Source organism: Microcebus murinus, chromosome 8, assembly GCF_040939455.1.
Source record: "Microcebus murinus isolate Inina chromosome 8, M.murinus_Inina_mat1.0, whole genome shotgun sequence".
Lineage (NCBI taxonomy): Eukaryota > Metazoa > Chordata > Mammalia > Primates > Cheirogaleidae > Microcebus > Microcebus murinus.
In genome coordinates, this window is record NC_134111.1 from 108,537,196 (window position 1) to 108,607,125 (window position 69,930).

A 69,930-nucleotide genomic window follows, 5' to 3' on the forward strand; every position below is an offset into this window, starting at 1 on the left:
CGGGGGTTCCCAGGAGGATGAGGCTGAAGCTGGGACTTGGCCTGAAAGTGTCCCCTCGCATGGGCACCCCCTTCCGCTTCCGGCTCCTCTACCCCTGGTGCCCCTCCATCCAGGGGCCAGACCTTAAAAAATCACCCGCAAGAGAATCCTGGTCCCAAAGAAGCCCTCTGGGGGACCCGTGCTGAGAGAGCTTGTGGGCATGGCCCGCTGGGGCTCTGCCCGACCCAGGGCTGGGAGATGCAACCTCCCAGCTCTGGGTCCCTGCAGGAAGTGTTGGCAAGCACTGGGCCAGTCCTCCAAAGGCCCAGGTGCAGGGAGCCCAGGCCAAGCAGCCTGTGCAAGAAGCCACATGCCGTGCCACCCCGGGAACACGACTGCAGGTCACGGCCCCTCCCTCCCCCCACTCCTCTTCCTCCTCCTCCTCCTCCTCCTCCTTCTCCTCCTCCACCTCCTCCTCCCCACCCCCGACATGGCGCAGGGCTCAGAGACACCTCAGACGCTGCTACCAAAGTCCACAGGGCATCGGTTGCTACTCCAAAGCACCCGAGCAGACCGCGTTGTCCAGCCAGCCCCTGGGCCTCCCTGGGGTGCCCACACAAAAGTGCAGACAACCACCGGACTCGCAATGTCAGTTTGAGGATGTTTCTGCCACTCTAAGGACCCGCAGGCCAGCTGGGCCTTCGGGCAGGACAGAGAGCCCCGGAATCCGACGTGGAGAGCTGCGTGTACGTCCCCATCAGGAGGCGGTCCCCACCTCCCCGGCTCTCCCCTTGCGGGGAGCGGCAGCTGCAGGGCCTCAGGGAAGACACCAGGCTGGGCCCCCGCGGCACAGCGGGGCACCTGAGCCAGACTGCTGAGGCCGCCCTGCTGCCGGGTTCCCGGAGGGCTTCCTGGAAGCAGCGTCCACACCAAGCCCTTGGAAGGCCCAGGCGATGGAGGAGCCGGTCAGGCAGGGTCCTAGGAGGGTGACGGGCGGGGAGGAGCGTGTAAGGCAGGGGCAGAGGACGGTGACAGGCCGGGCGGGAAGGAGCCGGTCAGGCAGGGGCCCAGGACGGTGACCGGCCGGGTGGGGAGGAGCGAGTCAGGCAGGGGCCGAGGTGAGGGGCCGAGCGGGGAGGAGGGTGTCAGGCAGGGGCAGAGGACGGTGACAGGCCGGGCGGGAAGGAGCCGGTCAGGCAGGGGCCCAGGACGGTGACCGGCCGGGTGGGGAGGAGCGAGTCAGGCAGGGGCCGAGGTGAGGGGCCGGGCGGGGAGGAGGGTGTCAGGCAGGGGCAGAGGAAGGTGACAGGCCGGGCGGGAAGGAGCCGGTCAGTCAGGGGCCCAGGACAGTGACGGGCCTGGCCGGGGAGGAGCGCGTCAGGCAGGGGCAGAGGAGACGGGCTGGGTAAGGGTTAGGGTTACAGTTAGGGCACAATTCACAATCGCAAAGATGTGGAAGCGACCCGAGTGCCCATCCATCCAGGAGTGCATTAATAACATGTGGCGCGTGGACACCACGGAGTGCTATTCGGCTGTGAGGAGCAGCGGTGAGAGGGCGCCTCTCGTGCTCTCCTGGCCAGAGCTGGAACCCGTTCCAGTAAGCCAAGTATCCCAAGAATGGACACACGAGCACCACGTGAGCGCGCTCACCAGCAAATTGGTAGGAACGGATGGACACCTAAGTGGACTGAGGGGAATCACCTTCATCGGGTGGGTGTCGGGCGGGCGTGGGGAGGGGGTGGACATACACATCCATTAGGGAGGGGGTGGGTGCGCACCAACTGGGGGATGGGCGCGCTTGGAGCTCTGACCCGAGGGGGGAGGCGGGGAAAGAGCAATGCACCTGACCTTAACCTTGGTACCCTCACAATAGGCTGGGAGAAAATGAGAAATAAATGAATAAGAAAACAGGGGCTGGGGGGCAGGGGCAATACATGTCACCTCAATGCTTGGACTCCCATCATCTGCTTGGAAAGAGAGAGAAAAGAAAATGCAATAATAGAGATAAGAGACACTTTTTAAGAAAATGAATCCGAAAAGAAAAGTAAAAGGAGGCCTGTGGAGCAGGTCTGGGTGTGACTCCGGATCCCCCAACATCTGGTGCCACCACCAAAGATTCCTAGGTGTAGCCCATAGAACCCCGAAAGCAACGGGACGAGTTCTGGTCACATACTCCCTCAAATTACATCCTGGAATGCTTCCGGAACTCCCTCCCCTCTCAGACTCTCAAGGTTTCCTCCAGCGTGTCGGTTCCCACAGACCAGACCTTTGGTCTGAGACCTGACAGTCCAGATGGCACGCATGCTGCCGCGTGGCGGCGGTGCCGCGGCTCGGGACAAGAGGAGGCCCCACGGTGTGGGCTGTGGTGGCAGGCACCCCGGGGGGCGCTGAGGGTGGGGGTGATCCGCGGGACCCGCCGCCGCCACCGCAGTAGCACTCCCAGAAAGGGGACAGAATGAGAGGCAAAAAAAAAAGAAAAGTAAAGAAAAAAGAAAGCCTCCGGCACCCGGTATTCCCAGGCGGTCTCCCATGCAAGTACTAACCAGGACGGAAGCTGCTTAGCTTCGGAGATCAGAAGAGATGGGAAGCGTTCAGGGTGGTGTGGCCTTAGACGGCGGAGGGCGCCCCTGCCCCGCTCAAGAAGCCGAGTCTCACTGCACTTCCCCGCGATAGCTCTGCCCCGCGCCGGGCCGGGCCTGTTGAGTTCGCGGGACTGAGGTGAGGGACGGGGCGGGGTGGGGGGCTGTCTCTCCACACACAGACACACAGACACACAGACACACAGACACAGACACACACACACACACACACGATGTGCCTCCACGGCTGGACCCGCCAAGGTGGGGACCTTCCAGCCCCCCTCCTCTCCTCACCTCGCCTTCTTCACCTACCCGCTCCCCACTCCCAGGGCGCCGGCGGCCGCCGCTGACTGCGCACGCGTGGGGCGCTCGCCCTTTGCCCCCAGCCAGGGGCCGGCCTCGCGCACAACCCCTTTCACCTGCGCCCCCAGCCCTGTGGGTGGGCTGCCGCCTATTCCCCCGGGCCAGGGCTGCGGCACAGCGCATGGGGGAGGCGAGCGAGTGTAGGGGCGTCTCTCGGGATGTGTCCCATGGGTGGGGTGGGGTGGCGTGGCCTGTGGGGCGCTGAAGAAACCAGTCCCCTCCATCTCCTACCTCTGGAAAACCCCCAAGCCCTTGGAGAATGCCGGCACCGCGACCGTGGGGGCCGGGACCCTGCTCTGTGTCCTCCTGTGGCCCAGTCCAAGGGGCCTGGGCCTGGCCGGGGCTGCATTGGACCCCAACCACCCTGGGGTGTGGACTTGCTAAAAGTCGGCGATTAGATATTGGATTCGAGCTTCATTGAGGTCTTTTCACTAATGAATGCACCGAAAAGAGTTTCCTAATCCATCTGTGAGGGTGGCAACTGAAAGAGAATTTTAAAGCTGACAGAATAGGCGAGGAAAGGCATAGGAGATTTCCAAACCCAGTAAGGAAGCCTTTCCCGAAACGGAAGAAAGAAACGAGCAAACAGAAACACCGGTAGCCCGCCCGGATCAGAGTCTGCCCCTGAGAGAAAGTACCCTGACCAGGTTCACCCGTGGGTGGGTGGCGAGCTAGCGGCATTCAGAAGAGCGAGGCCCGCAGTCTGTGCAGAAGACACCTGCACTCGGGTGTGTGTGGCGGCACAATTCCCAAGCAGCTCCAAATGGTAATCGAAAGAGAAGCCAGGGAGTTCCCAACGCCCCAGGTGTCCGCAGCCCACGACTGGCTGCTGTGGGAATGCGAAGCCCGGCTCCTTGTCTCAGAGCGGGACAACCAGGAGGTGTGATGTCCACTCCGGGGGTTCCCAGGAGGATGAGGCTGAAGCTGGGACTTGGCCTGAAAGTGTCCCCTCGCATGGGCACCCCCTTCCGCTTCCGGCTCCTCTACCCCTGGTGCCCCTCCATCCAGGGGCCAGACCTTAAAAAATCACCCGCAAGAGAATCCTGGTCCCAAAGAAGCCCTCTGGGGGACCCGTGCTGAGAGAGCTTGTGGGCATGGCCCGCTGGGGCTCTGCCCGACCCAGGGCTGGGAGATGCAACCTCCCAGCTCTGGGTCCCTGCAGGAAGTGTTGGCAAGCACTGGGCCAGTCCTCCAAAGGCCCAGGTGCAGGGAGCCCAGGCCAAGCAGCCTGTGCAAGAAGCCACATGCCGTGCCACCCCGGGAACACGACTGCAGGTCACGGCCCCTCCCTCCCCCCACTCCTCTTCCTCCTCCTCCTCCTCCTCCTCCTTCTCCTCCTCCACCTCCTCCTCCCCACCCCCGACATGGCGCAGGGCTCAGAGACACCTCAGACGCTGCTACCAAAGTCCACAGGGCATCGGTTGCTACTCCAAAGCACCCGAGCAGACCGCGTTGTCCAGCCAGCCCCTGGGCCTCCCTGGGGTGCCCACACAAAAGTGCAGACAACCACCGGACTCGCAATGTCAGTTTGAGGATGTTTCTGCCACTCTAAGGACCCGCAGGCCAGCTGGGCCTTCGGGCAGGACAGAGAGCCCCGGAATCCGACGTGGAGAGCTGCGTGTACGTCCCCATCAGGAGGCGGTCCCCACCTCCCCGGCTCTCCCCTTGCGGGGAGCGGCAGCTGCAGGGCCTCAGGGAAGACACCAGGCTGGGCCCCCGCGGCACAGCGGGGCACCTGAGCCAGACTGCTGAGGCCGCCCTGCTGCCGGGTTCCCGGAGGGCTTCCTGGAAGCAGCGTCCACACCAAGCCCTTGGAAGGCCCAGGCGATGGAGGAGCCGGTCAGGCAGGGTCCTAGGAGGGTGACGGGCGGGGAGGAGCGTGTAAGGCAGGGGCAGAGGACGGTGACAGGCCGGGCGGGAAGGAGCCGGTCAGGCAGGGGCCCAGGACGGTGACCGGCCGGGTGGGGAGGAGCGAGTCAGGCAGGGGTCGAGGTGAGGGGCCGAGCGGGGAGGAGGGTGTCAGGCAGGGGCAGAGGACGGTGACAGGCCGGGCGGGAAGGAGCCGGTCAGGCAGGGGCCCAGGACGGTGACCGGCCGGGTGGGGAGGAGCGAGTCAGGCAGGGGCCGAGGTGAGGGGCCGGGCGGGGAGGAGGGTGTCAGGCAGGGGCAGAGGAAGGTGACAGGCCGGGCGGGAAGGAGCCGGTCAGTCAGGGGCCCAGGACAGTGACGGGCCTGGCCGGGGAGGAGCGCGTCAGGCAGGGGCAGAGGAGACGGGCTGGGTAAGGGTTAGGGTTACAGTTAGGGCACAATTCACAATCGCAAAGATGTGGAAGCGACCCGAGTGCCCATCCATCCAGGAGTGCATTAATAACATGTGGCGCGTGGACACCACGGAGTGCTATTCGGCTGTGAGGAGCAGCGGTGAGAGGGCGCCTCTCGTGCTCTCCTGGCCAGAGCTGGAACCCGTTCCAGTAAGCCAAGTATCCCAAGAATGGACACACGAGCACCACGTGAGCGCGCTCACCAGCAAATTGGTAGGAACGGATGGACGCCTAAGTGGACTGAGGGGAATCACCTTCATCGGGTGGGTGTCGGGCGGGCGTGGGGAGGGGGTGGACATACACATCCATTAGGGAGGGGGTGGGTGCGCACCAACTGGGGGATGGGCGCGCTTGGAGCTCTGACCCGAGGGGGGAGGCGGGGAAAGAGCAATGCACCTGACCTTAACCTTGGTACCCTCACAATAGGCTGGGAGAAAATGAGAAATAAATGAATAAGAAAATAGGGGCTGGGGGGCAGGGGCAATACATGTCACCTCAATGCTTGGACTCCCATCATCTGCTTGGAAAGAGAGAGAAAAGAAAATGCAATAATAGAGATAAGAGACACTTTTTAAGAAAATGAATCCGAAAAGAAAAGTAAAAGGAGGCCTGTGGAGCAGGTCTGGGTGTGACTCCGGATCCCCCAACATCTGGTGCCACCACCAAAGATTCCTAGGTGTAGCCCATAGAACCCCGAAAGCAACGGGACGAGTTCTGGTCACATACTCCCTCAAATTACATCCTGGAATGCTTCCGGAACTCCCTCCCCTCTCAGACTCTCAAGGTTTCCTCCAGCGTGTCGGTTCCCACAGACCAGACCTTTGGTCTGAGACCTGACAGTCCAGATGGCACGCATGCTGCCGCGTGGCGGCGGTGCCGCGGCTCGGGACAAGAGGAGGGCCCACGGTGTGGGCTGTGGTGGCAGGCACCCCGGGGGGCGCTGAGGGAGGGGGCGATCCGCGGGACCCGCCGCCGCCACCGCAGTAGCACTCCCAGAAAGGGGACAGAATGAGAGGCAAAAAAAAAAGAAAAGTAAAGAAAAAAAAAAGCCTCCGGCACCCGGTATTCCCAGGCGGTCTCCCATGCAAGTACTAACCAGGACGGAAGCTGCTTAGCTTCGGAGATCAGAAGAGATGGGAAGCGTTCAGGGTGGTGTGGCCTTAGACGGCGGAGGGCGCCCCTGCCCCGCTCAAGAAGCCGAGTCTCACTGCACTTCCCCGCGATAGCTCTGCCCCGCGCCGGGCCGGGCCTGTTGAGTTCGCGGGACTGAGGTGAGGGACGGGGCGGGGTGGGGGGCTGTCTCTCCACACACAGACACACAGACACACAGACACACAGACACAGACACACACACACACACACACACGATGTGCCTCCACGGCTGGACCCGCCAAGGTGGGGACCTTCCAGCCCCCCTCCTCTCCTCACCTTGCCTTCTTCACCTACCCGCTCCCCACTCCCAGGGCGCCGGCCGCCGCTGACTGCGCACGCGTGGGGCGCTCGCCCTTTGCCCCCAGCCAGGGGCCGGCCTCGCGCACAACCCCTTTCACCTGCGCCCCCAGCCCTGTGGGTGGGCTGCCGCCTATTCCCCCGGGCCAGGGCTGCGGCACAGCGCATGGGGGAGGCGAGCGAGTGTAGGGGCGTCTCTCGGGATGTGTCCCATGGGTGGGGTGGGGTGGCGTGGCCTGTGGGGCGCTGAAGAAACCAGTCCCCTCCATCTCCTACCTCTGGAAAACCCCCAAGCCCTTGGAGAATGCCGGCACCGCGACCGTGGGGGCCGGGACCCTGCTCTGTGTCCTCCTGTGGCCCAGTCCAAGGGGCCTGGGCCTGGCCGGGGCTGCATTGGACCCCAACCACCCTGGGGTGTGGACTTGCTAAAAGTCGGCGATTAGATATTGGATTCGAGCTTCATTGAGGTCTTTTCACTAATGAATGCACCGAAAAGAGTTTCCTAATCCATCTGTGAGGGTGGCAACTGAAAGAGAATTTTAAAGCTGACAGAATAGGCGAGGAAAGGCATAGGAGATTTCCAAACCCAGTAAGGAAGCCTTTCCCGAAACGGAAGAAAGAAACGAGCAAACAGAAACACCGGTAGCCCGCCCGGATCAGAGTCTGCCCCTGAGAGAAAGTACCCTGACCAGGTTCACCCGTGGGTGGGTGGCGAGCTAGCGGCATTCAGAAGAGCGAGGCCCGCAGTCTGTGCAGAAGACACCTGCACTCGGGTGTGTGTGGCGGCACAATTCCCAAGCAGCTCCAAATGGTAATCGAAAGAGAAGCCAGGGAGTTCCCAACGCCCCAGGTGTCCGCAGCCCACGACTGGCTGCTGTGGGAATGCGAAGCCCGGCTCCTTGTCTCAGAGCGGGACAACCAGGAGGTGTGATGTCCACTCCGGGGGTTCCCAGGAGGATGAGGCTGAAGCTGGGACTTGGCCTGAAAGTGTCCCCTCGCATGGGCACCCCCTTCCGCTTCCGGCTCCTCTACCCCTGGTGCCCCTCCATCCAGGGGCCAGACCTTAAAAAATCACCCGCAAGAGAATCCTGGTCCCAAAGAAGCCCTCTGGGGGACCCGTGCTGAGAGAGCTTGTGGGCATGGCCCGCTGGGGCTCTGCCCGACCCAGGGCTGGGAGATGCAACCTCCCAGCTCTGGGTCCCTGCAGGAAGTGTTGGCAAGCACTGGGCCAGTCCTCCAAAGGCCCAGGTGCAGGGAGCCCAGGCCAAGCAGCCTGTGCAAGAAGCCACATGCCGTGCCACCCCGGGAACACGACTGCAGGTCACGGCCCCTCCCTCCCCCCACTCCTCTTCCTCCTCCTCCTCCTCCCCACCCCCGACATGGCGCAGGGCTCAGAGACACCTCAGACGCTGCTACCAAAGTCCACAGGGCATCGGTTGCTACTCCAAAGCACCCGAGCAGACCGCGTTGTCCAGCCAGCCCCTGGGCCTCCCTGGGGTGCCCACACAAAAGTGCAGACAACCACCGGACTCGCAATGTCAGTTTGAGGATGTTTCTGCCACTCTAAGGACCCGCAGGCCAGCTGGGCCTTCGGGCAGGACAGAGAGCCCCGGAATCCGACGTGGAGAGCTGCGTGTACGTCCCCATCAGGAGGCGGTCCCCACCTCCCCGGCTCTCCCCTTGCGGGGAGCGGCAGCTGCAGGGCCTCAGGGAAGACACCAGGCTGGGCCCCCGCGGCACAGCGGGGCACCTGAGCCAGACTGCTGAGGCCGCCCTGCTGCCGGGTTCCCGGAGGGCTTCCTGGAAGCAGCGTCCACACCAAGCCCTTGGAAGGCCCAGGCGATGGAGGAGCCGGTCAGGCAGGGTCCTAGGAGGGTGACGGGCGGGGAGGAGCGTGTAAGGCAGGGGCAGAGGACGGTGACAGGCCGGGCGGGAAGGAGCCGGTCAGGCAGGGGCCCAGGACGGTGACCGGCCGGGTGGGGAGGAGCGAGTCAGGCAGGGGCCGAGGTGAGGGGCCGAGCGGGGAGGAGGGTGTCAGGCAGGGGCAGAGGACGGTGACAGGCCGGGCGGGAAGGAGCCGGTCAGGCAGGGGCCCAGGACGGTGACCGGCCGGGTGGGGAGGAGCGAGTCAGGCAGGGGCCGAGGTGAGGGGCCGGGCGGGGAGGAGGGTGTCAGGCAGGGGCAGAGGAAGGTGACAGGCCGGGCGGGAAGGAGCCGGTCAGTCAGGGGCCCAGGACAGTGACGGGCCTGGCCGGGGAGGAGCGCGTCAGGCAGGGGCAGAGGAGACGGGCTGGGTAAGGGTTAGGGTTACAGTTAGGGCACAATTCACAATCGCAAAGATGTGGAAGCGACCCGAGTGCCCATCCATCCAGGAGTGCATTAATAACATGTGGCGCGTGGACACCACGGAGTGCTATTCGGCTATGAGGAGCAGCGGTGAGAGGGCGCCTCTCGTGCTCTCCTGGCCAGAGCTGGAACCCGTTCCAGTAAGCCAAGTATCCCAAGAATGGACACACGAGCACCACGTGAGCGCGCTCACCAGCAAATTGGTAGGAACGGATGGACACCTAAGTGGACTGAGGGGAATCACCTTCATCGGGTGGGTGTCGGGCGGGCGTGGGGAGGGGGTGGACATACACATCCATTAGGGAGGGGGTGGGTGCGCACCAACTGGGGGATGGGCGCGCTTGGAGCTCTGACCCGAGGGGGGAGGCGGGGAAAGAGCAATGCACCTGACCTTAACCTTGGTACCCTCACAATAGGCTGGGAGAAAATGAGAAATAAATGAATAAGAAAACAGGGGCTGGGGGGCAGGGGCAATACATGTCACCTCAATGCTTGGACTCCCATCATCTGCTTGGAAAGAGAGAGAAAAGAAAATGCAATAATAGAGATAAGAGACACTTTTTAAGAAAATGAATCCGAAAAGAAAAGTAAAAGGAGGCCTGTGGAGCAGGTCTGGGTGTGACTCCGGATCCCCCAACATCTGGTGCCACCACCAAAGATTCCTAGGTGTAGCCCATAGAACCCCGAAAGCAACGGGACGAGTTCTGGTCACATACTCCCTCAAATTACATCCTGGAATGCTTCCGGAACTCCCTCCCCTCTCAGACTCTCAAGGTTTCCTCCAGCGTGTCGGTTCCCACAGACCAGACCTTTGGTCTGAGACCTGACAGTCCAGATGGCACGCATGCTGCCGCGTGGCGGCGGTGCCGCGGCTCGGGACAAGAGGAGGCCCCACGGTGTGGGCTGTGGTGGCAGGCACCCCGGGGGGCGCTGAGGGTGGGGGTGATCCGCGGGACCCGCCGCCGCCACCGCAGTAGCACTCCCAGAAAGGGGACAGAATGAGAGGCAAAAAAAAAAAGAAAAGTAAAGAAAAAAGAAAGCCTCCGGCACCCGGTATTCCCAGGCGGTCTCCCATGCAAGTACTAACCAGGACGGAAGCTGCTTAGCTTCGGAGATCAGAAGAGATGGGAAGCGTTCAGGGTGGTGTGGCCTTAGACGGCGGAGGGCGCCCCTGCCCCGCTCAAGAAGCCGAGTCTCACTGCACTTCCCCGCGATAGCTCTGCCCCGCGCCGGGCCGGGCCTGTTGAGTTCGCGGGACTGAGGTGAGGGACGGGGCGGGGTGGGGGGCTGTCTCTCCACACACAGACACACAGACACACAGACACACAGACACAGACACACACACACACACACACACGATGTGCCTCCACGGCTGGACCCGCCAAGGTGGGGACCTTCCAGCCCCCCTCCTCTCCTCACCTCGCCTTCTTCACCTACCCGCTCCCCACTCCCAGGGCGCCGGCCGCCGCTGACTGCGCACGCGTGGGGCGCTCGCCCTTTGCCCCCAGCCAGGGGCCGGCCTCGCGCACAACCCCTTTCACCTGCGCCCCCAGCCCTGTGGGTGGGCTGCCGCCTATTCCCCCGGGCCAGGGCTGCGGCACAGCGCATGGGGGAGGCGAGCGAGTGTAGGGGCGTCTCTCGGGATGTGTCCCATGGGTGGGGTGGGGTGGCGTGGCCTGTGGGGCGCTGAAGAAACCAGTCCCCTCCATCTCCTACCTCTGGAAAACCCCCAAGCCCTTGGAGAATGCCGGCACCGCGACCGTGGGGGCCGGGACCCTGCTCTGTGTCCTCCTGTGGCCCAGTCCAAGGGGCCTGGGCCTGGCCGGGGCTGCATTGGACCCCAACCACCCTGGGGTGTGGACTTGCTAAAAGTCGGCGATTAGATATTGGATTCGAGCTTCATTGAGGTCTTTTCACTAATGAATGCACCGAAAAGAGTTTCCTAATCCATCTGTGAGGGTGGCAACTGAAAGAGAATTTTAAAGCTGACAGAATAGGCGAGGAAAGGCATAGGAGATTTCCAAACCCAGTAAGGAAGCCTTTCCCGAAACGGAAGAAAGAAACGAGCAAACAGAAACACCGGTAGCCCGCCCGGATCAGAGTCTGCCCCTGAGAGAAAGTACCCTGACCAGGTTCACCCGTGGGTGGGTGGCGAGCTAGCGGCATTCAGAAGAGCGAGGCCCGCAGTCTGTGCAGAAGACACCTGCACTCGGGTGTGTGTGGCGGCACAATTCCCAAGCAGCTCCAAATGGTAATCGAAAGAGAAGCCAGGGAGTTCCCAACGCCCCAGGTGTCCGCAGCCCACGACTGGCTGCTGTGGGAATGCGAAGCCCGGCTCCTTGTCTCAGAGCGGGACAACCAGGAGGTGTGATGTCCACTCCGGGGGTTCCCAGGAGGATGAGGCTGAAGCTGGGACTTGGCCTGAAAGTGTCCCCTCGCATGGGCACCCCCTTCCGCTTCCGGCTCCTCTACCCCTGGTGCCCCTCCATCCAGGGGCCAGACCTTAAAAAATCACCCGCAAGAGAATCCTGGTCCCAAAGAAGCCCTCTGGGGGACCCGTGCTGAGAGAGCTTGTGGGCATGGCCCGCTGGGGCTCTGCCCGACCCAGGGCTGGGAGATGCAACCTCCCAGCTCTGGGTCCCTGCAGGAAGTGTTGGCAAGCACTGGGCCAGTCCTCCAAAGGCCCAGGTGCAGGGAGCCCAGGCCAAGCAGCCTGTGCAAGAAGCCACATGCCGTGCCACCCCGGGAACACGACTGCAGGTCACGGCCCCTCCCTCCCCCCACTCCTCTTCCTCCTCCTCCTCCTCCTCCTCCCCACCCCCGACATGGCGCAGGGCTCAGAGACACCTCAGACGCTGCTACCAAAGTCCACAGGGCATCGGTTGCTACTCCAAAGCACCCGAGCAGACCGCGTTGTCCAGCCAGCCCCTGGGCCTCCCTGGGGTGCCCACACAAAAGTGCAGACAACCACCGGACTCGCAATGTCAGTTTGAGGATGTTTCTGCCACTCTAAGGACCCGCAGGCCAGCTGGGCCTTCGGGCAGGACAGAGAGCCCCGGAATCCGACGTGGAGAGCTGCGTGTACGTCCCCATCAGGAGGCGGTCCCCACCTCCCCGGCTCTCCCCTTGCGGGGAGCGGCAGCTGCAGGGCCTCAGGGAAGACACCAGGCTGGGCCCCCGCGGCACAGCGGGGCACCTGAGCCAGACTGCTGAGGCCGCCCTGCTGCCGGGTTCCCGGAGGGCTTCCTGGAAGCAGCGTCCACACCAAGCCCTTGGAAGGCCCAGGCGATGGAGGAGCCGGTCAGGCAGGGTCCTAGGAGGGTGACGGGCGGGGAGGAGCGTGTAAGGCAGGGGCAGAGGACGGTGACAGGCCGGGCGGGAAGGAGCCGGTCAGGCAGGGGCCCAGGACGGTGACCGGCCGGGTGGGGAGGAGCGAGTCAGGCAGGGGTCGAGGTGAGGGGCCGAGCGGGGAGGAGGGTGTCAGGCAGGGGCAGAGGACGGTGACAGGCCGGGCGGGAAGGAGCCGGTCAGGCAGGGGCCCAGGACGGTGACCGGCCGGGTGGGGAGGAGCGAGTCAGGCAGGGGCCGAGGTGAGGGGCCGGGCGGGGAGGAGGGTGTCAGGCAGGGGCAGAGGAAGGTGACAGGCCGGGCGGGAAGGAGCCGGTCAGTCAGGGGCCCAGGACAGTGACGGGCCTGGCCGGGGAGGAGCGCGTCAGGCAGGGGCAGAGGAGACGGGCTGGGTAAGGGTTAGGGTTACAGTTAGGGCACAATTCACAATCGCAAAGATGTGGAAGCGACCCGAGTGCCCATCCATCCAGGAGTGCATTAATAACATGTGGCGCGTGGACACCACGGAGTGCTATTCGGCTGTGAGGAGCAGCGGTGAGAGGGCGCCTCTCGTGCTCTCCTGGCCAGAGCTGGAACCCGTTCCAGTAAGCCAAGTATCCCAAGAATGGACACACGAGCACCACGTGAGCGCGCTCACCAGCAAATTGGTAGGAACGGATGGACACCTAAGTGGACTGAGGGGAATCACCTTCATCGGGTGGGTGTCGGGCGGGCGTGGGGAGGGGGTGGACATACACATCCATTAGGGAGGGGGTGGGTGCGCACCAACTGGGGGATGGGCGCGCTTGGAGCTCTGACCCGAGGGGGGAGGCGGGGAAAGAGCAATGCACCTGACCTTAACCTTGGTACCCTCACAATAGGCTGGGAGAAAATGAGAAATAAATGAATAAGAAAACAGGGGCTGGGGGGCAGGGGCAATACATGTCACCTCAATGCTTGGACTCCCATCATCTGCTTGGAAAGAGAGAGAAAAGAAAATGCAATAATAGAGATAAGAGACACTTTTTAAGAAAATGAATCCGAAAAGAAAAGTAAAAGGAGGCCTGTGGAGCAGGTCTGGGTGTGACTCCGGATCCCCCAACATCTGGTGCCACCACCAAAGATTCCTAGGTGTAGCCCATAGAACCCCGAAAGCAACGGGACGAGTTCTGGTCACATACTCCCTCAAATTACATCCTGGAATGCTTCCGGAACTCCCTCCCCTCTCAGACTCTCAAGGTTTCCTCCAGCGTGTCGGTTCCCACAGACCAGACCTTTGGTCTGAGACCTGACAGTCCAGATGGCACGCATGCTGCCGCGTGGCGGCGGTGCCGCGGCTCGGGACAAGAGGAGGCCCCACGGTGTGGGCTGTGGTGGCAGGCACCCCGGGGGGCGCTGAGGGTGGGGGTGATCCGCGGGACCCGCCGCCGCCACCGCAGTAGCACTCCCAGAAAGGGGACAGAATGAGAGGCAAAAAAAAAAAGAAAAGTAAAGAAAAAAGAAAGCCTCCGGCACCCGGTATTCCCAGGCGGTCTCCCATGCAAGTACTAACCAGGACGGAAGCTGCTTAGCTTCGGAGATCAGAAGAGATGGGAAGCGTTCAGGGTGGTGTGGCCTTAGACGGCGGAGGGCGCCCCTGCCCCGCTCAAGAAGCCGAGTCTCACTGCACTTCCCCGCGATAGCTCTGCCCCGCGCCGGGCCGGGCCTGTTGAGTTCGCGGGACTGAGGTGAGGGACGGGGCGGGGTGGGGGGCTGTCTCTCCACACACAGACACACAGACACACAGACACACAGACACAGACACACACACACACACACACACGATGTGCCTCCACGGCTGGACCCGCCAAGGTGGGGACCTTCCAGCCCCCCTCCTCTCCTCACCTCGCCTTCTTCACCTACCCGCTCCCCACTCCCAGGGCGCCGGCCGCCGCTGACTGCGCACGCGTGGGGCGCTCGCCCTTTGCCCCCAGCCAGGGGCCGGCCTCGCGCACAACCCCTTTCACCTGCGCCCCCAGCCCTGTGGGTGGGCTGCCGCCTATTCCCCCGGGCCAGGGCTGCGGCACAGCGCATGGGGGAGGCGAGCGAGTGTAGGGGCGTCTCTCGGGATGTGTCCCATGGGTGGGGTGGGGTGGCGTGGCCTGTGGGGCGCTGAAGAAACCAGTCCCCTCCATCTCCTACCTCTGGAAAACCCCCAAGCCCTTGGAGAATGCCGGCACCGCGACCGTGGGGGCCGGGACCCTGCTCTGTGTCCTCCTGTGGCCCAGTCCAAGGGGCCTGGGCCTGGCCGGGGCTGCATTGGACCCCAACCACCCTGGGGTGTGGACTTGCTAAAAGTCGGCGATTAGATATTGGATTCGAGCTTCATTGAGGTCTTTTCACTAATGAATGCACCGAAAAGAGTTTCCTAATCCATCTGTGAGGGTGGCAACTGAAAGAGAATTTTAAAGCTGACAGAATAGGCGAGGAAAGGCATAGGAGATTTCCAAACCCAGTAAGGAAGCCTTTCCCGAAACGGAAGAAAGAAACGAGCAAACAGAAACACCGGTAGCCCGCCCGGATCAGAGTCTGCCCCTGAGAGAAAGTACCCTGACCAGGTTCACCCGTGGGTGGGTGGCGAGCTAGCGGCATTCAGAAGAGCGAGGCCCGCAGTCTGTGCAGAAGACACCTGCACTCGGGTGTGTGTGGCGGCACAATTCCCAAGCAGCTCCAAATGGTAATCGAAAGAGAAGCCAGGGAGTTCCCAACGCCCCAGGTGTCCGCAGCCCACGACTGGCTGCTGTGGGAATGCGAAGCCCGGCTCCTTGTCTCAGAGCGGGACAACCAGGAGGTGTGATGTCCACTCCGGGGGTTCCCAGGAGGATGAGGCTGAAGCTGGGACTTGGCCTGAAAGTGTCCCCTCGCATGGGCACCCCCTTCCGCTTCCGGCTCCTCTACCCCTGGTGCCCCTCCATCCAGGGGCCAGACCTTAAAAAATCACCCGCAAGAGAATCCTGGTCCCAAAGAAGCCCTCTGGGGGACCCGTGCTGAGAGAGCTTGTGGGCATGGCCCGCTGGGGCTCTGCCCGACCCAGGGCTGGGAGATGCAACCTCCCAGCTCTGGGTCCCTGCAGGAAGTGTTGGCAAGCACTGGGCCAGTCCTCCAAAGGCCCAGGTGCAGGGAGCCCAGGCCAAGCAGCCTGTGCAAGAAGCCACATGCCGTGCCACCCCGGGAACACGACTGCAGGTCACGGCCCCTCCCTCCCCCCACTCCTCTTCCTCCTCCTCCTCCTCCTCCTCCTTCTCCTCCTCCACCTCCTCCTCCCCACCCCCGACATGGCGCAGGGCTCAGAGACACCTCAGACGCTGCTACCAAAGTCCACAGGGCATCGGTTGCTACTCCAAAGCACCCGAGCAGACCGCGTTGTCCAGCCAGCCCCTGGGCCTCCCTGGGGTGCCCACACAAAAGTGCAGACAACCACCGGACTCGCAATGTCAGTTTGAGGATGTTTCTGCCACTCTAAGGACCCGCAGGCCAGCTGGGCCTTCGGGCAGGACAGAGAGCCCCGGAATCCGACGTGGAGAGCTGCGTGTACGTCCCCATCAGGAGGCGGTCCCCACCTCCCCGGCTCTCCCCTTGCGGGGAGCGGCAGCTGCAGGGCCTCAGGGAAGACACCAGGCTGGGCCCCCGCGGCACAGCGGGGCACCTGAGCCAGACTGCTGAGGCCGCCCTGCTGCCGGGTTCCCGGAGGGCTTCCTGGAAGCAGCGTCCACACCAAGCCCTTGGAAGGCCCAGGCGATGGAGGAGCCGGTCAGGCAGGGTCCTAGGAGGGTGACGGGCGGGGAGGAGCGTGTAAGGCAGGGGCAGAGGACGGTGACAGGCCGGGCGGGAAGGAGCCGGTCAGGCAGGGGCCCAGGACGGTGACCGGCCGGGTGGGGAGGAGCGAGTCAGGCAGGGGTCGAGGTGAGGGGCCGAGCGGGGAGGAGGGTGTCAGGCAGGGGCAGAGGACGGTGACAGGCCGGGCGGGAAGGAGCCGGTCAGGCAGGGGCCCAGGACGGTGACCGGCCGGGTGGGGAGGAGCGAGTCAGGCAGGGGCCGAGGTGAGGGGCCGGGCGGGGAGGAGGGTGTCAGGCAGGGGCAGAGGAAGGTGACAGGCCGGGCGGGAAGGAGCCGGTCAGTCAGGGGCCCAGGACAGTGACGGGCCTGGCCGGGGAGGAGCGCGTCAGGCAGGGGCAGAGGAGACGGGCTGGGTAAGGGTTAGGGTTACAGTTAGGGCACAATTCACAATCGCAAAGATGTGGAAGCGACCCGAGTGCCCATCCATCCAGGAGTGCATTAATAACATGTGGCGCGTGGACACCACGGAGTGCTATTCGGCTGTGAGGAGCAGCGGTGAGAGGGCGCCTCTCGTGCTCTCCTGGCCAGAGCTGGAACCCGTTCCAGTAAGCCAAGTATCCCAAGAATGGACACACGAGCACCACGTGAGCGCGCTCACCAGCAAATTGGTAGGAACGGATGGACGCCTAAGTGGACTGAGGGGAATCACCTTCATCGGGTGGGTGTCGGGCGGGCGTGGGGAGGGGGTGGACATACACATCCATTAGGGAGGGGGTGGGTGCGCACCAACTGGGGGATGGGCGCGCTTGGAGCTCTGACCCGAGGGGGGAGGCGGGGAAAGAGCAATGCACCTGACCTTAACCTTGGTACCCTCACAATAGGCTGGGAGAAAATGAGAAATAAATGAATAAGAAAACAGGGGCTGGGGGGCAGGGGCAATACATGTCACCTCAATGCTTGGACTCCCATCATCTGCTTGGAAAGAGAGAGAAAAGAAAATGCAATAATAGAGATAAGAGACACTTTTTAAGAAAATGAATCCGAAAAGAAAAGTAAAAGGAGGCCTGTGGAGCAGGTCTGGGTGTGACTCCGGATCCCCCAACATCTGGTGCCACCACCAAAGATTCCTAGGTGTAGCCCATAGAACCCCGAAAGCAACGGGACGAGTTCTGGTCACATACTCCCTCAAATTACATCCTGGAATGCTTCCGGAACTCCCTCCCCTCTCAGACTCTCAAGGTTTCCTCCAGCGTGTCGGTTCCCACAGACCAGACCTTTGGTCTGAGACCTGACAGTCCAGATGGCACGCATGCTGCCGCGTGGCGGCGGTGCCGCGGCTCGGGACAAGAGGAGGCCCCACGGTGTGGGCTGTGGTGGCAGGCACCCCGGGGGGCGCTGAGGGAGGGGGCGATCCGCGGGACCCGCCGCCGCCACCGCAGTAGCACTCCCAGAAAGGGGACAGAATGAGAGGCAAAAAAAAAAGAAAAGTAAAGAAAAAAAAAAGCCTCCGGCACCCGGTATTCCCAGGCGGTCTCCCATGCAAGTACTAACCAGGACGGAAGCTGCTTAGCTTCGGAGATCAGAAGAGATGGGAAGCGTTCAGGGTGGTGTGGCCTTAGACGGCGGAGGGCGCCCCTGCCCCGCTCAAGAAGCCGAGTCTCACTGCACTTCCCCGCGATAGCTCTGCCCCGCGCCGGGCCGGGCCTGTTGAGTTCGCGGGACTGAGGTGAGGGACGGGGCGGGGTGGGGGGCTGTCTCTCCACACACAGACACACAGACACACAGACACACAGACACAGACACACACACACACACACACACGATGTGCCTCCACGGCTGGACCCGCCAAGGTGGGGACCTTCCAGCCCCCCTCCTCTCCTCACCTCGCCTTCTTCACCTACCCGCTCCCCACTCCCAGGGCGCCGGCCGCCGCTGACTGCGCACGCGTGGGGCGCTCGCCCTTTGCCCCCAGCCAGGGGCCGGCCTCGCGCACAACCCCTTTCACCTGCGCCCCCAGCCCTGTGGGTGGGCTGCCGCCTATTCCCCCGGGCCAGGGCTGCGGCACAGCGCATGGGGGAGGCGAGCGAGTGTAGGGGCGTCTCTCGGGATGTGTCCCATGGGTGGGGTGGGGTGGCGTGGCCTGTGGGGCGCTGAAGAAACCAGTCCCCTCCATCTCCTACCTCTGGAAAACCCCCAAGCCCTTGGAGAATGCCGGCACCGCGACCGTGGGGGCCGGGACCCTGCTCTGTGTCCTCCTGTGGCCCAGTCCAAGGGGCCTGGGCCTGGCCGGGGCTGCATTGGACCCCAACCACCCTGGGGTGTGGACTTGCTAAAAGTCGGCGATTAGATATTGGATTCGAGCTTCATTGAGGTCTTTTCACTAATGAATGCACCGAAAAGAGTTTCCTAATCCATCTGTGAGGGTGGCAACTGAAAGAGAATTTTAAAGCTGACAGAATAGGCGAGGAAAGGCATAGGAGATTTCCAAACCCAGTAAGGAAGCCTTTCCCGAAACGGAAGAAAGAAACGAGCAAACAGAAACACCGGTAGCCCGCCCGGATCAGAGTCTGCCCCTGAGAGAAAGTACCCTGACCAGGTTCACCCGTGGGTGGGTGGCGAGCTAGCGGCATTCAGAAGAGCGAGGCCCGCAGTCTGTGCAGAAGACACCTGCACTCGGGTGTGTGTGGCGGCACAATTCCCAAGCAGCTCCAAATGGTAATCGAAAGAGAAGCCAGGGAGTTCCCAACGCCCCAGGTGTCCGCAGCCCACGACTGGCTGCTGTGGGAATGCGAAGCCCGGCTCCTTGTCTCAGAGCGGGACAACCAGGAGGTGTGATGTCCACTCCGGGGGTTCCCAGGAGGATGAGGCTGAAGCTGGGACTTGGCCTGAAAGTGTCCCCTCGCATGGGCACCCCCTTCCGCTTCCGGCTCCTCTACCCCTGGTGCCCCTCCATCCAGGGGCCAGACCTTAAAAAATCACCCGCAAGAGAATCCTGGTCCCAAAGAAGCCCTCTGGGGGACCCGTGCTGAGAGAGCTTGTGGGCATGGCCCGCTGGGGCTCTGCCCGACCCAGGGCTGGGAGATGCAACCTCCCAGCTCTGGGTCCCTGCAGGAAGTGTTGGCAAGCACTGGGCCAGTCCTCCAAAGGCCCAGGTGCAGGGAGCCCAGGCCAAGCAGCCTGTGCAAGAAGCCACATGCCGTGCCACCCCGGGAACACGACTGCAGGTCACGGCCCCTCCCTCCCCCCACTCCTCTTCCTCCTCCTCCTCCTCCTCCTCCTTCTCCTCCTCCACCTCCTCCTCCCCACCCCCGACATGGCGCAGGGCTCAGAGACACCTCAGACGCTGCTACCAAAGTCCACAGGGCATCGGTTGCTACTCCAAAGCACCCGAGCAGACCGCGTTGTCCAGCCAGCCCCTGGGCCTCCCTGGGGTGCCCACACAAAAGTGCAGACAACCACCGGACTCGCAATGTCAGTTTGAGGATGTTTCTGCCACTCTAAGGACCCGCAGGCCAGCTGGGCCTTCGGGCAGGACAGAGAGCCCCGGAATCCGACGTGGAGAGCTGCGTGTACGTCCCCATCAGGAGGCGGTCCCCACCTCCCCGGCTCTCCCCTTGCGGGGAGCGGCAGCTGCAGGGCCTCAGGGAAGACACCAGGCTGGGCCCCCGCGGCACAGCGGGGCACCTGAGCCAGACTGCTGAGGCCGCCCTGCTGCCGGGTTCCCGGAGGGCTTCCTGGAAGCAGCGTCCACACCAAGCCCTTGGAAGGCCCAGGCGATGGAGGAGCCGGTCAGGCAGGGTCCTAGGAGGGTGACGGGCGGGGAGGAGCGTGTAAGGCAGGGGCAGAGGACGGTGACAGGCCGGGCGGGAAGGAGCCGGTCAGGCAGGGGCCCAGGACGGTGACCGGCCGGGTGGGGAGGAGCGAGTCAGGCAGGGGTCGAGGTGAGGGGCCGAGCGGGGAGGAGGGTGTCAGGCAGGGGCAGAGGACGGTGACAGGCCGGGCGGGAAGGAGCCGGTCAGGCAGGGGCCCAGGACGGTGACCGGCCGGGTGGGGAGGAGCGAGTCAGGCAGGGGCCGAGGTGAGGGGCCGGGCGGGGAGGAGGGTGTCAGGCAGGGGCAGAGGAAGGTGACAGGCCGGGCGGGAAGGAGCCGGTCAGTCAGGGGCCCAGGACAGTGACGGGCCTGGCCGGGGAGGAGCGCGTCAGGCAGGGGCAGAGGAGACGGGCTGGGTAAGGGTTAGGGTTACAGTTAGGGCACAATTCACAATCGCAAAGATGTGGAAGCGACCCGAGTGCCCATCCATCCAGGAGTGCATTAATAACATGTGGCGCGTGGACACCACGGAGTGCTATTCGGCTGTGAGGAGCAGCGGTGAGAGGGCGCCTCTCGTGCTCTCCTGGCCAGAGCTGGAACCCGTTCCAGTAAGCCAAGTATCCCAAGAATGGACACACGAGCACCACGTGAGCGCGCTCACCAGCAAATTGGTAGGAACGGATGGACGCCTAAGTGGACTGAGGGGAATCACCTTCATCGGGTGGGTGTCGGGCGGGCGTGGGGAGGGGGTGGACATACACATCCATTAGGGAGGGGGTGGGTGCGCACCAACTGGGGGATGGGCGCGCTTGGAGCTCTGACCCGAGGGGGGAGGCGGGGAAAGAGCAATGCACCTGACCTTAACCTTGGTACCCTCACAATAGGCTGGGAGAAAATGAGAAATAAATGAATAAGAAAACAGGGGCTGGGGGGCAGGGGCAATACATGTCACCTCAATGCTTGGACTCCCATCATCTGCTTGGAAAGAGAGAGAAAAGAAAATGCAATAATAGAGATAAGAGACACTTTTTAAGAAAATGAATCCGAAAAGAAAAGTAAAAGGAGGCCTGTGGAGCAGGTCTGGGTGTGACTCCGGATCCCCCAACATCTGGTGCCACCACCAAAGATTCCTAGGTGTAGCCCATAGAACCCCGAAAGCAACGGGACGAGTTCTGGTCACATACTCCCTCAAATTACATCCTGGAATGCTTCCGGAACTCCCTCCCCTCTCAGACTCTCAAGGTTTCCTCCAGCGTGTCGGTTCCCACAGACCAGACCTTTGGTCTGAGACCTGACAGTCCAGATGGCACGCATGCTGCCGCGTGGCGGCGGTGCCGCGGCTCGGGACAAGAGGAGGCCCCACGGTGTGGGCTGTGGTGGCAGGCACCCCGGGGGGCGCTGAGGGTGGGGGCGATCCGCGGGACCCGCCGCCGCCACCGCAGTAGCACTCCCAGAAAGGGGACAGAATGAGAGGCAAAAAAAAAAGAAAAGTAAAGAAAAAAGAAAGCCTCCGGCACCCGGTATTCCCAGGCGGTCTCCCATGCAAGTACTAACCAGGACGGAAGCTGCTTAGCTTCGGAGATCAGAAGAGATGGGAAGCGTTCAGGGTGGTGTGGCCTTAGACGGCGGAGGGCGCCCCTGCCCCGCTCAAGAAGCCGAGTCTCACTGCACTTCCCCGCGATAGCTCTGCCCCGCGCCGGGCCGGGCCTGTTGAGTTCGCGGGACTGAGGTGAGGGACGGGGCGGGGTGGGGGGCTGTCTCTCCACACACAGACACACAGACACACAGACACACAGACACAGACACACACACACACACACACACGATGTGCCTCCACGGCTGGACCCGCCAAGGTGGGGACCTTCCAGCCCCCCTCCTCTCCTCACCTCGCCTTCTTCACCTACCCGCTCCCCACTCCCAGGGCGCCGGCCGCCGCTGACTGCGCACGCGTGGGGCGCTCGCCCTTTGCCCCCAGCCAGGGGCCGGCCTCGCGCACAACCCCTTTCACCTGCGCCCCCAGCCCCGTGGGTGGGCTGCCGCCTATTCCCCCGGGCCAGGGCTGCGGCACAGCGCATGGGGGAGGCGAGCGAGTGTAGGGGCGTCTCTCGGGATGTGTCCCATGGGTGGGGTGGGGTGGCGTGGCCTGTGGGGCGCTGAAGAAACCAGTCCCCTCCATCTCCTACCTCTGGAAAACCCCCAAGCCCTTGGAGAATGCCGGCACCGCGACCGTGGGGGCCGGGACCCTGCTCTGTGTCCTCCTGTGGCCCAGTCCAAGGGGCCTGGGCCTGGCCGGGGCTGCATTGGACCCCAACCACCCTGGGGTGTGGACTTGCTAAAAGTCGGCGATTAGATATTGGATTCGAGCTTCATTGAGGTCTTTTCACTAATGAATGCACCGAAAAGAGTTTCCTAATCCATCTGTGAGGGTGGCAACTGAAAGAGAATTTTAAAGCTGACAGAATAGGCGAGGAAAGGCATAGGAGATTTCCAAACCCAGTAAGGAAGCCTTTCCCGAAACGGAAGAAAGAAACGAGCAAACAGAAACACCGGTAGCCCGCCCGGATCAGAGTCTGCCCCTGAGAGAAAGTACCCTGACCAGGTTCACCCGTGGGTGGGTGGCGAGCTAGCGGCATTCAGAAGAGCGAGGCCCGCAGTCTGTGCAGAAGACACCTGCACTCGGGTGTGTGTGGCGGCACAATTCCCAAGCAGCTCCAAATGGTAATCGAAAGAGAAGCCAGGGAGTTCCCAACGCCCCAGGTGTCCGCAGCCCACGACTGGCTGCTGTGGGAATGCGAAGCCCGGCTCCTTGTCTCAGAGCGGGACAACCAGGAGGTGTGATGTCCACTCCGGGGGTTCCCAGGAGGATGAGGCTGAAGCTGGGACTTGGCCTGAAAGTGTCCCCTCGCATGGGCACCCCCTTCCGCTTCCGGCTCCTCTACCCCTGGTGCCCCTCCATCCAGGGGCCAGACCTTAAAAAATCACCCGCAAGAGAATCCTGGTCCCAAAGAAGCCCTCTGGGGGACCCGTGCTGAGAGAGCTTGTGGGCATGGCCCGCTGGGGCTCTGCCCGACCCAGGGCTGGGAGATGCAACCTCCCAGCTCTGGGTCCCTGCAGGAAGTGTTGGCAAGCACTGGGCCAGTCCTCCAAAGGCCCAGGTGCAGGGAGCCCAGGCCAAGCAGCCTGTGCAAGAAGCCACATGCCGTGCCACCCCGGGAACACGACTGCAGGTCACGGCCCCTCCCTCCCCCCACTCCTCTTCCTCCTCCTCCTCCTCCTCCTCCTTCTCCTCCTCCACCTCCTCCTCCCCACCCCCGACATGGCGCAGGGCTCAGAGACACCTCAGACGCTGCTACCAAAGTCCACAGGGCATCGGTTGCTACTCCAAAGCACCCGAGCAGACCGCGTTGTCCAGCCAGCCCCTGGGCCTCCCTGGGGTGCCCACACAAAAGTGCAGACAACCACCGGACTCGCAATGTCAGTTTGAGGATGTTTCTGCCACTCTAAGGACCCGCAGGCCAGCTGGGCCTTCGGGCAGGACAGAGAGCCCCGGAATCCGACGTGGAGAGCTGCGTGTACGTCCCCATCAGGAGGCGGTCCCCACCTCCCCGGCTCTCCCCTTGCGGGGAGCGGCAGCTGCAGGGCCTCAGGGAAGACACCAGGCTGGGCCCCCGCGGCACAGCGGGGCACCTGAGCCAGACTGCTGAGGCCGCCCTGCTGCCGGGTTCCCGGAGGGCTTCCTGGAAGCAGCGTCCACACCAAGCCCTTGGAAGGCCCAGGCGATGGAGGAGCCGGTCAGGCAGGGTCCTAGGAGGGTGACGGGCGGGGAGGAGCGTGTAAGGCAGGGGCAGAGGACGGTGACAGGCCGGGCGGGAAGGAGCCGGTCAGGCAGGGGCCCAGGACGGTGACCGGCCGGGTGGGGAGGAGCGAGTCAGGCAGGGGTCGAGGTGAGGGGCCGAGCGGGGAGGAGGGTGTCAGGCAGGGGCAGAGGACGGTGACAGGCCGGGCGGGAAGGAGCCGGTCAGGCAGGGGCCCAGGACGGTGACCGGCCGGGTGGGGAGGAGCGAGTCAGGCAGGGGCCGAGGTGAGGGGCCGGGCGGGGAGGAGGGTGTCAGGCAGGGGCAGAGGAAGGTGACAGGCCGGGCGGGAAGGAGCCGGTCAGTCAGGGGCCCAGGACAGTGACGGGCCTGGCCGGGGAGGAGCGCGTCAGGCAGGGGCAGAGGAGACGGGCTGGGTAAGGGTTAGGGTTACAGTTAGGGCACAATTCACAATCGCAAAGATGTGGAAGCGACCCGAGTGCCCATCCATCCAGGAGTGCATTAATAACATGTGGCGCGTGGACACCACGGAGTGCTATTCGGCTGTGAGGAGCAGCGGTGAGAGGGCGCCTCTCGTGCTCTCCTGGCCAGAGCTGGAACCCGTTCCAGTAAGCCAAGTATCCCAAGAATGGACACACGAGCACCACGTGAGCGCGCTCACCAGCAAATTGGTAGGAACGGATGGACGCCTAAGTGGACTGAGGGGAATCACCTTCATCGGGTGGGTGTCGGGCGGGCGTGGGGAGGGGGTGGACATACACATCCATTAGGGAGGGGGTGGGTGCGCACCAACTGGGGGATGGGCGCGCTTGGAGCTCTGACCCGAGGGGGGAGGCGGGGAAAGAGCAATGCACCTGACCTTAACCTTGGTACCCTCACAATAGGCTGGGAGAAAATGAGAAATAAATGAATAAGAAAACAGGGGCTGGGGGGCAGGGGCAATACATGTCACCTCAATGCTTGGACTCCCATCATCTGCTTGGAAAGAGAGAGAAAAGAAAATGCAATAATAGAGATAAGAGACACTTTTTAAGAAAATGAATCCGAAAAGAAAAGTAAAAGGAGGCCTGTGGAGCAGGTCTGGGTGTGACTCCGGATCCCCCAACATCTGGTGCCACCACCAAAGATTCCTAGGTGTAGCCCATAGAACCCCGAAAGCAACGGGACGAGTTCTGGTCACATACTCCCTCAAATTACATCCTGGAATGCTTCCGGAACTCCCTCCCCTCTCAGACTCTCAAGGTTTCCTCCAGCGTGTCGGTTCCCACAGACCAGACCTTTGGTCTGAGACCTGACAGTCCAGATGGCACGCATGCTGCCGCGTGGCGGCGGTGCCGCGGCTCGGGACAAGAGGAGGCCCCACGGTGTGGGCTGTGGTGGCAGGCACCCCGGGGGGCGCTGAGGGAGGGGGCGATCCGCGGGACCCGCCGCCGCCACCGCAGTAGCACTCCCAGAAAGGGGACAGAATGAGAGGCAAAAAAAAAAGAAAAGTAAAGAAAAAAAAAAGCCTCCGGCACCCGGTATTCCCAGGCGGTCTCCCATGCAAGTACTAACCAGGACGGAAGCTGCTTAGCTTCGGAGATCAGAAGAGATGGGAAGCGTTCAGGGTGGTGTGGCCTTAGACGGCGGAGGGCGCCCCTGCCCCGCTCAAGAAGCCGAGTCTCACTGCACTTCCCCGCGATAGCTCTGCCCCGCGCCGGGCCGGGCCTGTTGAGTTCGCGGGACTGAGGTGAGGGACGGGGCGGGGTGGGGGGCTGTCTCTCCACACACAGACACACAGACACACAGACACACAGACACAGACACACACACACACACACACACGATGTGCCTCCACGGCTGGACCCGCCAAGGTGGGGACCTTCCAGCCCCCCTCCTCTCCTCACCTCGCCTTCTTCACCTACCCGCTCCCCACTCCCAGGGCGCCGGCCGCCGCTGACTGCGCACGCGTGGGGCGCTCGCCCTTTGCCCCCAGCCAGGGGCCGGCCTCGCGCACAACCCCTTTCACCTGCGCCCCCAGCCCCGTGGGTGGGCTGCCGCCTATTCCCCCGGGCCAGGGCTGCGGCACAGCGCATGGGGGAGGCGAGCGAGTGTAGGGGCGTCTCTCGGGATGTGTCCCATGGGTGGGGTGGGGTGGCGTGGCCTGTGGGGCGCTGAAGAAACCAGTCCCCTCCATCTCCTACCTCTGGAAAACCCCCAAGCCCTTGGAGAATGCCGGCACCGCGACCGTGGGGGCCGGGACCCTGCTCTGTGTCCTCCTGTGGCCCAGTCCAAGGGGCCTGGGCCTGGCCGGGGCTGCATTGGACCCCAACCACCCTGGGGTGTGGACTTGCTAAAAGTCGGCGATTAGATATTGGATTCGAGCTTCATTGAGGTCTTTTCACTAATGAATGCACCGAAAAGAGTTTCCTAATCCATCTGTGAGGGTGGCAACTGAAAGAGAATTTTAAAGCTGACAGAATAGGCGAGGAAAGGCATAGGAGATTTCCAAACCCAGTAAGGAAGCCTTTCCCGAAACGGAAGAAAGAAACGAGCAAACAGAAACACCGGTAGCCCGCCCGGATCAGAGTCTGCCCCTGAGAGAAAGTACCCTGACCAGGTTCACCCGTGGGTGGGTGGCGAGCTAGCGGCATTCAGAAGAGCAAGGCCCGCAGTCTGTGCAGAAGACACCTGCACTCGGGTGTGTGTGGCGGCACAATTCCCAAGCAGCTCCAAATGGTAATCGAAAGAGAAGCCAGGGAGTTCCCAACGCCCCAGGTGTCCGCAGCCCACGACTGGCTGCTGTGGGAATGCGAAGCCCGGCTCCTTGTCTCAGAGCGGGACAACCAGGAGGTGTGATGTCCACTCCGGGGGTTCCCAGGAGGATGAGGCTGAAGCTGGGACTTGGCCTGAAAGTGTCCCCTCGCATGGGCACCCCCTTCCGCTTCCGGCTCCTCTACCCCTGGTGCCCCTCCATCCAGGGGCCAGACCTTAAAAAATCACCCGCAAGAGAATCCTGGTCCCAAAGAAGCCCTCTGGGGGACCCGTGCTGAGAGAGCTTGTGGGCATGGCCCGCTGGGGCTCTGCCCGACCCAGGGCTGGGAGATGCAACCTCCCAGCTCTGGGTCCCTGCAGGAAGTGTTGGCAAGCACTGGGCCAGTCCTCCAAAGGCCCAGGTGCAGGGAGCCCAGGCCAAGCAGCCTGTGCAAGAAGCCACATGCCGTGCCACCCCGGGAACACGACTGCAGGTCACGGCCCCTCCCTCCCCCCACTCCTCTTCCTCCTCCTCCTCCTCCTTCTCCTCCTCCACCTCCTCCTCCCCACCCCCGACATGGCGCAGGGCTCAGAGACACCTCAGACGCTGCTACCAAAGTCCACAGGGCATCGGTTGCTACTCCAAAGCACCCGAGCAGACCGCGTTGTCCAGCCAGCCCCTGGGCCTCCCTGGGGTGCCCACACAAAAGTGCAGACAACCACCGGACTCGCAATGTCAGTTTGAGGATGTTTCTGCCACTCTAAGGACCCGCAGGCCAGCTGGGCCTTCGGGCAGGACAGAGAGCCCCGGAATCCGACGTGGAGAGCTGCGTGTACGTCCCCATCAGGAGGCGGTCCCCACCTCCCCGGCTCTCCCCTTGCGGGGAGCGGCAGCTGCAGGGCCTCAGGGAAGACACCAGGCTGGGCCCCCGCGGCACAGCGGGGCACCTGAGCCAGACTGCTGAGGCCGCCCTGCTGCCGGGTTCCCGGAGGGCTTCCTGGAAGCAGCGTCCACACCAAGCCCTTGGAAGGCCCAGGCGATGGAGGAGCCGGTCAGGCAGGGTCCTAGGAGGGTGACGGGCGGGGAGGAGCGTGTAAGGCAGGGGCAGAGGACGGTGACAGGCCGGGCGGGAAGGAGCCGGTCAGGCAGGGGCCCAGGACGGTGACCGGCCGGGTGGGGAGGAGCGAGTCAGGCAGGGGTCGAGGTGAGGGGCCGAGCGGGGAGGAGGGTGTCAGGCAGGGGCAGAGGACGGTGACAGGCCGGGCGGGAAGGAGCCGGTCAGGCAGGGGCCCAGGACGGTGACCGGCCGGGTGGGGAGGAGCGAGTCAGGCAGGGGCCGAGGTGAGGGGCCGGGCGGGGAGGAGGGTGTCAGGCAGGGGCAGAGGAAGGTGACAGGCCGGGCGGGAAGGAGCCGGTCAGTCAGGGGCCCAGGACAGTGACGGGCCTGGCCGGGGAGGAGCGCGTCAGGCAGGGGCAGAGGAGACGGGCTGGGTAAGGGTTAGGGTTACAGTTAGGGCACAATTCACAATCGCAAAGATGTGGAAGCGACCCGAGTGCCCATCCATCCAGGAGTGCATTAATAACATGTGGCGCGTGGACACCACGGAGTGCTATTCGGCTGTGAGGAGCAGCGGTGAGAGGGCGCCTCTCGTGCTCTCCTGGCCAGAGCTGGAACCCGTTCCAGTAAGCCAAGTATCCCAAGAATGGACACACGAGCACCACGTGAGCGCGCTCACCAGCAAATTGGTAGGAACGGATGGACGCCTAAGTGGACTGAGGGGAATCACCTTCATCGGGTGGGTGTCGGGCGGGCGTGGGGAGGGGGTGGACATACACATCCATTAGGGAGGGGGTGGGTGCGCACCAACTGGGGGATGGGCGCGCTTGGAGCTCTGACCCGAGGGGGGAGGCGGGGAAAGAGCAATGCACCTGACCTTAACCTTGGTACCCTCACAATAGGCTGGGAGAAAATGAGAAATAAATGAATAAGAAAACAGGGGCTGGGGGGCAGGGGCAATACATGTCACCTCAATGCTTGGACTCCCATCATCTGCTTGGAAAGAGAGAGAAAAGAAAATGCAATAATAGAGATAAGAGACACTTTTTAAGAAAATGAATCCGAAAAGAAAAGTAAAAGGAGGCCTGTGGAGCAGGTCTGGGTGTGACTCCGGATCCCCCAACATCTGGTGCCACCACCAAAGATTCCTAGGTGTAGCCCATAGAACCCCGAAAGCAACGGGACGAGTTCTGGTCACATACTCCCTCAAATTACATCCTGGAATGCTTCCGGAACTCCCTCCCCTCTCAGACTCTCAAGGTTTCCTCCAGCGTGTCGGTTCCCACAGACCAGACCTTTGGTCTGAGACCTGACAGTCCAGATGGCACGCATGCTGCCGCGTGGCGGCGGTGCCGCGGCTCGGGACAAGAGGAGGCCCCACGGTGTGGGCTGTGGTGGCAGGCACCCCGGGGGGCGCTGAGGGAGGGGGCGATCCGCGGGACCCGCCGCCGCCACCGCAGTAGCACTCCCAGAAAGGGGACAGAATGAGAGGCAAAAAAAAAAGAAAAGTAAAGAAAAAAAAAAGCCTCCGGCACCCGGTATTCCCAGGCGGTCTCCCATGCAAGTACTAACCAGGACGGAAGCTGCTTAGCTTCGGAGATCAGAAGAGATGGGAAGCGTTCAGGGTGGTGTGGCCTTAGACGGTGGAGGGCGCCCCTGCCCCGCTCAAGAAGCCGAGTCTCACTGCACTTCCCCGCGATAGCTCTGCCCCGCGCCGGGCCGGGCCTGTTGAGTTCGCGGGACTGAGGTGAGGGACGGGGCGGGGTGGGGGGCTGTCTCTCCACACACAGACACACAGACACACAGACACACAGACACAGACACACACACACACACACACACGATGTGCCTCCACGGCTGGACCCGCCAAGGTGGGGACCTTCCAGCCCCCCTCCTCTCCTCACCTCGCCTTCTTCACCTACCCGCTCCCCACTCCCAGGGCGCCGGCCGCCGCTGACTGCGCACGCGTGGGGCGCTCGCCCTTTGCCCCCAGCCAGGGGCCGGCCTCGCGCACAACCCCTTTCACCTGCGCCCCCAGCCCCGTGGGTGGGCTGCCGCCTATTCCCCCGGGCCAGGGCTGCGGCACAGCGCATGGGGGAGGCGAGCGAGTGTAGGGGCGTCTCTCGGGATGTGTCCCATGGGTGGGGTGGGGTGGCGTGGCCTGTGGGGCGCTGAAGAAACCAGTCCCCTCCATCTCCTACCTCTGGAAAACCCCCAAGCCCTTGGAGAATGCCGGCACCGCGACCGTGGGGGCCGGGACCCTGCTCTGTGTCCTCCTGTGGCCCAGTCCAAGGGGCCTGGGCCTGGCCGGGGCTGCATTGGACCCCAACCACCCTGGGGTGTGGACTTGCTAAAAGTCGGCGATTAGATATTGGATTCGAGCTTCATTGAGGTCTTTTCACTAATGAATGCACCGAAAAGAGTTTCCTAATCCATCTGTGAGGGTGGCAACTGAAAGAGAATTTTAAAGCTGACAGAATAGGCGAGGAAAGGCATAGGAGATTTCCAAACCCAGTAAGGAAGCCTTTCCCGAAACGGAAGAAAGAAACGAGCAAACAGAAACACCGGTAGCCCGCCCGGATCAGAGTCTGCCCCTGAGAGAAAGTACCCTGACCAGGTTCACCCGTGGGTGGGTGGCGAGCTAGCGGCATTCAGAAGAGCAAGGCCCGCAGTCTGTGCAGAAGACACCTGCACTCGGGTGTGTGTGGCGGCACAATTCCCAAGCAGCTCCAAATGGTAATCGAAAGAGAAGCCAGGGAGTTCCCAACGCCCCAGGTGTCCGCAGCCCACGACTGGCTGCTGTGGGAATGCGAAGCCCGGCTCCTTGTCTCAGAGCGGGACAACCAGGAGGTGTGATGTCCACTCCGGGGGTTCCCAGGAGGATGAGGCTGAAGCTGGGACTTGGCCTGAAAGTGTCCCCTCGCATGGGCACCCCCTTCCGCTTCCGGCTCCTCTACCCCTGGTGCCCCTCCATCCAGGGGCCAGACCTTAAAAAATCACCCGCAAGAGAATCCTGGTCCCAAAGAAGCCCTCTGGGGGACCCGTGCTGAGAGAGCTTGTGGGCATGGCCCGCTGGGGCTCTGCCCGACCCAGGGCTGGGAGATGCAACCTCCCAGCTCTGGGTCCCTGCAGGAAGTGTTGGCAAGCACTGGGCCAGTCCTCCAAAGGCCCAGGTGCAGGGAGCCCAGGCCAAGCAGCCTGTGCAAGAAGCCACATGCCGTGCCACCCCGGGAACACGACTGCAGGTCACGGCCCCTCCCTCCCCCCACTCCTCTTCCTCCTCCTCCTCCTCCTCCTCCCCACCCCCGACATGGCGCAGGGCTCAGAGACACCTCAGACGCTGCTACCAAAGTCCACAGGGCATCGGTTGCTACTCCAAAGCACCCGAGCAGACCGCGTTGTCCAGCCAGCCCCTGGGCCTCCCTGGGGTGCCCACACAAAAGTGCAGACAACCACCGGACTCGCAATGTCAGTTTGAGGATGTTTCTGCCACTCTAAGGACCCGCAGGCCAGCTGGGCCTTCGGGCAGGACAGAGAGCCCCGGAATCCGACGTGGAGAGCTGCGTGTACGTCCCCATCAGGAGGCGGTCCCCACCTCCCCGGCTCTCCCCTTGCGGGGAGCGGCAGCTGCAGGGCCTCAGGGAAGACACCAGGCTGGGCCCCCGCGGCACAGCGGGGCACCTGAGCCAGACTGCTGAGGCCGCCCTGCTGCCGGGTTCCCGGAGGGCTTCCTGGAAGCAGCGTCCACACCAAGCCCTTGGAAGGCCCAGGCGATGGAGGAGCCGGTCAGGCAGGGTCCTAGGAGGGTGACGGGCGGGGAGGAGCGTGTAAGGCAGGGGCAGAGGACGGTGACAGGCCGGGCGGGAAGGAGCCGGTCAGGCAGGGGCCCAGGACGGTGACCGGCCGGGTGGGGAGGAGCGAGTCAGGCAGGGGCCGAGGTGAGGGGCCGAGCGGGGAGGAGGGTGTCAGGCAGGGGCAGAGGACGGTGACAGGCCGGGCGGGAAGGAGCCGGTCAGGCAGGGGCCCAGGACGGTGACCGGCCGGGTGGGGAGGAGCGAGTCAGGCAGGGGCCGAGGTGAGGGGCCGGGCGGGGAGGAGGGTGCAGGCAGGGGCAGAGGAAGGTGACAGGCCGGGCGGGAAGGAGCCGGTCAGTCAGGGGCCCAGGACAGTGACGGGCCTGGCCGGGGAGGAGCGCGTCAGGCAGGGGCAGAGGAGACGGGCTGGGTAAGGGTTAGGGTTACAGTTAGGGCACAATTCACAATCGCAAAGATGTGGAAGCGACCCGAGTGCCCATCCATCCAGGAGTGCATTAATAACATGTGGCGCGTGGACACCACGGAGTGCTATTCGGCTATGAGGAGCAGCGGTGAGAGGGCGCCTCTCGTGCTCTCCTGGCCAGAGCTGGAACCCGTTCCAGTAAGCCAAGTATCCCAAGAATGGACACACGAGCACCACGTGAGCGCGCTCACCAGCAAATTGGTAGGAACGGATGGACACCTAAGTGGACTGAGGGGAATCACCTTCATCGGGTGGGTGTCGGGCGGGCGTGGGGAGGGGGTGGACATACACATCCATTAGGGAGGGGGTGGGTGCGCACCAACTGGGGGATGGGCGCGCTTGGAGCTCTGACCCGAGGGGGGAGGCGGGGAAAGAGCAATGCACCTGACCTTAACCTTGGTACCCTCACAATAGGCTGGGAGAAAATGAGAAATAAATGAATAAGAAAACAGGGGCTGGGGGGCAGGGGCAATACATGTCACCTCAATGCTTGGACTCCCATCATCTGCTTGGAAAGAGAGAGAAAAGAAAATGCAATAATAGAGATAAGAGACACTTTTTAAGAAAATGAATCCGAAAAGAAAAGTAAAAGGAGGCCTGTGGAGCAGGTCTGGGTGTGACTCCGGATCCCCCAACATCTGGTGCCACCACCAAAGATTCCTAGGTGTAGCCCATAGAACCCCGAAAGCAACGGGACGAGTTCTGGTCACATACTCCCTCAAATTACATCCTGGAATGCTTCCGGAACTCCCTCCCCTCTCAGACTCTCAAGGTTTCCTCCAGCGTGTCGGTTCCCACAGACCAGACCTTTGGTCTGAGACCTGACAGTCCAGATGGCACGCATGCTGCCGCGTGGCGGCGGTGCCGCGGCTCGGGACAAGAGGAGGCCCCACGGTGTGGGCTGTGGTGGCAGGCACCCCGGGGGGCGCTGAGGGTGGGGGTGATCCGCGGGACCCGCCGCCGCCACCGCAGTAGCACTCCCAGAAAGGGGACAGAATGAGAGGCAAAAAAAAAAGAAAAGTAAAGAAAAAAGAAAGCCTCCGGCACCCGGTATTCCCAGGCGGTCTCCCATGCAAGTACTAACCAGGACGGAAGCTGCTTAGCTTCGGAGATCAGAAGAGATGGGAAGCGTTCAGGGTGGTGTGGCCTTAGACGGCGGAGGGCGCCCCTGCCCCGCTCAAGAAGCCGAGTCTCACTGCACTTCCCCGCGATAGCTCTGCCCCGCGCCGGGCCGGGCCTGTTGAGTTCGCGGGACTGAGGTGAGGGACGGGGCGGGGTGGGGGGCTGTCTCTCCACACACAGACACACAGACACACAGACACACAGACACAGACACACACACACACACACACACGATGTGCCTCCACGGCTGGACCCGCCAAGGTGGGGACCTTCCAGCCCCCCTCCTCTCCTCACCTCGCCTTCTTCACCTACCCGCTCCCCACTCCCAGGGCGCCGGCCGCCGCTGACTGCGCACGCGTGGGGCGCTCGCCCTTTGCCCCCAGCCAGGGGCCGGCCTCGCGCACAACCCCTTTCACCTGCGCCCCCAGCCCTGTGGGTGGGCTGCCGCCTATTCCCCCGGGCCAGGGCTGCGGCACAGCGCATGGGGGAGGCGAGCGAGTGTAGGGGCGTCTCTCGGGATGTGTCCCATGGGTGGGGTGGGGTGGCGTGGCCTGTGGGGCGCTGAAGAAACCAGTCCCCTCCATCTCCTACCTCTGGAAAACCCCCAAGCCCTTGGAGAATGCCGGCACCGCGACCGTGGGGGCCGGGACCCTGCTCTGTGTCCTCCTGTGGCCCAGTCCAAGGGGCCTGGGCCTGGCCGGGGCTGCATTGGACCCCAACCACCCTGGGGTGTGGACTTGCTAAAAGTCGGCGATTAGATATTGGATTCGAGCTTCATTGAGGTCTTTTCACTAATGAATGCACCGAAAAGAGTTTCCTAATCCATCTGTGAGGGTGGCAACTGAAAGAGAATTTTAAAGCTGACAGAATAGGCGAGGAAAGGCATAGGAGATTTCCAAACCCAGTAAGGAAGCCTTTCCCGAAACGGAAGAAAGAAACGAGCAAACAGAAACACCGGTAGCCCGCCCGGATCAGAGTCTGCCCCTGAGAGAAAGTACCCTGACCAGGTTCACCCGTGGGTGGGTGGCGAGCTAGCGGCATTCAGAAGAGCGAGGCCCGCAGTCTGTGCAGAAGACACCTGCACTCGGGTGTGTGTGGCGGCACAATTCCCAAGCAGCTCCAAATGGTAATCGAAAGAGAAGCCAGGGAGTTCCCAACGCCCCAGGTGTCCGCAGCCCACGACTGGCTGCTGTGGGAATGCGAAGCCCGGCTCCTTGTCTCAGAGCGGGACAACCAGGAGGTGTGATGTCCACTCCGGGGGTTCCCAGGAGGATGAGGCTGAAGCTGGGACTTGGCCTGAAAGTGTCCCCTCGCATGGGCACCCCCTTCCGCTTCCGGCTCCTCTACCCCTGGTGCCCCTCCATCCAGGGGCCAGACCTTAAAAAATCACCCGCAAGAGAATCCTGGTCCCAAAGAAGCCCTCTGGGGGACCCGTGCTGAGAGAGCTTGTGGGCATGGCCCGCTGGGGCTCTGCCCGACCCAGGGCTGGGAGATGCAACCTCCCAGCTCTGGGTCCCTGCAGGAAGTGTTGGCAAGCACTGGGCCAGTCCTCCAAAGGCCCAGGTGCAGGGAGCCCAGGCCAAGCAGCCTGTGCAAGAAGCCACATGCCGTGCCACCCCGGGAACACGACTGCAGGTCACGGCCCCTCCCTCCCCCCACTCCTCTTCCTCCTCCTCCTCCTCCTCCTCCTTCTCCTCATCCACCTCCTCCTCCCCACCCCCGACATGGCGCAGGGCTCAGAGACACCTCAGACGCTGCTACCAAAGTCCACAGGGCATCGGTTGCTACTCCAAAGCACCCGAGCAGACCGCGTTGTCCAGCCAGCCCCTGGGCCTCCCTGGGGTGCCCACACAAAAGTGCAGACAACCACCGGACTCGCAATGTCAGTTTGAGGATGTTTCTGCCACTCTAAGGACCCGCAGGCCAGCTGGGCCTTCGGGCAGGACAGAGAGCCCCGGAATCCGACGTGGAGAGCTGCGTGTACGTCCCCATCAGGAGGCGGTCCCCACCTCCCCGGCTCTCCCCTTGCGGGGAGCGGCAGCTGCAGGGCCTCAGGGAAGACACCAGGCTGGGCCCCCGCGGCACAGCGGGGCACCTGAGCCAGACTGCTGAGGCCGCCCTGCTGCCGGGTTCCCGGAGGGCTTCCTGGAAGCAGCGTCCACACCAAGCCCTTGGAAGGCCCAGGCGATGGAGGAGCCGGTCAGGCAGGGTCCTAGGAGGGTGACGGGCGGGGAGGAGCGTGTAAGGCAGGGGCAGAGGACGGTGACAGGCCGGGCGGGAAGGAGCCGGTCAGGCAGGGGCCCAGGACGGTGACCGGCCGGGTGGGGAGGAGCGAGTCAGGCAGGGGTCGAGGTGAGGGGCCGAGCGGGGAGGAGGGTGTCAGGCAGGGGCAGAGGACGGTGACAGGCCGGGCGGGAAGGAGCCGGTCAGGCAGGGGCCCAGGACGGTGACCGGCCGGGTGGGGAGGAGCGAGTCAGGCAGGGGCCGAGGTGAGGGGCCGGGCGGGGAGGAGGGTGTCAGGCAGGGGCAGAGGAAGGTGACAGGCCGGGCGGGAAGGAGCCGGTCAGTCAGGGGCCCAGGACAGTGACGGGCCTGGCCGGGGAGGAGCGCGTCAGGCAGGGGCAGAGGAGACGGGCTGGGTAAGGGTTAGGGTTACAGTTAGGGCACAATTCACAATCGCAAAGATGTGGAAGCGACCCGAGTGCCCATCCATCCAGGAGTGCATTAATAACATGTGGCGCGTGGACACCACGGAGTGCTATTCGGCTGTGAGGAGCAGCGGTGAGAGGGCGCCTCTCGTGCTCTCCTGGCCAGAGCTGGAACCCGTTCCAGTAAGCCAAGTATCCCAAGAATGGACACACGAGCACCACGTGAGCGCGCTCACCAGCAAATTGGTAGGAACGGATGGACGCCTAAGTGGACTGAGGGGAATCACCTTCATCGGGTGGGTGTCGGGCGGGCGTGGGGAGGGGGTGGACATACACATCCATTAGGGAGGGGGTGGGTGCGCACCAACTGGGGGATGGGCGCGCTTGGAGCTCTGACCCGAGGGGGGAGGCGGGGAAAGAGCAATGCACCTGACCTTAACCTTGGTACCCTCACAATAGGCTGGGAGAAAATGAGAAATAAATGAATAAGAAAACAGGGGCTGGGGGGCAGGGGCAATACATGTCACCTCAATGCTTGGACTCCCATCATCTGCTTGGAAAGAGAGAGAAAAGAAAATGCAATAATAGAGATAAGAGACACTTTTTAAGAAAATGAATCCGAAAAGAAAAGTAAAAGGAGGCCTGTGGAGCAGGTCTGGGTGTGACTCCGGATCCCCCAACATCTGGTGCCACCACCAAAGATTCCTAGGTGTAGCCCATAGAACCCCGAAAGCAACGGGACGAGTTCTGGTCACATACTCCCTCAAATTACATCCTGGAATGCTTCCGGAACTCCCTCCCCTCTCAGACTCTCAAGGTTTCCTCCAGCGTGTCGGTTCCCACAGACCAGACCTTTGGTCTGAGACCTGACAGTCCAGATGGCACGCATGCTGCCGCGTGGCGGCGGTGCCGCGGCTCGGGACAAGAGGAGGCCCCACGGTGTGGGCTGTGGTGGCAGGCACCCCGGGGGGCGCTGAGGGAGGGGGCGATCCGCGGGACCCGCCGCCGCCACCGCAGTAGCACTCCCAGAAAGGGGACAGAATGAGAGGCAAAAAAAAAAGAAAAGTAAAGAAAAAAAAAAGCCTCCGGCACCCGGTATTCCCAGGCGGTCTCCCATGCAAGTACTAACCAGGACGGAAGCTGCTTAGCTTCGGAGATCAGAAGAGATGGGAAGCGTTCAGGGTGGTGTGGCCTTAGACGGCGGAGGGCGCCCCTGCCCCGCTCAAGAAGCCGAGTCTCACTGCACTTCCCCGCGATAGCTCTGCCCCGCGCCGGGCCGGGCCTGTTGAGTTCGCGGGACTGAGGTGAGGGACGGGGCGGGGTGGGGGGCTGTCTCTCCACACACAGACACACAGACACACAGACACACAGACACAGACACACACACACACACACACACGATGTGCCTCCACGGCTGGACCCGCCAAGGTGGGGACCTTCCAGCCCCCCTCCTCTCCTCACCTCGCCTTCTTCACCTACCCGCTCCCCACTCCCAGGGCGCCGGCCGCCGCTGACTGCGCACGCGTGGGGCGCTCGCCCTTTGCCCCCAGCCAGGGGCCGGCCTCGCGCACAACCCCTTTCACCTGCGCCCCCAGCCCCGTGGGTGGGCTGCCGCCTATTCCCCCGGGCCAGGGCTGCGGCACAGCGCATGGGGGAGGCGAGCGAGTGTAGGGGCGTCTCTCGGGATGTGTCCCATGGGTGGGGTGGGGTGGCGTGGCCTGTGGGGCGCTGAAGAAACCAGTCCCCTCCATCTCCTACCTCTGGAAAACCCCCAAGCCCTTGGAGAATGCCGGCACCGCGACCGTGGGGGCCGGGACCCTGCTCTGTGTCCTCCTGTGGCCCAGTCCAAGGGGCCTGGGCCTGGCCGGGGCTGCATTGGACCCCAACCACCCTGGGGTGTGGACTTGCTAAAAGTCGGCGATTAGATATTGGATTCGAGCTTCATTGAGGTCTTTTCACTAATGAATGCACCGAAAAGAGTTTCCTAATCCATCTGTGAGGGTGGCAACTGAAAGAGAATTTTAAAGCTGACAGAATAGGCGAGGAAAGGCATAGGAGATTTCCAAACCCAGTAAGGAAGCCTTTCCCGAAACGGAAGAAAGAAACGAGCAAACAGAAACACCGGTAGCCCGCCCGGATCAGAGTCTGCCCCTGAGAGAAAGTACCCTGACCAGGTTCACCCGTGGGTGGGTGGCGAGCTAGCGGCATTCAGAAGAGCGAGGCCCGCAGTCTGTGCAGAAGACACCTGCACTCGGGTGTGTGTGGCGGCACAATTCCCAAGCAGCTCCAAATGGTAATCGAAAGAGAAGCCAGGGAGTTCCCAACGCCCCAGGTGTCCGCAGCCCACGACTGGCTGCTGTGGGAATGCGAAGCCCGGCTCCTTGTCTCAGAGCGGGACAACCAGGAGGTGTGATGTCCACTCCGGGGGTTCCCAGGAGGATGAGGCTGAAGCTGGGACTTGGCCTGAAAGTGTCCCCTCGCATGGGCACCCCCTTCCGCTTCCGGCTCCTCTACCCCTGGTGCCCCTCCATCCAGGGGCCAGACCTTAAAAAATCACCCGCAAGAGAATCCTGGTCCCAAAGAAGCCCTCTGGGGGACCCGTGCTGAGAGAGCTTGTGGGCATGGCCCGCTGGGGCTCTGCCCGACCCAGGGCTGGGAGATGCAACCTCCCAGCTCTGGGTCCCTGCAGGAAGTGTTGGCAAGCACTGGGCCAGTCCTCCAAAGGCCCAGGTGCAGGGAGCCCAGGCCAAGCAGCCTGTGCAAGAAGCCACATGCCGTGCCACCCCGGGAACACGACTGCAGGTCACGGCCCCTCCCTCCCCCCACTCCTCTTCCTCCTCCTCCTCCTCCTCCTCCCCACCCCCGACATGGCGCAGGGCTCAGAGACACCTCAGACGCTGCTACCAAAGTCCACAGGGCATCGGTTGCTACTCCAAAGCACCCGAGCAGACCGCGTTGTCCAGCCAGCCCCTGGGCCTCCCTGGGGTGCCCACACAAAAGTGCAGACAACCACCGGACTCGCAATGTCAGTTTGAGGATGTTTCTGCCACTCTAAGGACCCGCAGGCCAGCTGGGCCTTCGGGCAGGACAGAGAGCCCCGGAATCCGACGTGGAGAGCTGCGTGTACGTCCCCATCAGGAGGCGGTCCCCACCTCCCCGGCTCTCCCCTTGCGGGGAGCGGCAGCTGCAGGGCCTCAGGGAAGACACCAGGCTGGGCCCCCGCGGCACAGCGGGGCACCTGAGCCAGACTGCTGAGGCCGCCCTGCTGCCGGGTTCCCGGAGGGCTTCCTGGAAGCAGCGTCCACACCAAGCCCTTGGAAGGCCCAGGCGATGGAGGAGCCGGTCAGGCAGGGTCCTAGGAGGGTGACGGGCGGGGAGGAGCGTGTAAGGCAGGGGCAGAGGACGGTGACAGGCCGGGCGGGAAGGAGCCGGTCAGGCAGGGGCCCAGGACGGTGACCGGCCGGGTGGGGAGGAGCGAGTCAGGCAGGGGCCGAGGTGAGGGGCCGAGCGGGGAGGAGGGTGTCAGGCAGGGGCAGAGGACGGTGACAGGCCGGGCGGGAAGGAGCCGGTCAGGCAGGGGCCCAGGACGGTGACCGGCCGGGTGGGGAGGAGCGAGTCAGGCAGGGGCCGAGGTGAGGGGCCGGGCGGGGAGGAGGGTGTCAGGCAGGGGCAGAGGAAGGTGACAGGCCGGGCGGGAAGGAGCCGGTCAGTCAGGGGCCCAGGACAGTGACGGGCCTGGCCGGGGAGGAGCGCGTCAGGCAGGGGCAGAGGAGACGGGCTGGGTAAGGGTTAGGGTTACAGTTAGGGCACAATTCACAATCGCAAAGATGTGGAAGCGACCCGAGTGCCCATCCATCCAGGAGTGCATTAATAACATGTGGCGCGTGGACACCACGGAGTGCTATTCGGCTATGAGGAGCAGCGGTGAGAGGGCGCCTCTCGTGCTCTCCTGGCCAGAGCTGGAACCCGTTCCAGTAAGCCAAGTATCCCAAGAATGGACACACGAGCACCACGTGAGCGCGCTCACCAGCAAATTGGTAGGAACGGATGGACACCTAAGTGGACTGAGGGGAATCACCTTCATCGGGTGGGTGTCGGGCGGGCGTGGGGAGGGGGTGGACATACACATCCATTAGGGAGGGGGTGGGTGCGCACCAACTGGGGGATGGGCGCGCTTGGAGCTCTGACCCGAGGGGGGAGGCGGGGAAAGAGCAATGCACCTGACCTTAACCTTGGTACCCTCACAATAGGCTGGGAGAAAATGAGAAATAAATGAATAAGAAAACAGGGGCTGGGGGGCAGGGGCAATACATGTCACCTCAATGCTTGGACTCCCATCATCTGCTTGGAAAGAGAGAGAAAAGAAAATGCAATAATAGAGATAAGAGACACTTTTTAAGAAAATGAATCCGAAAAGAAAAGTAAAAGGAGGCCTGTGGAGCAGGTCTGGGTGTGACTCCGGATCCCCCAACATCTGGTGCCACCACCAAAGATTCCTAGGTGTAGCCCATAGAACCCCGAAAGCAACGGGACGAGTTCTGGTCACATACTCCCTCAAATTACATCCTGGAATGCTTCCGGAACTCCCTCCCCTCTCAGACTCTCAAGGTTTCCTCCAGCGTGTCGGTTCCCACAGACCAGACCTTTGGTCTGAGACCTGACAGTCCAGATGGCACGCATGCTGCCGCGTGGCGGCGGTGCCGCGGCTCGGGACAAGAGGAGGCCCCACGGTGTGGGCTGTGGTGGCAGGCACCCCGGGGGGCGCTGAGGGTGGGGGTGATCCGCGGGACCCGCCGCCGCCACCGCAGTAGCACTCCCAGAAAGGGGACAGAATGAGAGGCAAAAAAAAAAGAAAAGTAAAGAAAAAAGAAAGCCTCCGGCACCCGGTATTCCCAGGCGGTCTCCCATGCAAGTACTAACCAGGACGGAAGCTGCTTAGCTTCGGAGATCAGAAGAGATGGGAAGCGTTCAGGGTGGTGTGGCCTTAGACGGCGGAGGGCGCCCCTGCCCCGCTCAAGAAGCCGAGTCTCACTGCACTTCCCCGCGATAGCTCTGCCCCGCGCCGGGCCGGGCCTGTTGAGTTCGCGGGACTGAGGTGAGGGACGGGGCGGGGTGGGGGGCTGTCTCTCCACACACAGACACACAGACACACAGACACACAGACACAGACACACACACACACACACACGATGTGCCTCCACGGCTGGACCCGCCAAGGTGGGGACCTTCCAGCCCCCCTCCTCTCCTCACCTCGCCTTCTTCACCTACCCGCTCCCCACTCCCAGGGCGCCGGCCGCCGCTGACTGCGCACGCGTGGGGCGCTCGCCCTTTGCCCCCAGCCAGGGGCCGGCCTCGCGCACAACCCCTTTCACCTGCGCCCCCAGCCCTGTGGGTGGGCTGCCGCCTATTCCCCCGGGCCAGGGCTGCGGCACAGCGCATGGGGGAGGCGAGCGAGTGTAGGGGCGTCTCTCGGGATGTGTCCCATGGGTGGGGTGGGGTGGCGTGGCCTGTGGGGCGCTGAAGAAACCAGTCCCCTCCATCTCCTACCTCTGGAAAACCCCCAAGCCCTTGGAGAATGCCGGCACCGCGACCGTGGGGGCCGGGACCCTGCTCTGTGTCCTCCTGTGGCCCAGTCCAAGGGGCCTGGGCCTGGCCGGGGCTGCATTGGACCCCAACCACCCTGGGGTGTGGACTTGCTAAAAGTCGGCGATTAGATATTGGATTCGAGCTTCATTGAGGTCTTTTCACTAATGAATGCACCGAAAAGAGTTTCCTAATCCATCTGTGAGGGTGGCAACTGAAAGAGAATTTTAAAGCTGACAGAATAGGCGAGGAAAGGCATAGGAGATTTCCAAACCCAGTAAGGAAGCCTTTCCCGAAACGGAAGAAAGAAACGAGCAAACAGAAACACCGGTAGCCCGCCCGGATCAGAGTCTGCCCCTGAGAGAAAGTACCCTGACCAGGTTCACCCGTGGGTGGGTGGCGAGCTAGCGGCATTCAGAAGAGCGAGGCCCGCAGTCTGTGCAGAAGACACCTGCACTCGGGTGTGTGTGGCGGCACAATTCCCAAGCAGCTCCAAATGGTAATCGAAAGAGAAGCCAGGGAGTTCCCAACGCCCCAGGTGTCCGCAGCCCACGACTGGCTGCTGTGGGAATGCGAAGCCCGGCTCCTTGTCTCAGAGCGGGACAACCAGGAGGTGTGATGTCCACTCCGGGGGTTCCCAGGAGGATGAGGCTGAAGCTGGGACTTGGCCTGAAAGTGTCCCCTCGCATGGGCACCCCCTTCCGCTTCCGGCTCCTCTACCCCTGGTGCCCCTCCATCCAGGGGCCAGACCTTAAAAAATCACCCGCAAGAGAATCCTGGTCCCAAAGAAGCCCTCTGGGGGACCCGTGCTGAGAGAGCTTGTGGGCATGGCCCGCTGGGGCTCTGCCCGACCCAGGGCTGGGAGATGCAACCTCCCAGCTCTGGGTCCCTGCAGGAAGTGTTGGCAAGCACTGGGCCAGTCCTCCAAAGGCCCAGGTGCAGGGAGCCCAGGCCAAGCAGCCTGTGCAAGAAGCCACATGCCGTGCCACCCCGGGAACACGACTGCAGGTCACGGCCCCTCCCTCCCCCCACTCCTCTTCCTCCTCCTCCTCCTCCTCCTCCTCCTTCTCCTCCTCCACCTCCTCCTCCCCACCCCCGACATGGCGCAGGGCTCAGAGACACCTCAGACGCTGCTACCAAAGTCCACAGGGCATCGGTTGCTACTCCAAAGCACCCGAGCAGACCGCGTTGTCCAGCCAGCCCCTGGGCCTCCCTGGGGTGCCCACACAAAAGTGCAGACAACCACCGGACTCGCAATGTCAGTTTGAGGATGTTTCTGCCACTCTAAGGACCCGCAGGCCAGCTGGGCCTTCGGGCAGGACAGAGAGCCCCGGAATCCGACGTGGAGAGCTGCGTGTACGTCCCCATCAGGAGGCGGTCCCCACCTCCCCGGCTCTCCCCTTGCGGGGAGCGGCAGCTGCAGGGCCTCAGGGAAGACACCAGGCTGGGCCCCCGCGGCACAGCGGGGCACCTGAGCCAGACTGCTGAGGCCGCCCTGCTGCCGGGTTCCCGGAGGGCTTCCTGGAAGCAGCGTCCACACCAAGCCCTTGGAAGGCCCAGGCGATGGAGGAGCCGGTCAGGCAGGGTCCTAGGAGGGTGACGGGCGGGGAGGAGCGTGTAAGGCAGGGGCAGAGGACGGTGACAGGCCGGGCGGGAAGGAGCCGGTCAGGCAGGGGCCCAGGACGGTGACCGGCCGGGTGGGGAGGAGCGAGTCAGGCAGGGGTCGAGGTGAGGGGCCGAGCGGGGAGGAGGGTGTCAGGCAGGGGCAGAGGACGGTGACAGGCCGGGCGGGAAGGAGCCGGTCAGGCAGGGGCCCAGGACGGTGACCGGCCGGGTGGGGAGGAGCGAGTCAGGCAGGGGCCGAGGTGAGGGGCCGGGCGGGGAGGAGGGTGTCAGGCAGGGGCAGAGGAAGGTGACAGGCCGGGCGGGAAGGAGCCGGTCAGTCAGGGGCCCAGGACAGTGACGGGCCTGGCCGGGGAGGAGCGCGTCAGGCAGGGGCAGAGGAGACGGGCTGGGTAAGGGTTAGGGTTACAGTTAGGGCACAATTCACAATCGCAAAGATGTGGAAGCGACCCGAGTGCCCATCCATCCAGGAGTGCATTAATAACATGTGGCGCGTGGACACCACGGAGTGCTATTCGGCTGTGAGGAGCAGCGGTGAGAGGGCGCCTCTCGTGCTCTCCTGGCCAGAGCTGGAACCCGTTCCAGTAAGCCAAGTATCCCAAGAATGGACACACGAGCACCACGTGAGCGCGCTCACCAGCAAATTGGTAGGAACGGATGGACGCCTAAGTGGACTGAGGGGAATCACCTTCATCGGGTGGGTGTCGGGCGGGCGTGGGGAGGGGGTGGACATACACATCCATTAGGGAGGGGGTGGGTGCGCACCAACTGGGGGATGGGCGCGCTTGGAGCTCTGACCCGAGGGGGGAGGCGGGGAAAGAGCAATGCACCTGACCTTAACCTTGGTACCCTCACAATAGGCTGGGAGAAAATGAGAAATAAATGAATAAGAAAACAGGGGCTGGGGGGCAGGGGCAATACATGTCACCTCAATGCTTGGACTCCCATCATCTGCTTGGAAAGAGAGAGAAAAGAAAATGCAATAATAGAGATAAGAGACACTTTTTAAGAAAATGAATCCGAAAAGAAAAGTAAAAGGAGGCCTGTGGAGCAGGTCTGGGTGTGACTCCGGATCCCCCAACATCTGGTGCCACCACCAAAGATTCCTAGGTGTAGCCCATAGAACCCCGAAAGCAACGGGACGAGTTCTGGTCACATACTCCCTCAAATTACATCCTGGAATGCTTCCGGAACTCCCTCCCCTCTCAGACTCTCAAGGTTTCCTCCAGCGTGTCGGTTCCCACAGACCAGACCTTTGGTCTGAGACCTGACAGTCCAGATGGCACGCATGCTGCCGCGTGGCGGCGGTGCCGCGGCTCGGGACAAGAGGAGGCCCCACGGTGTGGGCTGTGGTGGCAGGCACCCCGGGGGGCGCTGAGGGAGGGGGCGATCCGCGGGACCCGCCGCCGCCACCGCAGTAGCACTCCCAGAAAGGGGACAGAATGAGAGGCAAAAAAAAAAGAAAAGTAAAGAAAAAAAAAAGCCTCCGGCACCCGGTATTCCCAGGCGGTCTCCCATGCAAGTACTAACCAGGACGGAAGCTGCTTAGCTTCGGAGATCAGAAGAGATGGGAAGCGTTCAGGGTGGTGTGGCCTTAGACGGCGGAGGGCGCCCCTGCCCCGCTCAAGAAGCCGAGTCTCACTGCACTTCCCCGCGATAGCTCTGCCCCGCGCCGGGCCGGGCCTGTTGAGTTCGCGGGACTGAGGTGAGGGACGGGGCGGGGTGGGGGGCTGTCTCTCCACACACAGACACACAGACACACAGACACACAGACACAGACACACACACACACACACACACGATGTGCCTCCACGGCTGGACCCGCCAAGGTGGGGACCTTCCAGCCCCCCTCCTCTCCTCACCTCGCCTTCTTCACCTACCCGCTCCCCACTCCCAGGGCGCCGGCCGCCGCTGACTGCGCACGCGTGGGGCGCTCGCCCTTTGCCCCCAGCCAGGGGCCGGCCTCGCGCACAACCCCTTTCACCTGCGCCCCCAGCCCCGTGGGTGGGCTGCCGCCTATTCCCCCGGGCCAGGGCTGCGGCACAGCGCATGGGGGAGGCGAGCGAGTGTAGGGGCGTCTCTCGGGATGTGTCCCATGGGTGGGGTGGGGTGGCGTGGCCTGTGGGGCGCTGAAGAAACCAGTCCCCTCCATCTCCTACCTCTGGAAAACCCCCAAGCCCTTGGAGAATGCCGGCACCGCGACCGTGGGGGCCGGGACCCTGCTCTGTGTCCTCCTGTGGCCCAGTCCAAGGGGCCTGGGCCTGGCCGGGGCTGCATTGGACCCCAACCACCCTGGGGTGTGGACTTGCTAAAAGTCGGCGATTAGATATTGGATTCGAGCTTCATTGAGGTCTTTTCACTAATGAATGCACCGAAAAGAGTTTCCTAATCCATCTGTGAGGGTGGCAACTGAAAGAGAATTTTAAAGCTGACAGAATAGGCGAGGAAAGGCATAGGAGATTTCCAAACCCAGTAAGGAAGCCTTTCCCGAAACGGAAGAAAGAAACGAGCAAACAGAAACACCGGTAGCCCGCCCGGATCAGAGTCTGCCCCTGAGAGAAAGTACCCTGACCAGGTTCACCCGTGGGTGGGTGGCGAGCTAGCGGCATTCAGAAGAGCGAGGCCCGCAGTCTGTGCAGAAGACACCTGCACTCGGGTGTGTGTGGCGGCACAATTCCCAAGCAGCTCCAAATGGTAATCGAAAGAGAAGCCAGGGAGTTCCCAACGCCCCAGGTGTCCGCAGCCCACGACTGGCTGCTGTGGGAATGCGAAGCCCGGCTCCTTGTCTCAGAGCGGGACAACCAGGAGGTGTGATGTCCACTCCGGGGGTTCCCAGGAGGATGAGGCTGAAGCTGGGACTTGGCCTGAAAGTGTCCCCTCGCATGGGCACCCCCTTCCGCTTCCGGCTCCTCTACCCCTGGTGCCCCTCCATCCAGGGGCCAGACCTTAAAAAATCACCCGCAAGAGAATCCTGGTCCCAAAGAAGCCCTCTGGGGGACCCGTGCTGAGAGAGCTTGTGGGCATGGCCCGCTGGGGCTCTGCCCGACCCAGGGCTGGGAGATGCAACCTCCCAGCTCTGGGTCCCTGCAGGAAGTGTTGGCAAGCACTGGGCCAGTCCTCCAAAGGCCCAGGTGCAGGGAGCCCAGGCCAAGCAGCCTGTGCAAGAAGCCACATGCCGTGCCACCCCGGGAACACGACTGCAGGTCACGGCCCCTCCCTCCCCCCACTCCTCTTCCTCCTCCTCCTCCTCCTCCTCCTTCTCCTCCTCCACCTCCTCCTCCCCACCCCCGACATGGCGCAGGGCTCAGAGACACCTCAGACGCTGCTACCAAAGTCCACAGGGCATCGGTTGCTACTCCAAAGCACCCGAGCAGACCGCGTTGTCCAGCCAGCCCCTGGGCCTCCCTGGGGTGCCCACACAAAAGTGCAGACAACCACCGGACTCGCAATGTCAGTTTGAGGATGTTTCTGCCACTCTAAGGACCCGCAGGCCAGCTGGGCCTTCGGGCAGGACAGAGAGCCCCGGAATCCGACGTGGAGAGCTGCGTGTACGTCCCCATCAGGAGGCGGTCCCCACCTCCCCGGCTCTCCCCTTGCGGGGAGCGGCAGCTGCAGGGCCTCAGGGAAGACACCAGGCTGGGCCCCCGCGGCACAGCGGGGCACCTGAGCCAGACTGCTGAGGCCGCCCTGCTGCCGGGTTCCCGGAGGGCTTCCTGGAAGCAGCGTCCACACCAAGCCCTTGGAAGGCCCAGGCGATGGAGGAGCCGGTCAGGCAGGGTCCTAGGAGGGTGACGGGCGGGGAGGAGCGTGTAAGGCAGGGGCAGAGGACGGTGACAGGCCGGGCGGGAAGGAGCCGGTCAGGCAGGGGCCCAGGACGGTGACCGGCCGGGTGGGGAGGAGCGAGTCAGGCAGGGGTCGAGGTGAGGGGCCGAGCGGGGAGGAGGGTGTCAGGCAGGGGCAGAGGACGGTGACAGGCCGGGCGGGAAGGAGCCGGTCAGGCAGGGGCCCAGGACGGTGACCGGCCGGGTGGGGAGGAGCGAGTCAGGCAGGGGCCGAGGTGAGGGGCCGGGCGGGGAGGAGGGTGTCAGGCAGGGGCAGAGGAAGGTGACAGGCCGGGCGGGAAGGAGCCGGTCAGTCAGGGGCCCAGGACAGTGACGGGCCTGGCCGGGGAGGAGCGCGTCAGGCAGGGGCAGAGGAGACGGGCTGGGTAAGGGTTAGGGTTACAGTTAGGGCACAATTCACAATCGCAAAGATGTGGAAGCGACCCGAGTGCCCATCCATCCAGGAGTGCATTAATAACATGTGGCGCGTGGACACCACGGAGTGCTATTCGGCTGTGAGGAGCAGCGGTGAGAGGGCGCCTCTCGTGCTCTCCTGGCCAGAGCTGGAACCCGTTCCAGTAAGCCAAGTATCCCAAGAATGGACACACGAGCACCACGTGAGCGCGCTCACCAGCAAATTGGTAGGAACGGATGGACGCCTAAGTGGACTGAGGGGAATCACCTTCATCGGGTGGGTGTCGGGCGGGCGTGGGGAGGGGGTGGACATACACATCCATTAGGGAGGGGGTGGGTGCGCACCAACTGGGGGATGGGCGCGCTTGGAGCTCTGACCCGAGGGGGGAGGCGGGGAAAGAGCAATGCACCTGACCTTAACCTTGGTACCCTCACAATAGGCTGGGAGAAAATGAGAAATAAATGAATAAGAAAACAGGGGCTGGGGGGCAGGGGCAATACATGTCACCTCAATGCTTGGACTCCCATCATCTGCTTGGAAAGAGAGAGAAAAGAAAATGCAATAATAGAGATAAGAGACACTTTTTAAGAAAATGAATCCGAAAAGAAAAGTAAAAGGAGGCCTGTGGAGCAGGTCTGGGTGTGACTCCGGATCCCCCAACATCTGGTGCCACCACCAAAGATTCCTAGGTGTAGCCCATAGAACCCCGAAAGCAACGGGACGAGTTCTGGTCACATACTCCCTCAAATTACATCCTGGAATGCTTCCGGAACTCCCTCCCCTCTCAGACTCTCAAGGTTTCCTCCAGCGTGTCGGTTCCCACAGACCAGACCTTTGGTCTGAGACCTGACAGTCCAGATGGCACGCATGCTGCCGCGTGGCGGCGGTGCCGCGGCTCGGGACAAGAGGAGGCCCCACGGTGTGGGCTGTGGTGGCAGGCACCCCGGGGGGCGCTGAGGGAGGGGGCGATCCGCGGGACCCGCCGCCGCCACCGCAGTAGCACTCCCAGAAAGGGGACAGAATGAGAGGCAAAAAAAAAAGAAAAGTAAAGAAAAAAAAAAGCCTCCGGCACCCGGTATTCCCAGGCGGTCTCCCATGCAAGTACTAACCAGGACGGAAGCTGCTTAGCTTCGGAGATCAGAAGAGATGGGAAGCGTTCAGGGTGGTGTGGCCTTAGACGGCGGAGGGCGCCCCTGCCCCGCTCAAGAAGCCGAGTCTCACTGCACTTCCCCGCGATAGCTCTGCCCCGCGCCGGGCCGGGCCTGTTGAGTTCGCGGGACTGAGGTGAGGGACGGGGCGGGGTGGGGGGCTGTCTCTCCACACACAGACACACAGACACACAGACACACAGACACAGACACACACACACACACACACACACGATGTGCCTCCACGGCTGGACCCGCCAAGGTGGGGACCTTCCAGCCCCCCTCCTCTCCTCACCTCGCCTTCTTCACCTACCCGCTCCCCACTCCCAGGGCGCCGGCCGCCGCTGACTGCGCACGCGTGGGGCGCTCGCCCTTTGCCCCCAGCCAGGGGCCGGCCTCGCGCACAACCCCTTTCACCTGCGCCCCCAGCCCTGTGGGTGGGCTGCCGCCTATTCCCCCGGGCCAGGGCTGCGGCACAGCGCATGGGGGAGGCGAGCGAGTGTAGGGGCGTCTCTCGGGATGTGTCCCATGGGTGGGGTGGGGTGGCGTGGCCTGTGGGGCGCTGAAGAAACCAGTCCCCTCCATCTCCTACCTCTGGAAAACCCCCAAGCCCTTGGAGAATGCCGGCACCGCGACCGTGGGGGCCGGGACCCTGCTCTGTGTCCTCCTGTGGCCCAGTCCAAGGGGCCTGGGCCTGGCCGGGGCTGCATTGGACCCCAACCACCCTGGGGTGTGGACTTGCTAAAAGTCGGCGATTAGATATTGGATTCGAGCTTCATTGAGGTCTTTTCACTAATGAATGCACCGAAAAGAGTTTCCTAATCCATCTGTGAGGGTGGCAACTGAAAGAGAATTTTAAAGCTGACAGAATAGGCGAGGAAAGGCATAGGAGATTTCCAAACCCAGTAAGGAAGCCTTTCCCGAAACGGAAGAAAGAAACGAGCAAACAGAAACACCGGTAGCCCGCCCGGATCAGAGTCTGCCCCTGAGAGAAAGTACCCTGACCAGGTTCACCCGTGGGTGGGTGGCGAGCTAGCGGCATTCAGAAGAGCGAGGCCCGCAGTCTGTGCAGAAGACACCTGCACTCGGGTGTGTGTGGCGGCACAATTCCCAAGCAGCTCCAAATGGTAATCGAAAGAGAAGCCAGGGAGTTCCCAACGCCCCAGGTGTCCGCAGCCCACGACTGGCTGCTGTGGGAATGCGAAGCCCGGCTCCTTGTCTCAGAGCGGGACAACCAGGAGGTGTGATGTCCACTCCGGGGGTTCCCAGGAGGATGAGGCTGAAGCTGGGACTTGGCCTGAAAGTGTCCCCTCGCATGGGCACCCCCTTCCGCTTCCGGCTCCTCTACCCCTGGTGCCCCTCCATCCAGGGGCCAGACCTTAAAAAATCACCCGCAAGAGAATCCTGGTCCCAAAGAAGCCCTCTGGGGGACCCGTGCTGAGAGAGCTTGTGGGCATGGCCCGCTGGGGCTCTGCCCGACCCAGGGCTGGGAGATGCAACCTCCCAGCTCTGGGTCCCTGCAGGAAGTGTTGGCAAGCACTGGGCCAGTCCTCCAAAGGCCCAGGTGCAGGGAGCCCAGGCCAAGCAGCCTGTGCAAGAAGCCACATGCCGTGCCACCCCGGGAACACGACTGCAGGTCACGGCCCCTCCCTCCCCCCACTCCTCTTCCTCCTCCTCCTCCTCCTCCTCCTTCTCCTCCTCCACCTCCTCCTCCCCACCCCCGACATGGCGCAGGGCTCAGAGACACCTCAGACGCTGCTACCAAAGTCCACAGGGCATCGGTTGCTACTCCAAAGCACCCGAGCAGACCGCGTTGTCCAGCCAGCCCCTGGGCCTCCCTGGGGTGCCCACACAAAAGTGCAGACAACCACCGGACTCGCAATGTCAGTTTGAGGATGTTTCTGCCACTCTAAGGACCCGCAGGCCAGCTGGGCCTTCGGGCAGGACAGAGAGCCCCGGAATCCGACGTGGAGAGCTGCGTGTACGTCCCCATCAGGAGGCGGTCCCCACCTCCCCGGCTCTCCCCTTGCGGGGAGCGGCAGCTGCAGGGCCTCAGGGAAGACACCAGGCTGGGCCCCCGCGGCACAGCGGGGCACCTGAGCCAGACTGCTGAGGCCGCCCTGCTGCCGGGTTCCCGGAGGGCTTCCTGGAAGCAGCGTCCACACCAAGCCCTTGGAAGGCCCAGGCGATGGAGGAGCCGGTCAGGCAGGGTCCTAGGAGGGTGACGGGCGGGGAGGAGCGTGTAAGGCAGGGGCAGAGGACGGTGACAGGCCGGGCGGGAAGGAGCCGGTCAGGCAGGGGCCCAGGACGGTGACCGGCCGGGTGGGGAGGAGCGAGTCAGGCAGGGGTCGAGGTGAGGGGCCGAGCGGGGAGGAGGGTGTCAGGCAGGGGCAGAGGACGGTGACAGGCCGGGCGGGAAGGAGCCGGTCAGGCAGGGGCCCAGGACGGTGACCGGCCGGGTGGGGAGGAGCGAGTCAGGCAGGGGCCGAGGTGAGGGGCCGGGCGGGGAGGAGGGTGCAGGCAGGGGCAGAGGAAGGTGACAGGCCGGGCGGGAAGGAGCCGGTCAGTCAGGGGCCCAGGACAGTGACGGGCCTGGCCGGGGAGGAGCGCGTCAGGCAGGGGCAGAGGAGACGGGCTGGGTAAGGGTTAGGGTTACAGTTAGGGCACAATTCACAATCGCAAAGATGTGGAAGCGACCCGAGTGCCCATCCATCCAGGAGTGCATTAATAACATGTGGCGCGTGGACACCACGGAGTGCTATTCGGCTGTGAGGAGCAGCGGTGAGAGGGCGCCTCTCGTGCTCTCCTGGCCAGAGCTGGAACCCGTTCCAGTAAGCCAAGTATCCCAAGAATGGACACACGAGCACCACGTGAGCGCGCTCACCAGCAATTTGGTAGGAACGGATGGACACCTAAGTGGACTGAGGGGAATCACCTTCATCGGGTGGGTGTCGGGCGGGCGTGGGGAGGGGGTGGACATACACATCCATTAGGGAGGGGGTGGGTGCGCACCAACTGGGGGATGGGCGCGCTTGGAGCTCTGACCCGAGGGGGGAGGCGGGGAAAGAGCAATGCACCTGACCTTAACCTTGGTACCCTCACAATAGGCTGGGAGAAAATGAGAAATAAATGAATAAGAAAACAGGGGCTGGGGGGCAGGGGCAATACATGTCACCTCAATGCTTGGACTCCCATCATCTGCTTGGAAAGAGAGAGAAAAGAAAATGCAATAATAGAGATAAGAGACACTTTTTAAGAAAATGAATCCGAAAAGAAAAGTAAAAGGAGGCCTGTGGAGCAGGTCTGGGTGTGACTCCGGATCCCCCAACATCTGGTGCCACCACCAAAGATTCCTAGGTGTAGCCCATAGAACCCCGAAAGCAACGGGACGAGTTCTGGTCACATACTCCCTCAAATTACATCCTGGAATGCTTCCGGAACTCCCTCCCCTCTCAGACTCTCAAGGTTTCCTCCAGCGTGTCGGTTCCCACAGACCAGACCTTTGGTCTGAGACCTGACAGTCCAGATGGCACGCATGCTGCCGCGTGGCGGCGGTGCCGCGGCTCGGGACAAGAGGAGGCCCCACGGTGTGGGCTGTGGTGGCAGGCACCCCGGGGGGCGCTGAGGGTGGGGGTGATCCGCGGGACCCGCCGCCGCCACCGCAGTAGCACTCCCAGAAAGGGGACAGAATGAGAGGCAAAAAAAAAAGAAAAGTAAAGAAAAAAGAAAGCCTCCGGCACCCGGTATTCCCAGGCGGTCTCCCATGCAAGTACTAACCAGGACGGAAGCTGCTTAGCTTCGGAGATCAGAAGAGATGGGAAGCGTTCAGGGTGGTGTGGCCTTAGACGGCGGAGGGCGCCCCTGCCCCGCTCAAGAAGCCGAGTCTCACTGCACTTCCCCGCGATAGCTCTGCCCCGCGCCGGGCCGGGCCTGTTGAGTTCGCGGGACTGAGGTGAGGGACGGGGCGGGGTGGGGGGCTGTCTCTCCACACACAGACACACAGACACACAGACACACAGACACAGACACACACACACACACACACGATGTGCCTCCACGGCTGGACCCGCCAAGGTGGGGACCTTCCAGCCCCCCTCCTCTCCTCACCTCGCCTTCTTCACCTACCCGCTCCCCACTCCCAGGGCGCCGGCCGCCGCTGACTGCGCACGCGTGGGGCGCTCGCCCTTTGCCCCCAGCCAGGGGCCGGCCTCGCGCACAACCCCTTTCACCTGCGCCCCCAGCCCTGTGGGTGGGCTGCCGCCTATTCCCCCGGGCCAGGGCTGCGGCACAGCGCATGGGGGAGGCGAGCGAGTGTAGGGGCGTCTCTCGGGATGTGTCCCATGGGTGGGGTGGGGTGGCGTGGCCTGTGGGGCGCTGAAGAAACCAGTCCCCTCCATCTCCTACCTCTGGAAAACCCCCAAGCCCTTGGAGAATGCCGGCACCGCGACCGTGGGGGCCGGGACCCTGCTCTGTGTCCTCCTGTGGCCCAGTCCAAGGGGCCTGGGCCTGGCCGGGGCTGCATTGGACCCCAACCACCCTGGGGTGTGGACTTGCTAAAAGTCGGCGATTAGATATTGGATTCGAGCTTCATTGAGGTCTTTTCACTAATGAATGCACCGAAAAGAGTTTCCTAATCCATCTGTGAGGGTGGCAACTGAAAGAGAATTTTAAAGCTGACAGAATAGGCGAGGAAAGGCATAGGAGATTTCCAAACCCAGTAAGGAAGCCTTTCCCGAAACGGAAGAAAGAAACGAGCAAACAGAAACACCGGTAGCCCGCCCGGATCAGAGTCTGCCCCTGAGAGAAAGTACCCTGACCAGGTTCACCCGTGGGTGGGTGGCGAGCTAGCGGCATTCAGAAGAGCGAGGCCCGCAGTCTGTGCAGAAGACACCTGCACTCGGGTGTGTGTGGCGGCACAATTCCCAAGCAGCTCCAAATGGTAATCGAAAGAGAAGCCAGGGAGTTCCCAACGCCCCAGGTGTCCGCAGCCCACGACTGGCTGCTGTGGGAATGCGAAGCCCGGCTCCTTGTCTCAGAGCGGGACAACCAGGAGGTGTGATGTCCACTCCGGGGGTTCCCAGGAGGATGAGGCTGAAGCTGGGACTTGGCCTGAAAGTGTCCCCTCGCATGGGCACCCCCTTCCGCTTCCGGCTCCTCTACCCCTGGTGCCCCTCCATCCAGGGGCCAGACCTTAAAAAATCACCCGCAAGAGAATCCTGGTCCCAAAGAAGCCCTCTGGGGGACCCGTGCTGAGAGAGCTTGTGGGCATGGCCCGCTGGGGCTCTGCCCGACCCAGGGCTGGGAGATGCAACCTCCCAGCTCTGGGTCCCTGCAGGAAGTGTTGGCAAGCACTGGGCCAGTCCTCCAAAGGCCCAGGTGCAGGGAGCCCAGGCCAAGCAGCCTGTGCAAGAAGCCACATGCCGTGCCACCCCGGGAACACGACTGCAGGTCACGGCCCCTCCCTCCCCCCACTCCTCTTCCTCCTCCTCCTCCTCCTCCTCCTCCTCCTCCTCCTCCACCTCCTCCTCCCCACCCCCGACATGGCGCAGGGCTCAGAGACACCTCAGACGCTGCTACCAAAGTCCACAGGGCATCGGTTGCTACTCCAAAGCACCCGAGCAGACCGCGTTGTCCAGCCAGCCCCTGGGCCTCCCTGGGGTGCCCACACAAAAGTGCAGACAACCACCGGACTCGCAATGTCAGTTTGAGGATGTTTCTGCCACTCTAAGGACCCGCAGGCCAGCTGGGCCTTCGGGCAGGACAGAGAGCCCCGGAATCCGACGTGGAGAGCTGCGTGTACGTCCCCATCAGGAGGCGGTCCCCACCTCCCCGGCTCTCCCCTTGCGGGGAGCGGCAGCTGCAGGGCCTCAGGGAAGACACCAGGCTGGGCCCCCGCGGCACAGCGGGGCACCTGAGCCAGACTGCTGAGGCCGCCCTGCTGCCGGGTTCCCGGAGGGCTTCCTGGAAGCAGCGTCCACACCAAGCCCTTGGAAGGCCCAGGCGATGGAGGAGCCGGTCAGGCAGGGTCCTAGGAGGGTGACGGGCGGGGAGGAGCGTGTAAGGCAGGGGCAGAGGACGGTGACAGGCCGGGCGGGAAGGAGCCGGTCAGGCAGGGGCCCAGGACGGTGACCGGCCGGGTGGGGAGGAGCGAGTCAGGCAGGGGTCGAGGTGAGGGGCCGAGCGGGGAGGAGGGTGTCAGGCAGGGGCAGAGGACGGTGACAGGCCGGGCGGGAAGGAGCCGGTCAGGCAGGGGCCCAGGACGGTGACCGGCCGGGTGGGGAGGAGCGAGTCAGGCAGGGGCCGAGGTGAGGGGCCGGGCGGGGAGGAGGGTGTCAGGCAGGGGCAGAGGAAGGTGACAGGCCGGGCGGGAAGGAGCCGGTCAGTCAGGGGCCCAGGACAGTGACGGGCCTGGCCGGGGAGGAGCGCGTCAGGCAGGGGCAGAGGAGACGGGCTGGGTAAGGGTTAGGGTTACAGTTAGGGCACAATTCACAATCGCAAAGATGTGGAAGCGACCCGAGTGCCCATCCATCCAGGAGTGCATTAATAACATGTGGCGCGTGGACACCACGGAGTGCTATTCGGCTGTGAGGAGCAGCGGTGAGAGGGCGCCTCTCGTGCTCTCCTGGCCAGAGCTGGAACCCGTTCCAGTAAGCCAAGTATCCCAAGAATGGACACACGAGCACCACGTGAGCGCGCTCACCAGCAATTTGGTAGGAACGGATGGACACCTAAGTGGACTGAGGGGAATCACCTTCATCGGGTGGGTGTCGGGCGGGCGTGGGGAGGGGGTGGACATACACATCCATTAGGGAGGGGGTGGGTGCGCACCAACTGGGGGATGGGCGCGCTTGGAGCTCTGACCCGAGGGGGGAGGCGGGGAAAGAGCAATGCACCTGACCTTAACCTTGGTACCCTCACAATAGGCTGGGAGAAAATGAGAAATAAATGAATAAGAAAACAGGGGCTGGGGGGCAGGGGCAATACATGTCACCTCAATGCTTGGACTCCCATCATCTGCTTGGAAAGAGAGAGAAAAGAAAATGCAATAATAGAGATAAGAGACACTTTTTAAGAAAATGAATCCGAAAAGAAAAGTAAAAGGAGGCCTGTGGAGCAGGTCTGGGTGTGACTCCGGATCCCCCAACATCTGGTGCCACCACCAAAGATTCCTAGGTGTAGCCCATAGAACCCCGAAAGCAACGGGACGAGTTCTGGTCACATACTCCCTCAAATTACATCCTGGAATGCTTCCGGAACTCCCTCCCCTCTCAGACTCTCAAGGTTTCCTCCAGCGTGTCGGTTCCCACAGACCAGACCTTTGGTCTGAGACCTGACAGTCCAGATGGCACGCATGCTGCCGCGTGGCGGCGGTGCCGCGGCTCGGGACAAGAGGAGGCCCCACGGTGTGGGCTGTGGTGGCAGGCACCCCGGGGGGCGCTGAGGGAGGGGGCGATCCGCGGGACCCGCCGCCGCCACCGCAGTAGCACTCCCAGAAAGGGGACAGAATGAGAGGCAAAAAAAAAAGAAAAGTAAAGAAAAAAGAAAGCCTCCGGCACCCGGTATTCCCAGGCGGTCTCCCATGCAAGTACTAACCAGGACGGAAGCTGCTTAGCTTCGGAGATCAGAAGAGATGGGAAGCGTTCAGGGTGGTGTGGCCTTAGACGGCGGAGGGCGCCCCTGCCCCGCTCAAGAAGCCGAGTCTCACTGCACTTCCCCGCGATAGCTCTGCCCCGCGCCGGGCCGGGCCTGTTGAGTTCGCGGGACTGAGGTGAGGGACGGGGCGGGGTGGGGGGCTGTCTCTCCACACACAGACACACAGACACACAGACACACAGACACAGACACACACACACACACACACGATGTGCCTCCACGGCTGGACCCGCCAAGGTGGGGACCTTCCAGCCCCCCTCCTCTCCTCACCTCGCCTTCTTCACCTACCCGCTCCCCACTCCCAGGGCGCCGGCCGCCGCTGACTGCGCACGCGTGGGGCGCTCGCCCTTTGCCCCCAGCCAGGGGCCGGCCTCGCGCACAACCCCTTTCACCTGCGCCCCCAGCCCTGTGGGTGGGCTGCCGCCTATTCCCCCGGGCCAGGGCTGCGGCACAGCGCATGGGGGAGGCGAGCGAGTGTAGGGGCGTCTCTCGGGATGTGTCCCATGGGTGGGGTGGGGTGGCGTGGCCTGTGGGGCGCTGAAGAAACCAGTCCCCTCCATCTCCTACCTCTGGAAAACCCCCAAGCCCTTGGAGAATGCCGGCACCGCGACCGTGGGGGCCGGGACCCTGCTCTGTGTCCTCCTGTGGCCCAGTCCAAGGGGCCTGGGCCTGGCCGGGGCTGCATTGGACCCCAACCACCCTGGGGTGTGGACTTGCTAAAAGTCGGCGATTAGATATTGGATTCGAGCTTCATTGAGGTCTTTTCACTAATGAATGCACCGAAAAGAGTTTCCTAATCCATCTGTGAGGGTGGCAACTGAAAGAGAATTTTAAAGCTGACAGAATAGGCGAGGAAAGGCATAGGAGATTTCCAAACCCAGTAAGGAAGCCTTTCCCGAAACGGAAGAAAGAAACGAGCAAACAGAAACACCGGTAGCCCGCCCGGATCAGAGTCTGCCCCTGAGAGAAAGTACCCTGACCAGGTTCACCCGTGGGTGGGTGGCGAGCTAGCGGCATTCAGAAGAGCGAGGCCCGCAGTCTGTGCAGAAGACACCTGCACTCGGGTGTGTGTGGCGGCACAATTCCCAAGCAGCTCCAAATGGTAATCGAAAGAGAAGCCAGGGAGTTCCCAACGCCCCAGGTGTCCGCAGCCCACGACTGGCTGCTGTGGGAATGCGAAGCCCGGCTCCTTGTCTCAGAGCGGGACAACCAGGAGGTGTGATGTCCACTCCGGGGGTTCCCAGGAGGATGAGGCTGAAGCTGGGACTTGGCCTGAAAGTGTCCCCTCGCATGGGCACCCCCTTCCGCTTCCGGCTCCTCTACCCCTGGTGCCCCTCCATCCAGGGGCCAGACCTTAAAAAATCACCCGCAAGAGAATCCTGGTCCCAAAGAAGCCCTCTGGGGGACCCGTGCTGAGAGAGCTTGTGGGCATGGCCCGCTGGGGCTCTGCCCGACCCAGGGCTGGGAGATGCAACCTCCCAGCTCTGGGTCCCTGCAGGAAGTGTTGGCAAGCACTGGGCCAGTCCTCCAAAGGCCCAGGTGCAGGGAGCCCAGGCCAAGCAGCCTGTGCAAGAAGCCACATGCCGTGCCACCCCGGGAACACGACTGCAGGTCACGGCCCCTCCCTCCCCCCACTCCTCTTCCTCCTCCTCCTCCTCCTCCTCCTCCTCCTCCTCCTCCACCTCCTCCTCCCCACCCCCGACATGGCGCAGGGCTCAGAGACACCTCAGACGCTGCTACCAAAGTCCACAGGGCATCGGTTGCTACTCCAAAGCACCCGAGCAGACCGCGTTGTCCAGCCAGCCCCTGGGCCTCCCTGGGGTGCCCACACAAAAGTGCAGACAACCACCGGACTCGCAATGTCAGTTTGAGGATGTTTCTGCCACTCTAAGGACCCGCAGGCCAGCTGGGCCTTCGGGCAGGACAGAGAGCCCCGGAATCCGACGTGGAGAGCTGCGTGTACGTCCCCATCAGGAGGCGGTCCCCACCTCCCCGGCTCTCCCCTTGCGGGGAGCGGCAGCTGCAGGGCCTCAGGGAAGACACCAGGCTGGGCCCCCGCGGCACAGCGGGGCACCTGAGCCAGACTGCTGAGGCCGCCCTGCTGCCGGGTTCCCGGAGGGCTTCCTGGAAGCAGCGTCCACACCAAGCCCTTGGAAGGCCCAGGCGATGGAGGAGCCGGTCAGGCAGGGTCCTAGGAGGGTGACGGGCGGGGAGGAGCGTGTAAGGCAGGGGCAGAGGACGGTGACAGGCCGGGCGGGAAGGAGCCGGTCAGGCAGGGGCCCAGGACGGTGACCGGCCGGGTGGGGAGGAGCGAGTCAGGCAGGGGTCGAGGTGAGGGGCCGAGCGGGGAGGAGGGTGTCAGGCAGGGGCAGAGGACGGTGACAGGCCGGGCGGGAAGGAGCCGGTCAGGCAGGGGCCCAGGACGGTGACCGGCCGGGTGGGGAGGAGCGAGTCAGGCAGGGGCCGAGGTGAGGGGCCGGGCGGGGAGGAGGGTGTCAGGCAGGGGCAGAGGAAGGTGACAGGCCGGGCGGGAAGGAGCCGGTCAGTCAGGGGCCCAGGACAGTGACGGGCCTGGCCGGGGAGGAGCGCGTCAGGCAGGGGCAGAGGAGACGGGCTGGGTAAGGGTTAGGGTTACAGTTAGGGCACAATTCACAATCGCAAAGATGTGGAAGCGACCCGAGTGCCCATCCATCCAGGAGTGCATTAATAACATGTGGCGCGTGGACACCACGGAGTGCTATTCGGCTGTGAGGAGCAGCGGTGAGAGGGCGCCTCTCGTGCTCTCCTGGCCAGAGCTGGAACCCGTTCCAGTAAGCCAAGTATCCCAAGAATGGACACACGAGCACCACGTGAGCGCGCTCACCAGCAATTTGGTAGGAACGGATGGACACCTAAGTGGACTGAGGGGAATCACCTTCATCGGGTGGGTGTCGGGCGGGCGTGGGGAGGGGGTGGACATACACATCCATTAGGGAGGGGGTGGGTGCGCACCAACTGGGGGATGGGCGCGCTTGGAGCTCTGACCCGAGGGGGGAGGCGGGGAAAGAGCAATGCACCTGACCTTAACCTTGGTACCCTCACAATAGGCTGGGAGAAAATGAGAAATAAATGAATAAGAAAACAGGGGCTGGGGGGCAGGGGCAATACATGTCACCTCAATGCTTGGACTCCCATCATCTGCTTGGAAAGAGAGAGAAAAGAAAATGCAATAATAGAGATAAGAGACACTTTTTAAGAAAATGAATCCGAAAAGAAAAGTAAAAGGAGGCCTGTGGAGCAGGTCTGGGTGTGACTCCGGATCCCCCAACATCTGGTGCCACCACCAAAGATTCCTAGGTGTAGCCCATAGAACCCCGAAAGCAACGGGACGAGTTCTGGTCACATACTCCCTCAAATTACATCCTGGAATGCTTCCGGAACTCCCTCCCCTCTCAGACTCTCAAGGTTTCCTCCAGCGTGTCGGTTCCCACAGACCAGACCTTTGGTCTGAGACCTGACAGTCCAGATGGCACGCATGCTGCCGCGTGGCGGCGGTGCCGCGGCTCGGGACAAGAGGAGGCCCCACGGTGTGGGCTGTGGTGGCAGGCACCCCGGGGGGCGCTGAGGGTGGGGGCGATCCGCGGGACCCGCCGCCGCCACCGCAGTAGCACTCCCAGAAAGGGGACAGAATGAGAGGCAAAAAAAAAAGAAAAGTAAAGAAAAAAGAAAGCCTCCGGCACCCGGTATTCCCAGGCGGTCTCCCATGCAAGTACTAACCAGGACGGAAGCTGCTTAGCTTCGGAGATCAGAAGAGATGGGAAGCGTTCAGGGTGGTGTGGCCTTAGACGGCGGAGGGCGCCCCTGCCCCGCTCAAGAAGCCGAGTCTCACTGCACTTCCCCGCGATAGCTCTGCCCCGCGCCGGGCCGGGCCTGTTGAGTTCGCGGGACTGAGGTGAGGGACGGGGCGGGGTGGGGGGCTGTCTCTCCACACACAGACACACAGACACACAGACACACAGACACAGACACACACACACACACACACGATGTGCCTCCACGGCTGGACCCGCCAAGGTGGGGACCTTCCAGCCCCCCTCCTCTCCTCACCTCGCCTTCTTCACCTACCCGCTCCCCACTCCCAGGGCGCCGGCCGCCGCTGACTGCGCACGCGTGGGGCGCTCGCCCTTTGCCCCCAGCCAGGGGCCGGCCTCGCGCACAACCCCTTTCACCTGCGCCCCCAGCCCTGTGGGTGGGCTGCCGCCTATTCCCCCGGGCCAGGGCTGCGGCACAGCGCATGGGGGAGGCGAGCGAGTGTAGGGGCGTCTCTCGGGATGTGTCCCATGGGTGGGGTGGGGTGGCGTGGCCTGTGGGGCGCTGAAGAAACCAGTCCCCTCCATCTCCTACCTCTGGAAAACCCCCAAGCCCTTGGAGAATGCCGGCACCGCGACCGTGGGGGCCGGGACCCTGCTCTGTGTCCTCCTGTGGCCCAGTCCAAGGGGCCTGGGCCTGGCCGGGGCTGCATTGGACCCCAACCACCCTGGGGTGTGGACTTGCTAAAAGTCGGCGATTAGATATTGGATTCGAGCTTCATTGAGGTCTTTTCACTAATGAATGCACCGAAAAGAGTTTCCTAATCCATCTGTGAGGGTGGCAACTGAAAGAGAATTTTAAAGCTGACAGAATAGGCGAGGAAAGGCATAGGAGATTTCCAAACCCAGTAAGGAAGCCTTTCCCGAAACGGAAGAAAGAAACGAGCAAACAGAAACACCGGTAGCCCGCCCGGATCAGAGTCTGCCCCTGAGAGAAAGTACCCTGACCAGGTTCACCCGTGGGTGGGTGGCGAGCTAGCGGCATTCAGAAGAGCGAGGCCCGCAGTCTGTGCAGAAGACACCTGCACTCGGGTGTGTGTGGCGGCACAATTCCCAAGCAGCTCCAAATGGTAATCCAAGGAGAAGCCAGGGAGTTCCCAACGCCCCAGGTGTCCGCAGCCCACGACTGGCTGCTGTGGGAATGCGAAGCCCGGCTCCTTGTCTCAGAGCGGGACAACCAGGAGGTGTGATGTCCACTCCGGGGGTTCCCAGGAGGATGAGGCTGAAGCTGGGACTTGGCCTGAAAGTGTCCCCTCGCATGGGCACCCCCTTCCGCTTCCGGCTCCTCTACCCCTGGTGCCCCTCCATCCAGGGGCCAGACCTTAAAAAATCACCCGCAAGAGAATCCTGGTCCCAAAGAAGCCCTCTGGGGGACCCGTGCTGAGAGAGCTTGTGGGCATGGCCCGCTGGGGCTCTGCCCGACCCAGGGCTGGGAGATGCAACCTCCCAGCTCTGGGTCCCTGCAGGAAGTGTTGGCAAGCACTGGGCCAGTCCTCCAAAGGCCCAGGTGCAGGGAGCCCAGGCCAAGCAGCCTGTGCAAGAAGCCACATGCCGTGCCACCCCGGGAACACGACTGCAGGTCACGGCCCCTCCCTCCCCCCACTCCTCTTCCTCCTCCTCCTCCTCCTCCTCCTCCTCCTCCTCCTCCACCTCCTCCTCCCCACCCCCGACATGGCGCAGGGCTCAGAGACACCTCAGACGCTGCTACCAAAGTCCACAGGGCATCGGTTGCTACTCCAAAGCACCCGAGCAGACCGCGTTGTCCAGCCAGCCCCTGGGCCTCCCTGGGGTGCCCACACAAAAGTGCAGACAACCACCGGACTCGCAATGTCAGTTTGAGGATGTTTCTGCCACTCTAAGGACCCGCAGGCCAGCTGGGCCTTCGGGCAGGACAGAGAGCCCCGGAATCCGACGTGGAGAGCTGCGTGTACGTCCCCATCAGGAGGCGGTCCCCACCTCCCCGGCTCTCCCCTTGCGGGGAGCGGCAGCTGCAGGGCCTCAGGGAAGACACCAGGCTGGGCCCCCGCGGCACAGCGGGGCACCTGAGCCAGACTGCTGAGGCCGCCCTGCTGCCGGGTTCCCGGAGGGCTTCCTGGAAGCAGCGTCCACACCAAGCCCTTGGAAGGCCCAGGCGATGGAGGAGCCGGTCAGGCAGGGTCCTAGGAGGGTGACGGGCGGGGAGGAGCGTGTAAGGCAGGGGCAGAGGACGGTGACAGGCCGGGCGGGAAGGAGCCGGTCAGGCAGGGGCCCAGGACGGTGACCGGCCGGGTGGGGAGGAGCGAGTCAGGCAGGGGTCGAGGTGAGGGGCCGAGCGGGGAGGAGGGTGTCAGGCAGGGGCAGAGGACGGTGACAGGCCGGGCGGGAAGGAGCCGGTCAGGCAGGGGCCCAGGACGGTGACCGGCCGGGTGGGGAGGAGCGAGTCAGGCAGGGGCCGAGGTGAGGGGCCGGGCGGGGAGGAGGGTGTCAGGCAGGGGCAGAGGAAGGTGACAGGCCGGGCGGGAAGGAGCCGGTCAGTCAGGGGCCCAGGACAGTGACGGGCCTGGCCGGGGAGGAGCGCGTCAGGCAGGGGCAGAGGAGACGGGCTGGGTAAGGGTTAGGGTTACAGTTAGGGCACAATTCACAATCGCAAAGATGTGGAAGCGACCCGAGTGCCCATCCATCCAGGAGTGCATTAATAACATGTGGCGCGTGGACACCACGGAGTGCTATTCGGCTGTGAGGAGCAGCGGTGAGAGGGCGCCTCTCGTGCTCTCCTGGCCAGAGCTGGAACCCGTTCCAGTAAGCCAAGTATCCCAAGAATGGACACACGAGCACCACGTGAGCGCGCTCACCAGCAAATTGGTAGGAACGGATGGACGCCTAAGTGGACTGAGGGGAATCACCTTCATCGGGTGGGTGTCGGGCGGGCGTGGGGAGGGGGTGGACATACACATCCATTAGGGAGGGGGTGGGTGCGCACCAACTGGGGGATGGGCGCGCTTGGAGCTCTGACCCGAGGGGGGAGGCGGGGAAAGAGCAATGCACCTGACCTTAACCTTGGTACCCTCACAATAGGCTGGGAGAAAATGAGAAATAAATGAATAAGAAAACAGGGGCTGGGGGGCAGGGGCAATACATGTCACCTCAATGCTTGGACTCCCATCATCTGCTTGGAAAGAGAGAGAAAAGAAAATGCAATAATAGAGATAAGAGACACTTTTTAAGAAAATGAATCCGAAAAGAAAAGTAAAAGGAGGCCTGTGGAGCAGGTCTGGGTGTGACTCCGGATCCCCCAACATCTGGTGCCACCACCAAAGATTCCTAGGTGTAGCCCATAGAACCCCGAAAGCAACGGGACGAGTTCTGGTCACATACTCCCTCAAATTACATCCTGGAATGCTTCCGGAACTCCCTCCCCTCTCAGACTCTCAAGGTTTCCTCCAGCGTGTCGGTTCCCACAGACCAGACCTTTGGTCTGAGACCTGACAGTCCAGATGGCACGCATGCTGCCGCGTGGCGGCGGTGCCGCGGCTCGGGACAAGAGGAGGCCCCACGGTGTGGGCTGTGGTGGCAGGCACCCCGGGGGGCGCTGAGGGTGGGGGCGATCCGCGGGACCCGCCGCCGCCACCGCAGTAGCACTCCCAGAAAGGGGACAGAATGAGAGGCAAAAAAAAAAGAAAAGTAAAGAAAAAAAAAAGCCTCCGGCACCCGGTATTCCCAGGCGGTCTCCCATGCAAGTACTAACCAGGACGGAAGCTGCTTAGCTTCGGAGATCAGAAGAGATGGGAAGCGTTCAGGGTGGTGTGGCCTTAGACGGCGGAGGGCGCCCCTGCCCCGCTCAAGAAGCCGAGTCTCACTGCACTTCCCCGCGATAGCTCTGCCCCGCGCCGGGCCGGGCCTGTTGAGTTCGCCGGTCGGACAGGGCCTGTTGAGTTCGCGGGACTGAGGTGAGGGACGGGGCGGGGTGGGGGGCTGTCTCTCCACACACAGACACACAGACACACAGACACACAGACACAGACACACACACACACACACACGATGTGCCTCCACGGCTGGACCCGCCAAGGTGGGGACCTTCCAGCCCCCCTCCTCTCCTCACCTCGCCTCCTTCACCTACCCGCTCCCCACTCCCAGGGCGCCGGCCGCCGCTGACTGCGCACGCGTGGGGCGCTCGCCCTTTGCCCCCAGCCAGGGGCCGGCCTCGCGCACAACCCCTTTCACCTGCGCCCCCAGCCCTGTGGGTGGGCTGCCGCCTATTCCCCCGGGCCAGGGCTGCGGCACAGCGCATGGGGGAGGCGAGCGAGTGTAGGGGCGTCTCTCGGGATGTGTCCCATGGGTGGGGTGGGGTGGCGTGGCCTGTGGGGCGCTGAAGAAACCAGTCCCCTCCATCTCCTACCTCTGGAAAACCCCCAAGCCCTTGGAGAATGCCGGCACCGCGACCGTGGGGGCCGGGACCCTGCTCTGTGTCCTCCTGTGGCCCAGTCCAAGGGGCCTGGGCCTGGCCGGGGCTGCATTGGACCCCAACCACCCTGGGGTGTGGACTTGCTAAAAGTCGGCGATTAGATATTGGATTCGAGCTTCATTGAGGTCTTTTCACTAATGAATGCACCGAAAAGAGTTTCCTAATCCATCTGTGAGGGTGGCAACTGAAAGAGAATTTTAAAGCTGACAGAATAGGCGAGGAAAGGCATAGGAGATTTCCAAACCCAGTAAGGAAGCCTTTCCCGAAACGGAAGAAAGAAACGAGCAAACAGAAACACCGGTAGCCCGCCCGGATCAGAGTCTGCCCCTGAGAGAAAGTACCCTGACCAGGTTCACCCGTGGGTGGGTGGCGAGCTAGCGGCATTCAGAAGAGCGAGGCCCGCAGTCTGTGCAGAAGACACCTGCACTCGGGTGTGTGTGGCGGCACAATTCCCAAGCAGCTCCAAATGGTAATCCAAGGAGAAGCCAGGGAGTTCCCAACGCCCCAGGTGTCCGCAGCCCACGACTGGCTGCTGTGGGAATGCGAAGCCCGGCTCCTTGTCTCAGAGCGGGACAACCAGGAGGTGTGATGTCCACTCCGGGGGTTCCCAGGAGGATGAGGCTGAAGCTGGGACTTGGCCTGAAAGTGTCCCCTCGCATGGGCACCCCCTTCCGCTTCCGGCTCCTCTACCCCTGGTGCCCCTCCATCCAGGGGCCAGACCTTAAAAAATCACCCGCAAGAGAATCCTGGTCCCAAAGAAGCCCTCTGGGGGACCCGTGCTGAGAGAGCTTGTGGGCATGGCCCGCTGGGGCTCTGCCCGACCCAGGGCTGGGAGATGCAACCTCCCAGCTCTGGGTCCCTGCAGGAAGTGTTGGCAAGCACTGGGCCAGTCCTCCAAAGGCCCAGGTGCAGGGAGCCCAGGCCAAGCAGCCTGTGCAAGAAGCCACATGCCGTGCCACCCCGGGAACACGACTGCAGGTCACGGCCCCTCCCTCCCCCCACTCCTCTTCCTCCTCCTCCTCCTCCTCCTCCTCCTCCTCCTCCTCCACCTCCTCCTCCCCACCCCCGACATGGCGCAGGGCTCAGAGACACCTCAGACGCTGCTACCAAAGTCCACAGGGCATCGGTTGCTACTCCAAAGCACCCGAGCAGACCGCGTTGTCCAGCCAGCCCCTGGGCCTCCCTGGGGTGCCCACACAAAAGTGCAGACAACCACCGGACTCGCAATGTCAGTTTGAGGATGTTTCTGCCACTCTAAGGACCCGCAGGCCAGCTGGGCCTTCGGGCAGGACAGAGAGCCCCGGAATCCGACGTGGAGAGCTGCGTGTACGTCCCCATCAGGAGGCGGTCCCCACCTCCCCGGCTCTCCCCTTGCGGGGAGCGGCAGCTGCAGGGCCTCAGGGAAGACACCAGGCTGGGCCCCCGCGGCACAGCGGGGCACCTGAGCCAGACTGCTGAGGCCGCCCTGCTGCCGGGTTCCCGGAGGGCTTCCTGGAAGCAGCGTCCACACCAAGCCCTTGGAAGGCCCAGGCGATGGAGGAGCCGGTCAGGCAGGGTCCTAGGAGGGTGACGGGCGGGGAGGAGCGTGTAAGGCAGGGGCAGAGGACGGTGACAGGCCGGGCGGGAAGGAGCCGGTCAGGCAGGGGCCCAGGACGGTGACCGGCCGGGTGGGGAGGAGCGAGTCAGGCAGGGGCCGAGGTGAGGGGCCGAGCGGGGAGGAGGGTGTCAGGCAGGGGCAGAGGACGGTGACAGGCCGGGCGGGAAGGAGCCGGTCAGGCAGGGGCCCAGGACGGTGACCGGCCGGGTGGGGAGGAGCGAGTCAGGCAGGGGCCGAGGTGAGGGGCCGGGCGGGGAGGAGGGTGCAGGCAGGGGCAGAGGAAGGTGACAGGCCGGGCGGGAAGGAGCCGGTCAGTCAGGGGCCCAGGACAGTGACGGGCCTGGCCGGGGAGGAGCGCGTCAGGCAGGGGCAGAGGAGACGGGCTGGGTAAGGGTTAGGGTTACAGTTAGGGCACAATTCACAATCGCAAAGATGTGGAAGCGACCCGAGTGCCCATCCATCCAGGAGTGCATTAATAACATGTGGCGCGTGGACACCACGGAGTGCTATTCGGCTGTGAGGAGCAGCGGTGAGAGGGCGCCTCTCGTGCTCTCCTGGCCAGAGCTGGAACCCGTTCCAGTAAGCCAAGTATCCCAAGAATGGACACACGAGCACCACGTGAGCGCGCTCACCAGCAAATTGGTAGGAACGGATGGACGCCTAAGTGGACTGAGGGGAATCACCTTCATCGGGTGGGTGTCGGGCGGGCGTGGGGAGGGGGTGGACATACACATCCATTAGGGAGGGGGTGGGTGCGCACCAACTGGGGGATGGGCGCGCTTGGAGCTCTGACCCGAGGGGGGAGGCGGGGAAAGAGCAATGCACCTGACCTTAACCTTGGTACCCTCACAATAGGCTGGGAGAAAATGAGAAATAAATGAATAAGAAAACAGGGGCTGGGGGGCAGGGGCAATACATGTCACCTCAATGCTTGGACTCCCATCATCTGCTTGGAAAGAGAGAGAAAAGAAAATGCAATAATAGAGATAAGAGACACTTTTTAAGAAAATGAATCCGAAAAGAAAAGTAAAAGGAGGCCTGTGGAGCAGGTCTGGGTGTGACTCCGGATCCCCCAACATCTGGTGCCACCACCAAAGATTCCTAGGTGTAGCCCATAGAACCCCGAAAGCAACGGGACGAGTTCTGGTCACATACTCCCTCAAATTACATCCTGGAATGCTTCCGGAACTCCCTCCCCTCTCAGACTCTCAAGGTTTCCTCCAGCGTGTCGGTTCCCACAGACCAGACCTTTGGTCTGAGACCTGACAGTCCAGATGGCACGCATGCTGCCGCGTGGCGGCGGTGCCGCGGCTCGGGACAAGAGGAGGCCCCACGGTGTGGGCTGTGGTGGCAGGCACCCCGGGGGGCGCTGAGGGTGGGGGCGATCCGCGGGACCCGCCGCCGCCACCGCAGTAGCACTCCCAGAAAGGGGACAGAATGAGAGGCAAAAAAAAAAGAAAAGTAAAGAAAAAAAAAAGCCTCCGGCACCCGGTATTCCCAGGCGGTCTCCCATGCAAGTACTAACCAGGACGGAAGCTGCTTAGCTTCGGAGATCAGAAGAGATGGGAAGCGTTCAGGGTGGTGTGGCCTTAGACGGCGGAGGGCGCCCCTGCCCCGCTCAAGAAGCCGAGTCTCACTGCACTTCCCCGCGATAGCTCTGCCCCGCGCCGGGCCGGGCCTGTTGAGTTCGCCGGTCGGACAGGGCCTGTTGAGTTCGCGGGACTGAGGTGAGGGACGGGGCGGGGTGGGGGGCTGTCTCTCCACACACAGACACACAGACACACAGACACACAGACACAGACACACACACACACACACACGATGTGCCTCCACGGCTGGACCCGCCAAGGTGGGGACCTTCCAGCCCCCCTCCTCTCCTCACCTCGCCTCCTTCACCTACCCGCTCCCCACTCCCAGGGCGCCGGCCGCCGCTGACTGCGCACGCGTGGGGCGCTCGCCCTTTGCCCCCAGCCAGGGGCCGGCCTCGCGCACAACCCCTTTCACCTGCGCCCCCAGCCCTGTGGGTGGGCTGCCGCCTATTCCCCCGGGCCAGGGCTGCGGCACAGCGCATGGGGGAGGCGAGCGAGTGTAGGGGCGTCTCTCGGGATGTGTCCCATGGGTGGGGTGGGGTGGCGTGGCCTGTGGGGCGCTGAAGAAACCAGTCCCCTCCATCTCCTACCTCTGGAAAACCCCCAAGCCCTTGGAGAATGCCGGCACCGCGACCGTGGGGGCCGGGACCCTGCTCTGTGTCCTCCTGTGGCCCAGTCCAAGGGGCCTGGGCCTGGCCGGGGCTGCATTGGACCCCAACCACCCTGGGGTGTGGACTTGCTAAAAGTCGGCGATTAGATATTGGATTCGAGCTTCATTGAGGTCTTTTCACTAATGAATGCACCGAAAAGAGTTTCCTAATCCATCTGTGAGGGTGGCAACTGAAAGAGAATTTTAAAGCTGACAGAATAGGCGAGGAAAGGCATAGGAGATTTCCAAACCCAGTAAGGAAGCCTTTCCCGAAACGGAAGAAAGAAACGAGCAAACAGAAACACCGGTAGCCCGCCCGGATCAGAGTCTGCCCCTGAGAGAAAGTACCCTGACCAGGTTCACCCGTGGGTGGGTGGCGAGCTAGCGGCATTCAGAAGAGCGAGGCCCGCAGTCTGTGCAGAAGACACCTGCACTCGGGTGTGTGTGGCGGCACAATTCCCAAGCAGCTCCAAATGGTAATCCAAGGAGAAGCCAGGGAGTTCCCAACGCCCCAGGTGTCCGCAGCCCACGACTGGCTGCTGTGGGAATGCGAAGCCCGGCTCCTTGTCTCAGAGCGGGACAACCAGGAGGTGTGATGTCCACTCCGGGGGTTCCCAGGAGGATGAGGCTGAAGCTGGGACTTGGCCTGAAAGTGTCCCCTCGCATGGGCACCCCCTTCCGCTTCCGGCTCCTCTACCCCTGGTGCCCCTCCATCCAGGGGCCAGACCTTAAAAAATCACCCGCAAGAGAATCCTGGTCCCAAAGAAGCCCTCTGGGGGACCCGTGCTGAGAGAGCTTGTGGGCATGGCCCGCTGGGGCTCTGCCCGACCCAGGGCTGGGAGATGCAACCTCCCAGCTCTGGGTCCCTGCAGGAAGTGTTGGCAAGCACTGGGCCAGTCCTCCAAAGGCCCAGGTGCAGGGAGCCCAGGCCAAGCAGCCTGTGCAAGAAGCCACATGCCGTGCCACCCCGGGAACACGACTGCAGGTCACGGCCCCTCCCTCCCCCCACTCCTCTTCCTCCTCCTCCTCCTCCTCCTCCTCCTCCTCCTCCTCCACCTCCTCCTCCCCACCCCCGACATGGCGCAGGGCTCAGAGACACCTCAGACGCTGCTACCAAAGTCCACAGGGCATCGGTTGCTACTCCAAAGCACCCGAGCAGACCGCGTTGTCCAGCCAGCCCCTGGGCCTCCCTGGGGTGCCCACACAAAAGTGCAGACAACCACCGGACTCGCAATGTCAGTTTGAGGATGTTTCTGCCACTCTAAGGACCCGCAGGCCAGCTGGGCCTTCGGGCAGGACAGAGAGCCCCGGAATCCGACGTGGAGAGCTGCGTGTACGTCCCCATCAGGAGGCGGTCCCCACCTCCCCGGCTCTCCCCTTGCGGGGAGCGGCAGCTGCAGGGCCTCAGGGAAGACACCAGGCTGGGCCCCCGCGGCACAGCGGGGCACCTGAGCCAGACTGCTGAGGCCGCCCTGCTGCCGGGTTCCCGGAGGGCTTCCTGGAAGCAGCGTCCACACCAAGCCCTTGGAAGGCCCAGGCGATGGAGGAGCCGGTCAGGCAGGGTCCTAGGAGGGTGACGGGCGGGGAGGAGCGTGTAAGGCAGGGGCAGAGGACGGTGACAGGCCGGGCGGGAAGGAGCCGGTCAGGCAGGGGCCCAGGACGGTGACCGGCCGGGTGGGGAGGAGCGAGTCAGGCAGGGGTCGAGGTGAGGGGCCGAGCGGGGAGGAGGGTGTCAGGCAGGGGCAGAGGACGGTGACAGGCCGGGCGGGAAGGAGCCGGTCAGGCAGGGGCCCAGGACGGTGACCGGCCGGGTGGGGAGGAGCGAGTCAGGCAGGGGCCGAGGTGAGGGGCCGGGCGGGGAGGAGGGTGTCAGGCAGGGGCAGAGGAAGGTGACAGGCCGGGCGGGAAGGAGCC